Source organism: Onthophagus taurus, unplaced genomic scaffold (assembly GCF_036711975.1).
Source record: "Onthophagus taurus isolate NC unplaced genomic scaffold, IU_Otau_3.0 ScKx7SY_15, whole genome shotgun sequence".
NCBI classification, from domain to species: domain Eukaryota; kingdom Metazoa; phylum Arthropoda; class Insecta; order Coleoptera; family Scarabaeidae; genus Onthophagus; species Onthophagus taurus.
Window position 1 is genome coordinate 1,275,611 of NW_027248940.1, and position 69,464 is coordinate 1,345,074.

Below are 69,464 nucleotides of genomic sequence, written 5' to 3' on the forward strand. Positions count from 1 at the left end.
AAATATGCAGAAGAGATACAAGCATTCCACTTCGGAGGATCAAGAAAACAGATATCTCTACATACTGTTGTTGTATATACCAAACAAGATGAGGTACAGCAACAATGCTTTTGCACTTTATCAGAATCGCTTCTACATAATGTCCCGGCCATTTGGGCGCATTTAGACCCAATAATAAAGTGCATAACAAACTCTTACCCAACAGTTGATACGCTTCACTTTATTAGTGACTCACCGTCGACTCAATACCGTAATAAAACCATGTTTTATTTCCTAGCAATCGAGTTGCCAAAATTACAGCCAAAAGTAAAAAATTTTACTTGGAACTATTTAGAAGCTGGTCACGGAAAGGGGGCACCTGACGGGATAGGATTGGTTGGTCAAGGAGCAAATATGGTCGAAATAAAAGCTATGTTGAATAACCTGTGTCAAAACATTCAGAACATAACTTACTATCAGATTGATGCAGACAAAATTGATGAAATGTCCCAAAAACTTAAGAATGTTTTGCTACAAACCTTTAGAGGAACAATGAAAGTACACCAAATAAAAAAAGAAGATTATGAAAGTAGCATCAGATTAAATTTGTATGAACTTTCATAAACGGCAATAAAAAATACTTCATTGGTTCCCTTGAATTCAACAAAATTGGGCTTAATTATGAACTATCTTCTAGTGACACGTCTAGTGATGATGAGGACACTCCTTTAAGCAGATATATCAGCGGTTCCATAAAAGTTCAAAACGAGCTACAGTTTGAAGACGTTTATTCTGACGAAGATGAAGAAGCTGCTTGTTCAAGTGTAAAACGTTAACGTTAACGTTAAGCAAGTTTGTATTTTAGTTTTCCCTATTCACTGTTTTGGTTTTAACATGCATATTATGCCTAATATTGTATTATTTTGCCGTATCAAATAAAAAAATCATTCCTCTGCTTATCTCGTCATTCCTCTGCATATCGTTTTTACAAAAACAAGTCAATTCTGGCTAGAAAATGTTTTAATTTAAAACAATTAATTAGTAATTTATAAATTATAATTATTAATCTCCCTCATAAAAAATCCGCAATCCTTCTTGCCAATATTCCTCCCCAATCAACTCATGAATACGGTGACAACACAATCTTCTCGGTATCAATCGAAAATTCGCCCTCTTTAAACAAAAGGAGCACCAATTGCGTTGATTTTTTATTAAAGCGGAAAAACTTTCAAAATCAACGTCATCATGGTCCATAATTCGCCTCTTAAAGATCCTTTTAAAACCTTTCGCACTCAAAAAATCATTATTTATCCGAATAAACTTATTATACCCATTTAAACAATCAATACAAATTTCTTCTTGTAACCATCCTTTATAACAAAATTTCCAAACACATAATATATCCGTTTCGTCGTTATTAAATATCCAATTTCTAAATAATAATAATTAATATGAATGAGTATTAATAATTAAATTATTACCTGCAAAATATTTCAATTAATGAAGTTTTCGTGAAAGGGTCATCAAAACGTTTCGGTTCAAAATACGATAATTCCTGAATTTCGGGGTGATAACTCTTTAATGCGTTGAAATTGTCGCTTAACCACGTTTCCCAAAGGATTTTGATCAACTCCCATGGGATAAATCCATCTAGTTTGAGCACATCAACTCTATTTTTAAGACTTAAATTAATTACTTTAGCCGCGTTAATTTTTAACGAACTAATTTGATTCATTTTAATAACATTTATGTGTTTTATATCGACCCAGATGTTCTTTTTTTGTTATTATTTTTTAATTTAAAAAAAATATATATATACGTCCAAAACTTAAACATCTTATTCGTTTAAATATAGAGAGGACGCAAAAAAAACTTAAAAAAAAAAACAAATCGTGATTAAGTCGGGGGTGGTCCCCTTAAATATTGTTTCCTAACAAACGGCATCCACGGATGCTCGAAAGTGTTAAACCCCCACGACAAGTAATTGTAATCATCCTCGAAGAGAAAAACCACCATCAAGCAACTAATTCCCATAAAAATCATCCAAGTAATAAACGAGTAAGTCACCGTCTTAATCATTTTAGATATAGGCCTAAAAATATTTCAATTAATTCGAACTCGATTTTAATTTAATTTGAATTAACCTCGGTGATATATGAGTTTCATTAACCCCCGATCGTTCCAAACTCAAACATTTATTAATTGGTTCTAGATTGAGGGGTTTGAAGCTCACCGCTTGGAATTGTCTCCTAAAAAAGATAATATTAATTAAGATTTATTTAAATTAATTCAATTACTTCTCGTCTTTGATCCAAAGGGACTCGATGGACCGCAATTGGTTCTCCACATTTTTTAATACAATTCGTGATCGTTCCAAATACACAATCATCACCCCCAAACACCCCATCATCTCCTTCTCTTTCTTCAAAGACCCTAATAGCTCTGCCGAAGCGGTGAGATCCTCGCAGGATTTTCCTGTCGAATCCAAACGTGCCGTAACGTTTTCTAATCCGTTTGAATTCAGGAATTCGTCCTGGAGGATCTTCTTGCAGATCGAAATTTCTTCCAAATATTTTCTCTTTTTGTTCGCGGTCTTCTCCGTTTGTTTTTGAAGGCGCGTTGAAATCGATTGTTGGTCCGCGGTGTAAGCGGAAGATATTTTCTTGAATGTCTCTTCGAGTTCCGAGTCGGGGATTTCCTGGAAACTTAATTAGAAAAAATTAATTAATTAATAAAAATAATTTTGGTTCAGATACCTCGTTAAATTGTAGTTTATAAGACCAAAGTTTTGTAATAATTCTTCGTTTAACGTGGCGAAAACGGTCTCCTCCCGGGAGTCGTTTTGTAATCCGTAATAATCCTGAAACATCAAACAAACACATCATTTAGGTTGTATTTAAAAAAATATATACAAGTGTTTCAGGTTTTTGTAGCAGAACTTTAACAGTCGATAGACATTTTAAAATTAACACAAAAGCTTCATATGTTCGAATTAAATTTTGAAATTGTGTTTTTTTTTGATATTGCACGTGTATTTCAACTGATTTTATTCAAAACTGGCGTACGACGGTTTTTTGGCATGAGAAAGACAATTACTACTAATAAACTAAAACATTAGTTAACTTACCTAGTTTGTTTCAATAGCACACATTATTTTAACTATCTTTAACTATTAAAAATTGATCTATATGGAATAATAAAAAGCGGATTATCTTGAAGACCCTTTTTGTTTAAAAAAATACAAAGAATACAGAAGAATTGTTATTCAAAAAGCCAAAAAAATTATGGTTATTTTAATCCGTAAAGAATATGTTACAAAGCGCCCTCTAACGAATATACTCCACAATCGTCTTTCTCATGCCAAAAACCCTCCGTATACCAAATTTGAGTTGAAGTACACGTGTAATATTTAAAAAAAGGTCAATTTAAAAATTTAATTTGAACACCCTGTATCTCCAAAACAAAGCGTTTAACGAGCTATGATTATATGTCAATTTTAAAAGATCTATCGACTGTCAAAGTCCTGCTATAAAAACCTGAAACACCCTGTATGTTAAGGAAAATCAAAATTAATTAAGGAGTATCTGTTTGATGTTTAATAAATGGGTGAATGAAGTAAATTTACAGAAATGAAGAGACTTTTTTGTATCTAAATTTTAAATTAAAAATACAAATTATATACAGGGTGAATAAAAAGTCTGGAACACCTAAAATATCTTCAAAACGAGTTTCTTTTTGAAAGAATCCTTTCAGTTGTTTGAATTGATGAGAGAGGCGATAGAGATTCATCGACATGGAAATAACATAAATAGAGAGTTCTTTTTATGTATTTATTGTCAAATTTTAACCGATTTCGTCACTTTGAACTTGTTTCTGAAGAAGGTTGCAACATGGCATCCAAAACGTCAAACATTTTTTCAAAAGACGCACGGTTTAATCCGAAAGTTTCTAGTCTAGTGTTAGTGCTAGTTTCAGTTTAAAAAATATAACCGGTTTCTGGCATTTTCCTGCATGTTTTGATAAATTTCCCAATATAAGGGAAATTATAATAAATAGGTATAGGAATGTTTAGAGATGATTTGTAGAGAATTAAATTCCCTTTCTGGTAGACTAATAAGACATGGGGCGTTCCATTTAATTTTGACTTTCATGCCATTGAATATGGATATGGAGAGGCGGTAGTTCAATTTTTGACTAACCTGTATGAGATACTCTGATATAACAAATGACAATCTATTTGATATCATCTGCAGAGTAATCGTGTCTGAGTAATGGCGCTTTAAAGATCATGTTGTAATTTTCAAAAAATTTGAAATCTACACCAAAAAATTTAAATCATTAGACCCGTTTCAGGGATTTTTCCATAAACCAAGGTTTTGTTTTCCTTTTTGTTTTTCTTTTTGTTTTCTGTTTTTGTAATAATCTATGCGTTGTACGTTCAATTTGTTTTAACGATTTCCATAAAGGAGATAATTTCGTCGACGTTGCTTTTTAAATTTCTTTTTTATAGTGATTTCTGATGATGAACTATGTAAATAGTTCGAAACGTTAAATGACTTAACAATAAAATAAATACAAAATCAAGAGGAATTTCATGTATTTGGATTTTAATCATTAAAGAATAACCAATCCTCTTTAATCAATTAATATATTATAATTACATAAACCGTTTATTATGATTTTGTCGCCTATATCCGTTACTTTACGGACACACTATATACTAATTAAGGCGAAATCTATACAGTATATTTGTTAGCAGAAAAAAATAACGAATTATTTTAGGCCATAGCCAATTATGGTTTGTATTAAAAAAAAATAAAGTTACTTGTAATATCTCGAAAATAAAGCCTAGGAAAAAATTCTACCTACACCACTGAAGTCTTCGTAAAAACATGGATGTAGCGCGTCGCCCGCAAGCGACCTCGGCTTAATTAGTACATATATCTTTAAAAATGGTATACTGCTGTATAAACTTGGTAATAATAAACTGCCTCGGCGGCAAGCGACCTTGGCGTAATTTGAAAGTATACCGTTCAAAGTAGGATAGTTTTGCATGGATGTAGTGTAGCGCCTCGCGTGCAAGCGACCTCGGCTTAATTAGTACAGGGTGTCCAAATTTCGATGGGTTTTTTGCAGGGTATCTCAGTTATTATAAAAAATAAAAAGTTGCGGCTTTCGCGAACCTGAGTTACTTTTTTTACAATGGCGCAAACCAAATTTTCATAGTCCTCTTCGTTTTTGATATACAGGAAGTGTTTGAAATTTACGATTTTCAGACACCTCCTGTATCTCGGCTATGCGGAAACTTAGTAAAAAGGTAAAAACGGGTTCTAATAGACTTTTTCGCATGGAATCTAATGGTGCACGTAGAATTTTTCTAGTCATCACGGTTTTTGAGTTATAAACACAACTCAAATACTGAATACTCAACTTCTAAAATACTTAACTCTTTATAACTCAAAAACCGTAATGACTAGAAAAATTCTACGTGCACCATTGGATTCTACGTGATAAAATCTATTAGAACCCTTTTTTACGTTTCCGGATAGCCGAGATACAGGAGGTGTCTGAAAATCGTAAATTTCAAACACTCCCTGTATATCAAAAACGAAGAGGGCTATGAAAATTTGGTTTGCGCCATTGTAAGTTTCACAAAAAAAGTAGCTGAGGTTCGCGAAAGCCTCAACTTTCTATCTTTCATAATAACTGAGATACCCTGCAAACCCATCGAAATTTAAACCCTGTACAGGGTGTCCAAATTTCGATGGGATAATTAATCTCGAAATTGAATAAAATACATTATTTTATAAGTAGGCAATGATAAATAGACTGCCTAGCATGACGTCACAGAGATGGGCGGAGTTTATGTCGACTCCAAACAATTTCGTTGCTAACCACAGTTACTAATGATAAACCGTAATAAAAATGTCATTTGAAATGTCATAACATAACACTAATTGAAAAATTGCATATGGTGATTTACCGTTAGCAACACACTTAGCTATGAAAATGTTTGGAGTCGATATAAGCTCCGCCGATCTCTGTTACGTCAAGGCTTAGGTTTGTCTATTAAGTGATCCCGTTGCTAGGATACCGGAATAAACAAAGTAAATATAGTTAATTACTGTCAAACTTAATTTTGAATTTTGTACTAACAATAAGTCGTGTGTTACTTAATTACCTTTAATTAACTTAATTATGTTTTTCTTGAAATGGAGCGCTATGAAAATTATGAAAAATATGACATGCTAGCATGTTACATTCATGCAAATGAAAATGTTAATCAAGCTGCTGAATTATACATAAATAGGTAGAATGCAACATTTATCAGCAATAACATTTTATTAGCAGATTGTTTCACTTCAGATATATAGAAAGAGCGTAACCAAATTCAAAATTTTTTTTTCGAATAAAGCGTAATTTGATCAATTATGGATGTTTTTTGATGCCAAGGCCAAAAAAATATAATAAAGAAAAGAGATAATAATAATATATTAAATATAATAAAGATAGAACATAAGGTTACCCAATACCGATTCTCCTCCTCTGAGAGGCAAGGTGGGTCAGTGACGTAGCTTGTTCTATGAACAACACAACAAGATGCGAGGTATAAATATTTTATATAGACTGTACCACAGTATAAGCACGTATAGGCTATCTTTTATTCTGACTGTATCGAAGCAGTGACGTCAATTTGCGGGGTAATAATCGATACTACAGAGGCATAGGGAATGAGGTAACCTTATGTTCTATAAACCTTGACAATGAAATTACCGTGTTAGGATGTGTGGAAGCCGCGCCTAAAACATCATGTAGGGAAATTGAATGTCAAGTTGGAATTAAAAAATCGACAGCCTGTGCGATTCTAAAAAAGTATAAATATAAACACTACAAAGAACAAATAGTTCACCACTTACACCCGGGAGATGCCGAACGACGTTTTGAATTCTGTAACTGGTATTTGAACCATGCACAAAATAATATTGAATTTAGTTTCTCTATTATATGGTCTGATGAGGCATATTTTACCAGCACAGGAATCTATAATCGTCATAATAACAGGCATTGGCATCAAGAAAACCAACATATTGTAATTGAGCGGGAGCGTTAAGGAAAATTTGGTTTTAGCGTGGCATGTTTTATTATTGGGCCACGAATTGTTTACAAAATATTTGAAGGAAACCTTTGCGCTAATCGCTATTTGGCCATCTTGCCAGAGATTTTGGATGATATTCCTCTTATTCGGCTAAATAATATTTATTTTCAGCAGGACGGAGCTCCCGCTCATAATGCGCAGTTAGTGAGTCGCTACCTAACTGCAGAATTTCCTGGTAGGTGGATAGGTACACATGGTCCAACGCGATGGCCAGCAAGATCACCTGATTTATCTATTTTGGACTTCTTTTTATGGGGATATATCAAAAATCGGGTATATAGTACCCAGAATCGAACAAAATTGGAATTGAAAATTGCTGTAATTGATGCTCTTTCACATTTACAGCAACATCCCATAACTATTCTAAATGCAATTAAACGCATTACTAAACTTTGTGAACAATGTGTACATCAAAATGGTAACAACTTTGAACAATTCTTGTAACTTGAAGCCATATTTGCATAATGTTTAGTTTTTAATAATTTTTCGTTTTTAGCAAACAAAATTTAATAGATACATTTTTTTAATAAGTCAATAATTAATATTATAGTATTTTCAAAATTCTTTGTTTATTCTGGTATCCTAGTAACGCGATCACTTAATTTATCATAGCCTACTTATAAAATAATGTGGTTTTTTTTAATTTCGAGGTTAATTATAAAGGTAAGTATAGAGTATTATATATCATTGAAAAGCTTGAAAAAATTCTAGTTCAATAAAAAAATAAAATATAGGTGGTTCCATTTAAAAAAACCTAAGTTGTGTTTATAACTTAAAAACCGTGATGTCTAGAAAAATTCTACGTGCATCATTGGATTCTACGTGAAAAAATCTATTAGAACCCGTTTTTACTTTTTTACTAAGTTTCCGGATAGCCGAGATACGAGGGTGTCTGAAAATCGTAAATTTTGAAATACTCAATGTACAGGGTGTCCCGTTAAGCGTACGGAGCGGCTGTATCTCTACAACGGTAAGGCCTAGAGGTTTGGGAAAAAAATCCTTATAAGCAATGTGACCAAGAGAAATAGCTGGAAATTATTTTGAAGTTCGTAGTTCAACCGCTAGGGGGCGTATAACTGCCATAGAGAAACATAAAATTCCCGCTATCTCAGAAAGTTAGACGATGAGCTATAACTTTGACAACATCATTTAATAGCTTGGATAATACCGCATCGTTTTTGTTTTGCGATATTTCTCATATCTCTCATAATAAGGGAGGAGGAGGCCAATGCGTTTTCAAATGTTTACATTTTAATATCTCCTGGACCATTCAACCGATTTGAATATTTTTTGTCTTGTTTGAAAGAGCATTTCATGCTCTTTTAAAAGATATTTTCAGTAAGCCCGCTTGGTTTAAAACAAATAAGCTAGAGGGCGTTATCTGCAGCGGTTACATATTTTTGTGATTTTTGAAAAAAAGTTAAATGGAACGGTACTATTTACTTCACAGACCGTTAATCACCATAAAATTTGCTAAATATTAGTGAAAACCGCATCTCGATATCTCCATCCATTCTCGAATTATAAAAGAAAATGTTAAAAAGTCGTATATCTTAATCGGATCAAGTTACCTTAGGAAACAAATAAGAGAGAACAAAAATTTTATTATCTAGAACCTTCCTTCACACTTTATCCAAGCTTAGAACTGCTTCAAAACTACTTTTGAGGCGTGTTGAAAAGCCAACGAATCAATGAAACATCAACAATGATAATAAAACAAAATAAACCAAAACACTTAGAATAACTTAAATTTTTGGCAAAAATAACTCACTAATGTGCGAAATGCCTTCCATAAACCTCGATGCATTTATTTAATCTAGTTTCGACGAAAAGAAAGCGCTGCTTAAGTCTCGGCCCTGGACACGTTTCTACTGGTATTTAGTGTTTTGTCATATTTTCCCTGGTTATTGGCTTTTTCTTGAAAAGTCAGGTCGTTTAGTCTACCCAATAGATAAAGGGGTGATAAAATGTGGGTTTTGCTCGAATCAACAATGCATATTATGCAAGTTTACATCAGCTTGTGGACAGATGTTTCATGCATCCATAGCATTTGTGATAAAAGGTTTGGATTTGCCCAAATCATATTTAAAAGTCAATGGTAATAGTTCAGTCTGTTATCATAATCGATATCTGTTAAGGCCTAATGTAAAACAACGTGGTGGAGATATTATTCTCTTGAGAACTCTTGTGGACAGTTGTTTTCGGAGTTCCCAGATTATGTGGGATCACATTGCGCACCAATATGATTTACGAATTCATAGAGATGTCTGAATGGGCTACACGTTGCCAGTTTTCCGTAATCGCTAAGTCAATCTTAAAAACACTTCTAGAGAAAAATGTCTTTCTTTGTCGTAATTGCATTGCACATTTTTGCCATGCAGTTGCATCGTATTCGAAACATTGAAAATAAATCATCATACACTCTATCATACGCTTCTGCGTTAGTAAATGACATGTTTACAGTTACCATGGTTATGTGATTTGTTTTTCTCGATGAGGTAACTGGATCCGATTGATGACACTCGACTTTTTAACATTTTCTTCTATAACTCGAGAACGGGTGGCGATATCGAGATGCGGTTTTCACTAAAATTTAGCAAATTTTAAGGTGACTAAGGGTCTGTGAAGTAAATAGTATCGTTCCATTTAACTTTTCTTCAAAAATCACAAAAATATGTAATCGCTGCAGATTACGTCCTCTAGCTCATTTGTTTTAAAGCAGACGGTCTTACTGAAAATATCTTTAAAAAGAGCATAAAATGCTCTTTCAAACAACACCGAAAACATTCAAATCGGTTGAATGGTCTAGGACTAGGAGATATTAAAATGTAAACATATGAAAACGCATTGGCCTCCCCCTCCCTTATTATGACAGATATGAGAAATATCGCAAAACAAAAGCGATGCGGTATTATCCAAGCTATTAAATGATGTTGTCAAAGTTATAGCTCATCGTATAAGTTTCTGAGATAGCGAGAACTTTATGTTTCTCAATGGCAGTTACGCCCCCTAGCGGTCGAATTACGAACTTCAAAATAATTTCCAGCTATTTCTCTTGGTCACTTTGCTTATAAGGATTTTTTTCCCAAACCTCTAGGCCTTACCGTTTTAGAGAGACAGCCGCTCCGTACGCTTAACAGGACACCCTGTATATCAAAAACGAAGAGGTCTATGAAAATTTGGTTTGCGGCATTGTTAGTTTCACAAAAAAGTAGCTCAGGTTCACGAAAACCGCAACTTTCTATCTTTCATAATAACTGAGATACCCTGCAAACCCATCGAAATTTGGACACCCTGTACATACATTTTTAAAAATGGTATAATTCTGTATGAACTTGTAATAAACTGCCTCAGCCGCAAGCGACCTCGGCGTAATTTGAAAGTATATCGTTGAAGGTGGGATAGTTTTATGTTGACATAGCATTGATGTAGCGCCTCGCCCGCAAGCGACCTCGGCTTAATTAGTACATATATCTTTAAAAGTGGTATACTTCTCTATGAACTTGGTAATAATAAACTGCCTCGGCCGCAAGCGACCTCGGCTTAATTAATATAAACATCCTTAAAAATGGGTTAATTCGGTATAAACATGACATTGATGTACTGCCTCGGCCGCAAGCGACCTTGACTTAATTAGAATATATTTCTTTGTAAATAGGGTAGTTTTCAATTGACGCAGTATTAATATATATTTCTTTGAAAATGGGGTAGATTATTTTTTGTTGTATTCCGGAGTAAAGCAACAAACATGTAATGAACAACAAGTTTAAATAAGAAAATTAATTAATAAAATTACCTCATTTTCTTGCGACCTCGTAAACATCACCCCAAGATCCCTCGACCTCCCAGCATCCCCAGAACAAGCAAACTGAAGACTCTCCACCGGATCATAACATTTCGGCACAAAAGTCGCCGGATTCAAAACAAACCCGCTTTTATTTTGGGCCAAATTCATTTCAACAACTTCAGTTTGACAGGATTCGTCCCGAATTTCCTTCTCCCCCGATTTCTTCAAACACAAATAATCCAAAACACCCGAAGTCATCTCAATTTGCGCCTTAACTTTCAAAACTTCATTTTCCAACATTTCAGATAAATGAATTTTGGTTAAAATCGCATCGTTTTTCTTTAATAAATTTGAAGGAATTAAAAAGGAATTAATTGTATTTAACGTGACATTTTCTAAATTAATTCGATTTTGAGATAAGATTTCTTTTAATTCGATTTGTTTTAGTCGTTTAGATTCTTTTTCGGCGTTTAATTCGTCTTGCAAATCTAAAATTTTTTTCTCTAATTTATCGTTTTTGAACGTTAATTTATCGTGATTTAACCGTTTTAATTTGCTTTCGGAGCGCGAATCGAAACAAGATTTTTTTGACTCTTTTAAATTCGGCAAAGAAAACGATTTTTCCCCCATCACTAATTCCAATTCGCTTTTAGTCGTCTCAATTTCTTTTAATAAGTTACTTATTTCGTTTTGATGCGATTTTTTTAACGCTTCATTTTCTTTCTTGTATTTTTCGATTTCTCTTTTACAGTAAAGTGTTAAATCTTCTTCGGTTTCGTGCATTATTTTTTCGGTGAAATATACTTTTTGCATCGCTTCCGAAAAGCTTTTATTGATTTCGTCGATCATTTTTGATTTATCATCGATTGGGAAGTTTTTATTTAATTTTTTTAATTCTTCATTTTCTTCGGATAAACTTCTTATCCTTTCAAAAATTTCTTCGGGGTTTTTTAACAAAGTTTTTAAATTTTTATTCTCCTTTATAAAAGTCTTAATAATATTTTTTTTCTTCTCCACATCATTTTCTAGATAATTAATCCTACTTTTAAACTCATCCTCTTTTTGTTGCTTTAACCCGTCGAATTTTTCCGTGATTTCTTTTAATTCCCCCAATTTCTCGTCGATTTCTCTTTGTAGCTGAGTCAACTTCAACCCTTGTTCGTTCAAAACAACCTTTTTCTCCTCAACTTGGCCCTCCAACTCCCCAATTAACACCTCCATCCTCTCAATTTTCTTTTTATGATCATCACACAAATTTTTATACAAAAATAATTCCTGATTAATATTCTCCTTCGACTCCTTCAACAAAACCAACTCATTACTAACAGAAAAAAGTTTCGATTCTTTCCGTTTTAGCTCCCCCTCAAACTCCTTAACATTCCCCCTTAACAAATCAATCTCCTCTTTCATCTCATTAATTAATTTATCCTTCTCAATAACATCTTCCTTAACTTTCCCCAATTCCTCTTTTAACCCATCAATCTCATCCTCCAATTCGCATTTATCCTGCTCGTATTGATCCAATTGAGCCTCGCAACTCTCTAAATCTCTCACTTTTTGCCCCAACTTCCTCATTAATTGTTCCCTTTCTTTCCTCCAATTCTCATTAATTACCTCCTTCTCCGTTTGCAACTTTTCCAACTTCAACTTAAACGTTAATTCGTTCAAATCTCTTTGTTCCTTCTCTAAAGTTGAGTTAGAAGATTTCGCGCTTAAAAGGCGCTCATTATCTTTGCGGAGCTCTTCGTTTTCGTTTTCAATACTTTCTAATTTAACCTGCATAGCTGAAGTTTTCATCTCTAAGTTGTCCCTTTCGTACCTTAAAAGCGTCAATTCGTGCTTTAAATCTCTCCCATTCTCCTCCAACCTCATTATTTCAGTTAAATGAGTTTGAATTTCAATTTTTAAAGTAACCCTTTCCTCCTCTAAACTTCTCAAAACATCCTCTAAACGCCTCTTTTCGCTTTCAATCTCGTCTTTTTCCCTTTTCACCTCTTCAATAACGCGATTTAATTCATCCTCTTTCTGTTGACTCTCAATTTTAATTCCGCGCGATGACGAATTCATTTTTTTGTTTTTCTTTAAATGATCCAACTCCAACGTTAAATCGACTATCTTAATATGTTTTAATCCGTTTTCGTGCTCCATATCGTTAATTTTAGCGGTTAATTCTTTGCATTTAGTCTCTAATTTGTGATACTCTTTTACTTTTCCCATTATTTCCTTCAAATTTCGTCGCTTTTCTTCTAAATTTGCTTCGAGTTCTCGGTTTCTTTCGAGGAGCATCGCCTCTTTCTCTTCGCTTAATGATAAGCGGGTTTTTAAGTCGGATACGTTGTTGTTTAATTCTGATATGATTGTTTTTAAGTTTATTTCGGATTGAATCGAATGAGATTTTTCTTCGGTTTCGTACGATTTTTCGGTGGAGTTGTCGGAAACGAATGAACAACCTTCTGATGTGGCCTAAAATAGAAATAAATTGAGATTAATATTAAAAATTAAAATAATATTTATTTATTTATTTATTTCATGTGGGTACAGAAACAGGTCGAACCCAATAATACTGTACCACAAACAACCAATTGTATACAAATAAAATAGAATTACAGTTCACAATAATCATAATAATGAATTAACATTAATGATACAAAAGTGATTCAAAAGGAAAAAAAAACTAAAACTAAGTTTAGGTGATATAAATATATCATATATGTGGGAACTGGATGTTGTGGGAGAAAAATAAAACACACACACACAATAAATCGATATTTAGTTCTTCTTTCTAACCTCAAAAATACACCACTTTTGGTCAAACATCAACTCTTTCATTGCTAGTTACACACTGCCAACTCTCACATACAACACTCGCATCCTCTCTTCTTCCGCTCTCTTCTAGTTCGTAACTGGTACTTGGGGGAATTTGATCCTACAGATCGGCCATTCCTGATTTGGGAATCGTCCTCGATCCCATTTTGATTTTTTTCTAAGTCGTTCGTCTTCGTTCCATTGCTTTCTTGTTCACTTTCATCTTGATCTTCATTGCTTCTTCCCTCTTCATTTTGAGATAACTCATAAATCTGATTTTCATTTAATTCTACTGTTTGGCCTTCTTCTTCTGATGTTACTTCATCCAAATAATCTTTCCATGGTTTCATGAAATCCGCAGAAGTTGAAGTCTTCTTTGGCCCTTCTGTCATACCAACTCTCTCAACATCATATCGATCATGGTTTTTAACGGTTACAATCTTGTAAGGTCCCAAGAATTTTGATTTAAACTTACCGCAATTTACGAATTGGGTTCGTTTTATAGCGATGAGATCACCACACTTGTACTGTCTTGAAGATTTTCTCTTTTTATTAAATTGTTTTCTGTTTTCGTCTTAGATCTTCAATATGTTTTCCTTTGCTAATTTTCTGGATTCTTTTCGGGTTTCTACAAAAGTTTGTAGGTATTCGTCCTCGATTATTTCCTTTAATCTGATATCGTCTTTGTGTTTCAAAGATACTCCAAATAGGATTTCACCTGGACTAGTTCGAATACTTCTCTGATACGTTTTATTTAAGAATAGTTGCACTTTACCGACATGTTTAAACCATGTTGACTCGTCATTGACAGTTAATTTAGTTAATATCGGTATTATTATACGGTTGATCCGCTCAACTTGTCCGTTGGCTCTTGGAACACCGGTAGTTATGTGGGTTAATTGAACATTTTCATCTCGACAATAAGCCCTGAACCTTTCTGCCGTGAAAGCTGTACCTCTATCGGTGACAATATGCTCGGGATTACCAAATATCATCTTCTGTTGTTCCAATTTGCTAATAGTTTCTTCCGTTGTAACAGTTTTGGTAGGATATAGCCACACAAATTTGGTAAAACTATCAATGATTACCAGCAAATACTTATAGCCTTTAGCCGTAGTTTCAAGTGGTCCTAGATGATCCATATGATAAGTTTGTAATGGAATTTCCTCTTTTGGGATTGGGTTTAAAAAACCTTCTTGCTTTCCGTATTTTCGCTCAGCCAGGATACATCTGATGCAGTTTTTAATACATTGTTCAATTTTTGATCTAAGTTTTGGAATCCAAAAATCACGTAAAATCATATCTTCAGTTTTTCTGATGGAAAAATGTCCGTTATCTTCGTGCGTTCTCCTTATTATTTCCATTTGCATCTTATTTGGTATTACAATCAAATCTATTCCCTGTACAGTTTTATACAATATTCCGTACTTCAACTGATAGTCTTCGTGTGGTTGATTATTTTCTAACAATTTCATCACTGCCCTGACATGCTCATCATCAGCTTGAGCTCGTTTCACCTGCTCTATTAATTCGGAATTAATGGTAACAGTTAAAATATTCCTTGAAAGAGCATCACAATGCGCCATTTTTGTACCTGGTCTATGTTCAATTTCATATTGAAACTCTCCTAAAAACATAGCCCATCTCGCTAACTTAGGTGACAAATCATTTTTCCGCAAAGTCATGGATAACGCTGCGCAGTCAGTTACAATTTTAAACTTGAGTCCCTGTAGATAGATCCTGAACTTCTTCAAGGCTGTTATCACAGCTAATGTTTCAAGTTCGTAACTGCAATAATTTTGTTCTACCGGACTTGTTTTCTTACTCATGTAGTAAATAGGATGCATTTTGCAGTCTTCACCTTTTTGCAGAAGTACTGCTCCATAACCAAGTTTTGACGCATCCGTATGCAATTCAGTTACCGCTTCGGGATGATAAATTCCCAACACTGGTCTGCTAGACAATAAATTTTTCAACGTCGCAAATGCAACCTCCTGTGGTGTTTCAAACTTGAATTTAATATTCTTACGCAGCAAATCGCTTAATGGTTTTGCAATGTATGCATAATCCCTAATAAATTTGCGGAAATACCCCGTCAAGCCGAGAAAACTCTGTACCTGTTGAACAGTTGTGGGTTTTGGAAATCTTTGGACAGCTAACGTTTTCTCCTCTGATGGTCTGATAAGGTTATACTCAATATAATGTCCCAAATAGGTGATGTCTGTTTTCATCAGTTGACATTTTTTCCAATTTATTTGCAAACCATAACGTTCTGCCGTTTTTATTACACGGGTTAATCGATCCAAAGCTTGCTCTCCATCGGATGCCACTATTACAACATCATCTAAATAAGTTAGTACTTCCCCTTCTCTGATATGTGTCCTGAAGACCTCATTGATAAACCGCTGAAAAACGGCTGGGGAATTACACAATCCAAAAGGAGTTCTCAAGAATTCGTATTGGGCATCTGGAGTTAAAAATGAAGTATATTTCCTGCTTTCTCGTTCCAAAGGTACGTGGAAAAATCCATTTTTTAGATCAAGTGTGCTAAACACTCGAGCATCCCTCAGCTTATCCAGTTAGTCCTCTATTAATGGTAAAGGATACCTGTCCTTAACAATTTTTTCATTGAGTCTTCTAAAATCAATACATATTCGGGTTTCCCCACTTTTCTTCTTAGTCAACACCATCGGACTGGCAAATTCAGAAGTGCTCGATCGAATTATTCCCTCACTCAACCATTGCTGAAGCTGTTTCCTCACCTCCTGCTTTTCATACTCAGACAGTCTTCTAGGCCGTTGATAAATAGGGGTTTCATCCTTTAAGATGATTTTAGTCTACAGCTCAGTATCAAATACCTTATTTTCCACAGGATCATAATCTCTCTTTAAACGTAATATTTGCTCTACAATGTCCTTTTCCTTAACATGATCCAAATTTAAATCGTCTTCCTCGTAATAAATTTGAAATACATTCGCTTCGTCGTCATTTTCCGTTGGATCTCCCAATTTTTCTTCTTCAATTTCAACTTTCTTTACTTTTTCCAGTTTTTCTATTTTAACCCCGAATGAATCTACAATTACACGGGCCTCCTTCAACAAAACACCTCCCAAAATTACTGGAACTCTTAAAGCATTATCTTGAACAACAAGCATTTTTGTTTTATATTCGTCGCCATTAATCTTCACACATGTCGTACAGCTTCCAAATGATCTAGTTTTTGTAGTTCCCAATCCAAGCAGTTCAACCTCCTCAGATTGTAACGTAGGTTGGCCAATTTTCAAATATACGCTACTTTGTATAAGGTTTACATCACTGCCTGTGTCGATGAGTGCCTTAACCTCATGTCCATCAACGTTAATCATCATAACTGAAAAGTCCGTAACTGTTACCGTAGATACGCTCGCTCTATTATTACCAGTCGAATTCTTATTGGTACATTCGCTTGCAATGTGGCCTGGTTGATTACATGAAAAACAGCGTCGTTTCTTTGGTCGGCTACAATTTACCGCTAAGTGTCCGCTCTCGTTGCAGTTGTAACACTTTTTGGGAAGCCTATTCTCCTCTCGCTTGAAATTCTGCTGATCTCTGCTAAGTGCAGGTTTTTCATATCTTTCCGGCTGAAAAGTAGCTTCATAGTTTTTGATACGTTGTAATAAATCAATTGGATCAGAATAAAACTGTAATGCTAACACCTTTGCTAAGTCTGGTTGATTTAATCCTCCAATGATGTATTTGATCACAGTCTGATCAGAGATGGACCCTTTCTTCGCTATCGCCACCATTTCGTAGAAATACTCTTCATAAGTTTCTTCTTTCTTCTTTTTTCTTCGCATCAATTGAGCGTGAATCGCGGATTCGTCAAAGTTGGTAGGAAAAGCTTTTAAAAACTCGGTTTTGAAGTTCTGCCATGTTGTGGCGCATTCAGGTACGCCGTCATACCACAACCGCGCTGCCCCACGAAGTTTGGTCGAAGCGTGCAGTGTCAATGCCGTAAGAACTCCCGATTTGTTCGATCTTCGCCACCCATTGTTTCGAAGATAAGCCGGCCACTCGCGATGGATTAAACTCCGGAATCATTTGTACTACCTGTCTCAAATCGTTAGATGATGATGATGTCATCGATCTATCCAACGTGTTATTCATCAGTTCGCGTTCGCGCACCAAAAGTTCTCGCTCACGTTGGATCAGTTCTCGCTCACGCAATAACAGCTCATACTCTTTGTTCACATCGCCCGTCGAATTATCGACATTATCACCACTCGCGCTCTCGTCGTGTTGGTTATTGTTTTTATTCATTTTTTTCTCAAAAATCTCAACTTCTCGGAAAAAAACAAACGTTGTCACTTCAAGGTCACTCAACAAGCGTCTCGCCTTCCCGTTCGCACACCTGTTTCTCCTGTCCGCACACCGTATCCAGTTCCTTTAATTAACCAGAATCCCGGACGAGCCCCCAAAATTTGTGGGAACTGGATGTTGTGGGAGAAAAATAAAACACACACACACAATAAATCGATATTGAGTTCTTCTTTCTAACCTCAAAAATACACCACTTTTGGTCAAACATCAACTCTTTCATTGCTAGTTACACACTGCCAACTCTCACATACAACACTCGCATCCCCTCTTCTTCCGCTCTCTTCTAGTTCGTAACTGGTACTTGGGGGAATTTGATCCTACATATATCAAATATCAAATGAACGCTCGAGGCAACACACCAACTGCAGCAAAGAGCAGTTTTTTAAATGCATAGAAAGAATGCTGAAACAGATCTATGTTAACACGATTTGCCGATCTTGCCATTCTCAATAAAGGAGAGTTTTGACAGGCATTGATTCTAGGAGTAGGTGTCATAAATAGAAAATCAAAGCGAAGTAATCTCGGAGGAAAGTGAACACTTATAGAACCAACAAGCATTGGAGAATCACACTTGTTGTTCAAAAGTTTGTAAAAATATAATATATCCCCACAAAAGCGACGCTGGTTGAGGGTTAACATACGAAAAGAAGTGCAAGTTGATTCGTAATCAATGTATTGAATGGAAAATTTAAAACAACGGTGTTTGAGGCATTTAGATTGAATACGCTCAATTCTAGATTTATACGAGAGATACTGAGGATTCCAAACGACGCTGCAGAAGTTAAGTGTGCTGTAAACATAGGCAAAATAGAGATTTCTAATTGCAGCAATGTTTGAAAAAGCTACCGTTGATCTCATAATAAATCCTAACATACGCCAGGCTTTGGAGACAACAGTATCGATATGTTTATCAAATAATAATTTATAATCAAATGTAACACCCAAATCTCTAATAAATGAGACACGTTGTAACCTCTCACCAGCGACGCTATAATTGTAGTGGATTGTGTTCACCCTCCTAGAGAAGGAAATAACATTACACTTTGATAAGTTTAATGAAAGGCGATTATTTAAGCAAAAAGCATGTAGATTGTCTAAGTCAGATTGCAGCTTAGAACAATCAAGAGGTGAGGAGATACGGAGAAAGAGTTTTAAATCGTCAGCATACATTAAACATTGGGCATAATTAACGACGTCAAATATGTCGTTAACATAAATATTAAACAGTAAAGGATCCAGATGGCTACCCTGTGGAACACCAGAAGGAACCGACACAGGATTAGAGAAAAAACCATTAACCGAAACAATCTGGCATCTCTCCTTCAGATAGGAAGCAAGCCATTGCAAAAGATTTCCCTGAACACCAAACTTCTTTAGTTTGAACAGAAGTAAGTTGTGATCCACCTGGTCGAAAGCTTTACTAAAATCCGTATAAACTGAATCAACCTGACAAGAATCATCCAGAGTAGATAAGATATACTGGGTATATTCAAGCAAGTTACTCTCCACCGAGCGACCAGCAAAAAAACCATGTTGTCTAGAATTGATTTTAGACTTAAGGGCAAAGAATAGACGTGCATGAACTACTTTCTCAAACACTTTCCCAAATGCTGGCAAAATAGATATGAGGCGGTAATCGGATATATCACCACGGTCCCCAGATTTAAAAATGGGAAGAACAAAAGCCCGCTTCCACAATAAAGGAAAGACACCCATTATCAATGAAGCATTAAATAAAATAGTTAATGTAAGGGACAGAGAGTGTGAACATTCCTTGATTAAAATTGATGGAATACCATCAGTACCTATACTGTCTGTAACCCTGATGCCCATCAGGGCCTCCTCAACCTCAATTCTGTCAAACTGCATCCGACTCAAAGGAAGGGTATCCATTTCTATACAATCTACATTCTGCTGGATTGGAGCAGGATCCACAAACCGAAGAAAAGAAATCAGCAAACAATGAGCATACTCCGACACCATCGCCGACAACAGTTCCATTCCATGACATCGTAGAAGGAATGACATCCGCACGCTTCTTAGACTTAGTAAAAGCCCAAAACACCTTTGGATCAGATTGCATATTACTTTCAGCTCTTCTAACATACTCCATGTAATTGTGATGGATTAGATACTTTGCACGACTCCTTAGAATTGAAAAAGTGAGGTAGTCAAGTCGGTTTCTAAACCGCTTCCATCTACTACTCCTTTTCTCTCGAATTACTTTAATGGTACTGTATGAAAACCAACTGGGAAAACCCTTGATAGCTTTGCGTTTTAAAGGGACAAATTCGCGAATAGCAGTATTAACAAAGTTATAAAAAATTTGAACAGCGTCATTGATATCACGGCCAGCGAGCTCTGATTCCCAGTCAATTGCATTAAAGTACTCATTCAATTCAGGAAACCGGGCTTTTCTAAAACAAAAAGCATTACCATGATGTATAGATAATGAACGAGTAAATGAAATTGAGCAGGAAAACTTTAGAGTGGAGTGCGCACTGTCCTCAGGAAGCAATGGATCACTACAAAGAGACAATTGATGTACATCGGCAGAATTCGTAATAACAAGATCAAGTGTGTTTACATAAGAATTTTTATGATAATTTAGTTGGTTAAGTCCGCAAAGGGAAAGAACATGCAGAAATTCACTAGAGCGGGCGCTGACGGTTCCGGAATCCAGGTCAAGTGACCAGTTTAATTCAGGCAAATTAAAGTCTCCACAAATTATAAAACGATCATTAGGTTTACTTTCGATAGATGTGATTAAATAGTTTGAAAAATTCTTTACATTTTAAGAAGCAACTTCTTTTAATTACATGATATTGAGAATTCCTTTATTATGATATAATTAATGAACCATAAATTGAGATATAACAAAAATTCTTCAATTAAAACTGATAACACTTTTTTATTTTCTTTTGATTTTTTTATGAAATTTAGTATTGGTGGGATCTTTTGGGGTGCTGATTACGAATCTGGGATCAAAATTAAAAACTTTTCAAAAATCAAGATGGCTATAGATATCCGGGGAATTTTTGAGATCATTAATATATTACATGGTTCTGTAGTCATCTAACATGCACTTGTTCCAATAGGGCAGCTTTCAGAGAAGGTACAGGTCTTCGCAAAGAAAACTCCCAACCTCGCGTACTTAAGGGAATCCACTTTTGACGTACCATTGCCCAAAATTTCGGATATAAAGAACATACCCTTCTGTTCTATATTAATGTTCATTACAACATTGGGCTGGTTTTCTGACCTCTGAATGAACTGTAAATTGTGGGGATATACAAAGGAGCCGTTGGGGCTTAAGTTCTGTGAAGGAATCTATGAGGCGATTCAGAGCCCAGCACACTAGAGTGTCCTAATCTAGAAAGACTTAGTTCACATGCTTTTACTATCATCGGATCTTGTTATTACAAACCTTAGAACGTTCCAGAAAGTCCCATTGAAGGAACTGAGTCCTGAGTGAAGGAAGCTGATCACGGATTCAGTGGAAGAGGATATGGTTGATGAGCAGAAGTGGAGAAGGATGCTTCGAGCGAATCGGAAGATGAATCTGATTTTAAATTTTTGTAAAAATAATTCTGTATTTTACTAGAAAATAAATTAGCCTCAAAATTCAGTTCTGAGAAGTAAAACCTACTTTTTCCTTCGCATATTTTTTTAAGCTTATTTTAGCTTTCAGCCCTTGTTAAGTCTATAAAATAATTTTGTCCATTACTGTAGACGAGTTTATTCATCGAGTTTCGAGTTGTTCCGTCGCGGCATTGTTGACTGAGCCGCTCTTCCAAGTGGAACATTCCTTCGCTATGGAGACCGAAGTGGATGGAAAATATCGGTCGTTTTTAGTGTGGTGTAAGGAACCACATTGTTATCGTATTCTGTGCGCAATGGATGGGCAATCGTGTTACTTAAGCAAGTTTGAGCGAGGAATGTTTGAGGTTATGCACACTGAGGGTGTATCGTTCTGTGAAATTGCGCGTCGTCTCGAGCGGTCGTTATCGGCAGTGCAACGGGCATGGCGAGAATGGTCTGAGGTAGGACATAGGTACCTACAGCCGCGGCCGGGACGGCCCTGCGCGACCCCAGCACACGAGGATCGCACTCTTGTGCTCAGCGCTTTAGCGTCGTGTGCGTCCTCCTCAAGGCAACTTGGAGCTGTTTGGCCACCGGCAGGGGAAGGCGCACTCACTACGCGAACTGTATGGCGGCGTTTGGTAGATAGTGGACTGCGTGCGCGTCGTGCGATACAGCGGATTCTAGTAACACCCGAGCACCGCAGCATACGTCACGAGTGGGTCGACGCTAGGCATTAGTAGGTTGCCGAGTAGAGGGACATTTTGTTTTCCGACGAATCAAGATTCGAATTGAGCACCGGTGATGCGCAAATTTTAGTTGGTGATCGTCTACTCGAGCAGTACGTGCAAGAATGCCCTATCCACCGACAACCGAGCATTATGGTATGGGGTGCTATTACACATGGTGGACGTACACGTCTGCTGCGTGTATAGCAGACCATGACGGATCAACGATACGTAGATGAGGTGATACGGTCCGTTGTGCTTCCCTACGTTCGGCGGCGCCCAGGTCTGCTATACATGCACGACAACGTCCGAACGCACATCGGATGTATTGTACAGACGTTTGTGGAAGAGCACCGTATACGAATGCTTCCTAGGCCAGCTCGTTTTCCGGATCTGAATCCAATCGAACATGTTTGGGACATCTCTGGTCGGAGACTTCTACGTTATCCGACTTTCTCGGCTAACGTTGAGGAGCTATGGAGGCGAGTTGAGGTGGCATGGTTAGCCATCCCTCTCGCTACAATGCAGCGACTTATAGACTCGATGCCACGTCGTGTAGCGATGGTACGCGAAGTTCACGGGGGATACTCTCGCTATTGATGTTTCTCCTCCCAGCAGAGTTGTGCCGCTCTCCATGTGAGAGTAAGTTACACTACTTTAGTACTACTTCCATACCAAATTTTATTGCGCTAGACACACGCGTTCCAACAGTGTAGTTTTAAATATTGTTTATTTATAAAAAATGATTATACTATACTGTGTTAATCAACAACAAGTACAAAATTTATAATAGATATTCAAATATTTTCTCACCCACTTCAATACATTTATTAACCTTCTACTAAAACTTCCTTTACATCTTAAAAGGTTTTCTTGGCTACTATTTCTGCATTCATTTCTTATCCGCTCTTTCATGTTTTCTGGCGTAGTCGGTACTTTGCGATAAACATTATCCTTAAGAACGCCCCACAAAAAAAATTAAGAGGTGTTAAATCAGGTAATCTGACAGGCCAGGAAATTCGACCTCCCCTTCCAATCCATCGCCCAGCATAATCCCGATCTAAAGCTTCACGTGCAATATGTGAAAAATGTGCTGGACACCTATCATTTTGCAGCCACATTTTTGTCTTTCTTCCCTGCTCAAATCTACAAGTAACGTTGGTAAGACGTCATCTAAAAAATATCGGTACTTTTCCCCATTCAGCATACCATCAATAAAGTACAGTTGTAAAAGGTACATCTCGAAGGCGTATTTCGATCAGGAAAAAGTTCTCGATACAAAGCTATACTATCAGCAACTTTTCTGCCACTTTCTCCATAAATAAAAATCATTTCGACTTTTCTGCCACATTTAGAGTATCCAAGATTTAATCACTTAATTTAAACACTTTGCTTAATGTAAACCGATGGAATGAATTCAGAATTTGTTGCTAAGCAGTTTTTATGCAAATTTAGTTTTACCTGTTATATTTTAAAACAATTCAACCAATTAAGTCTCTGAAAGCGATATTCTGAAAATGCCGACATAAGCGGTTCCACGAACTCTTGTGTCTTATTCTATTATCAAATTGACAAAGGCGGAGATACGTTGGAACCTTTTAGACCTCTTTCCAAAGGTATTTCCAACGAGTCAGGTTATCCGATGTACCTCTTCTGGATTTTTTAATGTTGAGCATGCTTAAATAGTATTCTAAGAATTAAGAAGTAAACACAATGTATGGAAGCGGGTAGGAAAATGTTTAAAAATTCATCAATCTTATTTGTTCTCGCTAGATTATAAACGTTAGTTAATTGTTTCTGAAGAAATTTCAATTTTTTTCAAAAGATGTTTTGCCGTTGTACTGGCCACACAGTAATTTTTTTAAAAAATTGGCCGTGACCTTCATACAGGGTGTCCCACCTAAGTTGCCTCGATTCATAGCCGAATTATGATTGAGTTTTTCAAAAAATGTTCCAGATAAAAGTTGAATCGAATCATATTGTACATATTTTAAAATTAGTTTCAGTAATGGCGGACTTGGCAAGACGACCCAAATAGGACAATTAAATGGAGAAAACTATTACAATTGGAAGTTCCGGATGGAAATAATTCTAGAAGAACAAGGGGTTCTACAAATGGTCAAAACAGTAATTGATCAGTCTAAGTTGAATGAAACAGAAAAGAAAAACGACTGCAAAGCGAAGTCGCTTTTCGCAAAGTGTAGCGGATAGCCAGTTGGAACACTTGCGAGAAAAGGAAACAGCATATGAAATGTGGAAGGCATTGGAAGAATGTTTTCAAAAGAAAGGTTTGCCAGGGCAAATGTTTCTCAAGAACAAAATGTTGGCAATGAAACTGAAAGAGGGCGAATGCCTAAATAAATTTATAAATCAATTTGAAGAAGTGTTAAGACAATTAAAATCAAGTGGAGCCGTATTGAAACATGAAGATATAATTTGTAATTTATTGATGGCGTTACCCACATCGTTTGCAACAATTGCTACGGTTATTGAAAATTTATCATCCGAAGAATTAAAATATGATTTTGTGAAATCGAAATTATTATTGGAATATGAAAAACAAAAAATAATAAATAATAAAAATAATTTTGAGAACAGTACAGGAAATAACCAGATGGCATTTATCGCGGATAAATCATGTTACAAATGTGGGAAGCGGGGACATTTTAAAAAGGATTGTTGGTATAATAAAGGAAGGAGCAGTTCCGAGATACGAGGTTCAAACACAGGACACTTCAGGAATCAACGAGGCAGATATATTCGTGGGCAAGCACCTGGAAGGTACTCAAGAGGAAGAGGTTATGGTAATCAAGCGAGAAGTAATTATGTCAATAATGAAGAAAACATTAATAACAAAATGGAAGCTGATAATAAAGTTCCTGATAAAAATGTATGCTTTATGGGGGAATTGGATACAAATAAACAAGCAAGTGGGACGGATTTAAAATTCGTTATAGATTCAGGTTGTACTGATCATTTAGTTAATGATAAGCAGGTATTTAAAAATCTATTAATGTTAAAAAATCCAATTAGAATAGCAGTGGCGAAAAATAATAGTAGTTTAGATGCGGTAGGGATAGGAAATATATCAGCATATAGTGTTATAAATAATGAAAGAATTTTGTGTAACATTAAGAATGTTTTATATGTTCCTAATTTAAGACAAAATCTATTATCGGTTAAAAAGTTAGAATCTGGGGGTATAAAAATAATTTTTGAAAATGCTGAGGCAAAGTTATATAAAAATAACAGATTGATAGGCATAGGTGAACGGAAAAAATTATATGAAATAAATTTTGAAATCATAGAGGGTGAATGTTATAATATTCAAAATGATAATAACGAGTTTATAAAATGGCACCGTAGATTTGCGCACTTAAACTATTCAGGTTTAAGTAAATTAATAAAAGGAAATTATGTCAATGGGATAAATGACAAAATACCAATAGAAGAAATAAATTTTTGTGAACCTTGTATTGCGGGCAAAATGTCTAGACTACCATTTAGAACACGAGCTAAAAGTAAACGATTGTTAGAGATCATACATACGGATGTTTGTGGTCCTATAACACCAACATCTAGTGATGGTCACAGATATTTTGTAACATTTATTGACGACTATTCACATTTTACAATAATTTATATGATAAAACATAAAGGAGAAGTATTTGATAAATTTAAAGAATATTTTCAATTGACTAGGTCAATGTTTGGAATGAGAATATTTAAACTTCGGTGTGATAATGGAGGGGAATATATTTCTAAAGATTTTAAATTGTTTTGCAAAAATGAAGGGATAATATTGGATTATACAATACCATATACACTAGAACATAATGGAGGTGCAGAAAGAATGAACAGAACATTGGCTGAAAGAGCTAGAACAATAATGTACGAATCTAAAGTACCGAAACAGTTATGGAATGAAGCATTGTTATATGTAACTTACATTCTAAACAGATGTCCAACAGAATCATTAAAAGATAAAGTTACCCCTGCAGAGATATGATATGGTAACAAACCGGATGTAAGCAACATTAGAGTATTCGGGACTCTAGCGCTAAGTCATATTCCCAAAGGAAAAAGAGATAAGTTTGATTCTAAGGTAGAAAAATGTATAATTGTAGGATTTGCACAAAATGGATATAGGTTATGGAACATAAAAGAAAATAAATTAGAAATAGCGAGAGATATCAAAGTTGATGAAAATTGTTTTCCTTATAATAAAGATATTGTAAGAATAAACATAAATGAACATATAAACGGAGGAAACGAGGAGCCGTTAGCAAACGAGTTAAATGAAAGTACTGAAATGAAAAAGGAAAATGTATCAGTTGAAGATAAAATAATAAATGATAGTGGAGAAGAAAGTGATATAAGAAAGAGTAAAAGAGTAAAAAGATTACCAGCATGGCAAAAAGATTATGAGTTATATGTGGCATATGATGCAATGAATTATGTAGAGGAAGTTCCAAAGGAGCATGAAGACATAAAAAAATGTGAAGACAAGTATTATTGGTTAAAAGCTATGGAAAGAGAAATTGATTCAATAGAAAAGAAAGGTACATGGAAAGAAATAGAAAAACCTAAAAATGCGGAAATTTTGAGAGCTAAATGGGTATATACTAAAAAACCAATGGAGGCAAATATAGAAGAACAATATAAAGCTAGACTTGTAGTCAAAGGTTGTGGACAAAGAAAATCATTTGATTATGAAGAAATTTATTCACCTGTAGCAAGGATGTCCTCAATAAGAACAATACTAACAATTGGAAATCAATATGGATTTGTATTTAGACAGTTAGATATAAAAACAGCGTTTTTAAATGGAGAATTAACAGAAAAAATTTATGTATATCCACCAGAAGAAGTAACATGTAAAAGAGGAAATGTTCTAAAGTTAAATAAATCTCTATATGGTCTCAAACAAGCTGCTAAGTGTTGGAATAAGAGAATTAATGATTTTTTAATAAAAATTGGATTTATTAGATCAATTAATGAATATTGTTTATATACTAAAGGCAATGCTGCAGATATTATATTTTTAATTTTATATGTTGATGACATAATTTTGGCTGGAAATAAAATAGATAATGTTGAAAAGTGTATAAAAGAACTGACGAATGAATTTGAATTAAAAGATAAAGGCAATTTGAAATACTTCTTAGGATTAGAGATAGATTATGATATAAAGAAGGGAATATTGAAAATTAGTCAAAGAAATTATTTGTTAAAAATTTTAAAACGTTTTAATTTTGAACACTGCAATTCATGTACAACACCTATAGATCCCAAATTGAATCTAGAAGTTAAAGAAAATGAACATTCAAAACAACCTGTCAGAGAATTAATAGGATGTTTGATGTATTTGATGTTAGGATCAAGACCTGATATAAGTTTTGCTTTGAATTATTTTACAAGATTTCAGGATAAAAATCAAAATGATGTTTGGAAACATATGAAGAGACTGATGCGATATTTGAAAGGAACAGTAGATTTTAAATTAACATACAAAAGAAATGTTGAGGAACTACCATTTAAATGTTATGTGGATTCAGATTGGGCAAGTGATGAGTATGACAGAAAATCAGTTACAGGATATTTGATACAAATATTTGGAAACACTATACTGTGGGTAACACGGAAACAAAATAGCATAGCAATGTCAACTGCTGAATCAGAATTAATTGCTTTATGCTCAGCAGTACAGGAATGCTTGTGGTTTAGAAAATTATTAAAAGAACTAAATATAAATTATGATAATATCAAGATATTCGAAGATAATCAAGCATGCATTTCAATTATAAAAAATCCTGAAAACAATAAACGCGTGAAGCATATTGACCTGAAATATAATTTTATTCGTAACCATTTAGATAAAGGTGATGTAGTTGTTGAACATGTGAGTTCAAAAAAATCAATTAGCTGATATATTGACAAAAGGGACAAATAAGTATGATTTTGAGTTAAATCGTAACAGATTAGGTTTATATTTATGTTAAATATTAATAGTATGATATTATGATAGTTTATTAAGTTAAGAGAGTGGAGTAATCATTAAGGAGGGGTGTTAAAATTATTGGTAATGATTACATGGCAATATTTGATGTTTGTTTTTTAAATATATGATCGTAGTTAGTAATAAAAAAATAAATGACTGTATTTTGTTGATTGAAAAAAATAAATAATTCGTCGAAAGCTTTTGTAGAGAGAGTTAATTATTACAAGATAAAAGAACCTTTAAATTACCAACAACTAATAATATACACTGCCTCGGCTGCAAGCGACTTCGGCTCAGTTACTGAGATATTGGCAGTTATGGCAGTTAAGATGATATTGACTGATAAAATTGAGCTCAATCAAGTAATACAACATAAATCTAAAACTACAATACGCTTTATACCTATTTTTTTTAATTTTATACTTTTTTTATACCTTGCTAATTTCCTCTTGTAAACTCTCATTAGTGTTGGTCATAGCAGCCATATAATGCAATTTAATCGGTAACTCATCCCCACTATCGCTTTCCTTCGACAAATCATCCATCGAACGATTCGTATCGCTTTTATTGTTGCTTTTATCTAAAACACATTCAATATATTAAATTACTTGCATTAATCAACAATTAGAATACTCACTAAATGAACGAGATTGAGTAAACGACGAAGAAAAAGTTGATTTATTCAATAAACTCTCCAAAGTGGTTTTTTCAAATCTTAATTTTTCAATTTCGCATAAATACTCTTCAACGGTATCTTCAAGATTTTTCTTTTCCTCGTGTAGAGTCGCGTATAATTCTTGTTGTGATGCAAAATCCTCTTTCCATTCGTTAATTTCTTTTTGTAACGTGAACAATTCATCAACGATAGCATCTTTCTCCTTCAATAATCGTTGATTTTTCTCCTCCAACTTTTCATTTTCATTCTGTAGCTCGATCAAATCATCATTGTAACCAGCAATTTTTATTTCTAAGGATATAACCTTCTTTTGTAACCCATCGTAAAGCTTTTTAATTCGTTCAGTTTCAACATCGTGGTCTTCATCTTTATTTTTGAGCGATTCTTGAAGCTTTTCCACCAATTTTTGTTCCTCCTTGATTTTTTTTAACGATTTATCCAAACGATCTTGCAAATTTTCGTTGATTTCCAAGCTATTTGCAAGCTCCAATTTAACCTGTTCCATCTCCTCTGCCATTTTCTTCTTTTGATACTCCAATTCTTGAATTTGCTCCTCAAGGTTTGTTTTATTTAAATCTTTATTACTTTTCCCCTTATCCTTACAGTCCAAATCACCATAATCAACCCCATGAAAATCAGAACGATGAAAATCTTCCCCAACTGACATCGTAGATATCCAAGTCTCCATCAACAAGTAAAATTGATCGAAATCGATTTCTTCGTTTAAATTATTCGGATCAATTACATTTCTTAATTGAGTTGCGGCCCTTCTAAAAAAAATCATAATTTTAAATCACCTTAGTTAATTTCGCTACTATCCAATAGATGGCGCTCACTTCAAAAAAATTATTTTTATTATTTAATCAAAATAATTTAATAATACTTACGCATTATCGTGTAAAAACGGCGTAATAAACGAAATTAACTTATCCGTATTTACCAGCGAATCGTTTTCCCCCGCACAAGAGAAAAAAATTTGATTAATCACGTGATCTTGCGCTTTAACTGTCAAAATTTAAATCGCAATATAATTAACGATATTAATTCAATATGATAACTCACCGTCTCCGGCTTCTTTGGATTTTGCGAAAAAATCGCTAAAAGATAGATCGGACATAATTTAGAATGAATCCGCCAAAACAAGAAAATGAAGTGAGGTTAGGTTGCTTTACAAGAACTTGGATGTAACTTCTTTTCGAAGCGGGGTTTCTTTTGGGTTAATAAATAGGGTTGAATCGATGTTTGGAGATTCTTGACGAAAATTTCGAACGAAAATACACTTTAAAGTCACACATTGACACAGAACGCAGTTTGAGCGACAAATATGTTTTGTTTTATGCGATCTGTCAAATTTCAATTTTATCCCTAACTAACTTCACTCCTTACTTCAAAGTGTTTATTAATCATTTGTTAATAATTTATAATTATTATTGTTTATAATTTTAAATTATGGATGAATCGAATGATTTATACAAAATATTGGAGAAATAGTCCTTCTCGTAATTTTATGAGAAAAGCTAAAAAGACACCATTTAAAGTGACGTAATTTGGAGGGAATTTTGAAAAATATTAATTCAAAACGGTTTTTATCTTAAATTGAAGCTTAAACTTTATTACAATGTATAATATGTAATACATTTAATGAATTACGTTTCTTAATTCTTACAAATACATGATTTTTTAAAGTTTATTAAATATTTTTGATTTTACCCTAATTAAGTATTGCCATTTTTCGATTTTACAAACAAACTTTATCATCAAACGTATTACTTATTATGCATAGACTTAAAGATTAATGTTTAAGCTTTAATTTAAGATAAAACTTGTTTCTTAATTCCTATAAATAAAGTCTGTATGATTTTTTAAATTTTAACAAATATTTTCGATTTTACCATAATTAAACATTGACATTTTTCGATTTTACAAACAAACTTTATCACCAAACGTATTACTTATTATACATGAACTTAAAGATTAAAGTTTAAGCTTTAATTTAAGATAAAGGGCGTTTCTTAATTTCTGCAAATAAAGTCGGTACGATTTTTTAAAGTTTAGCAAATATTTTCGATTCGTTCCATAATTAATCATTGATATTTTTCGATTTTACAAACAAACTTTATCATCAAATGTATTACTTATTATGCATAGACTTAAAGATTAAAGTTTAAGCTTTAATTTAAGATAAAGGGCGTTTCTTAATTCCTGCAAATAAAGTCGGTACGATTTTTTAAAGTTTAGCAAATATTTTCGTTTCGTTCCATAATTAATCATTGATATTTTTCGATTTTACAAACAAACTTTATCATCAAATGTATTACTTATTATGCATAGACTTAAAGATTAAAGTTTAAGCTTTAATTTAAGATAAAGGTCGTTTCTTAATTCCTGCAAATAAAGTCGGTACGATTTTTTAAAGTTTAGCAAATATTTTCGATTCGTTCCATAATTAATCATTGATATTTTTCGATTTTACAAACAAACTTTATCATCAAATGTATTACTTATTATGCATAGACTTAAAGATTAAAGTTTAAGCTTTAATTTAAGATAAAAGTCGTTTCTTATTTCCTACAAATAAAGTCGGTACGATTTTTTAAAGTTTAACAAATATTTTCGTTTCTTTCTATAATTTATCATTGATATTTTTCGATTTAACAAACAAACTTTATCATCAAACGTATTACTTATTATGCATAGACTTAAAGATTAAAGCATAAGCTTTAATTTAAGATAAAAGTCGTTTCTTAATTCCTAGAAATAAAGTCGGTATGATTTCTTAAATTTTAATAAATATTTTGTTTCTGCCCATAATTAAGCATTGACAAACTTTATCATAAAACATATTATTTATTACTTACTTAAGAGTTTTATTGTATACAATAACATGTTTACAATTTTTTTACATCATTCAAATATTATTTGCACCCTCTACCCTCGTCCGCCATTTCCACACCCTCGGCTAACCTCACCTCCCTCTCCCAAAATCTGCTCCCTGTCTAAATCCCCCACTATCCACACAAAACCTCTATTCTTCCGCGCCACCACCATCTCTTTGTCTCCACAACCCCTCTCATCCATCGCTTCCCCTCTCCCTAGATTTGCCCTCGGTCCATCTCCTCCTCCCTCACCCATTCAACATATGCTTCAACGTTCCCATTCCTCCCTGCACAGCCTACACCACCTCTCCTCATCGGCCATCCAGTATCTGTTAGCTCTCTCATCGTTTCCACAATGGAACCTCGCCATCCACTTCTTCCCTTTCTTATCTCCTTCCAATAACAAGTATCTAGGCAGCCCCTCCGTAATTATGTCCCTATACCAGTGGTGTCCATAAAGTCGATTGCGATCAACTGGTCGATCCAACTGGTTGCGCCAACAAAATCATGAATCTGAAATATCTATAATATAGATATTTATGTTATGCTCTAAAATTCTCAATATGCAAGAAATCATGACCATAGTTTTTAAAATCAGAAATTCTATCCGGGCAAAAGTTTACAAAGAAGGCTTTTTAAAGTATACTTAGAAGAAAGCGGCCATGAAGAATGTTCTGAACTTGTGATGAAGAAATTTATATGAAAAGTCGATCTTGGTCAAAAATTAGTGGACACCACTGCCCTATACCTTTTGTTATACCTTCCCTCTTTTATTTGTGTCCTTCTTTCCTGTCTCTGCACATCTCGGTCCCTATCTCTCAAGTCCCTCCACATCTCTCTACCCACCCTTCGTCTCTGTCTCCTTTCCCATATCTGACCTTTCCTTCCAACACTTATTATGTATTATAAAGAGACTTAAGCCTAGATCACACGTAACGAGTAAGGGGTTTAAAGATTAAAGTTTAAGCTTTAATTTAAGATAAAAGTCGTTTCTTAATTCCTATAAATGAAGTAGGTATGATTTTTTAAAGTTTAACAAATATTTTCGTTTCTTCCCATAATTAAACATTGATATTTTTCGATTATACAAACAAACTTTATCATCAAACGTGTTACTAATTATACATAGACTTAAAGATTAAAGTTTAAGCTTTAATTTAAGATAAAAGTAGTTTCTTAATTCCTATAAATAAAATCGGTGTGACTTTTTAAAGTTTAATAAATATTTTCGTTTCTTCCCATAATTAAACAGACATTTTTCGATTTTACAAACAAACTTTATCATCAAACGTATTACTTATTACATATAGACTTAAAAATTAAACTTTAAGCTTTAATTTAAGATGATAAAAGTCGTTTCTTAATTTCTATAAATAAAATTGGTATGATTTTTTAAAGTTTAGCAAATATTTTCGATTTTACCATAATTAAACATTAACATTTTTCGATTTTACAAGCAAACTTTATCATCAAACGTATTACTTATTATACATAGACTTATAGATTAAAGTGAAAGCTTTAATTTAAAATTAAAGTCTTTACTTAATTCCTAGAAATAAAGTAGGCATGATTTTTTAAAGTTTAAGAATATTTTTTTTCGGTCTACTAGAAGATAATAACCTTATTAAGGAAATACAAAGATAAAAGTAGCGCCATCTATTTTCTGGAAAATAAACAAGAAAACTAAATTTATTAAAACGATATACAAAACATGAGCAATGCAACGGAAATTTTGGCTGCTCCACCCAAAATTCAGAACGAATTTCAAAAAGTACATGAAAATATAAATAATCTACGGCAAGATTCTCATGCAAGGTTTAATTAGACTGAGAAAGAAGTAAAAGAGATGAAAATAACAGTAACACAACATGATCATAAGTTAAAACAGAATGAAAGAGAGGACTGAAGAAGAAACGTAATATTGATGGGAATATCGGAAGAGGAGGGGAATCTCAATGCGTTGGAAAACATGGTGATGAACATAATTAATAAACAATTAAAAGTACAAATAATGCAACTATGACAAGAATAGGAATAAAAGAGGATGGGAAAATTAGACCTATACTGATAAAACTCATTGCCTTAAGGAAAGCTTGGGAAAGCATGAGGAATCTCCTGAAAGATATACAACTAAAACAGAAGAACCTAGTCCCAGCAATGAAAAAACTTAGAGAAAACAGAGAAAGGGCATTCATAAAATATGATAAACTTATTGTTAATGGAAGGGAAATACAAGAGAACAAATCAGAGGAGGAGGAAGACGAAGAAGAACACCAAACTAATAGCATGGTAATGGTGGGTAATAATTCAAAAAAAATGAACTATAATGAAAATGAAGAAACGAAAAGTTAATTTATTAATAATATTAAACAGCAAAACCAATCCAATCGCGATTTTTAGTAAATTTGGTGATTTCTGACATTTTATAAATTTGACATTTCTATTGACAGCATTTTGGTTGTCAAGTTTTTTTATAAAAAAATTATAAACATAAAAATTTTCTTACCTTGATACTACGAGAAAATGTTCTTCGCGCGATTTTCTTGCTTATTTAACACTTACTTAAAGCGTAAAGTTGGAGTAAGAAATAACGGATACAAATTTTGCATATTAAGTGAATTTTTAGTACCGCTATTGTTCACTAGATGACACTGGTATGTTTAAAATTTTGATTTTTTTAACGAATTATTTATTAATTAAATCCGATTTATGGAATTAATTGATAATTAATAAAACCGACTTACTATATTTTCGTTTTAAATCCTTAAATGTAAAATTGACGTATTAAGATTTAGGTTATATTTTCCGATGAAATTTCACTGAATAATTAGGACGGAAAAAATCACTTCGCGGAATCTAATATCACTTTAAATACACAGTTTGGGCGTTTAAAAACGTATTTCGATTAACGTTTCGACTCAATTGATATTGTCTTATCGTTAAATTTGATAAATTTAGGAAGAAATGCAACCGGTGATTTTGAAATGTCAAATTTACTATTAATACGGGTTATAACCGCTAGATGGGGTTACTAATGATTTAAAAATTATTTAATGTTTGAAAAATAGAAATAAATTATATAATTAATGATTTAAAATTAATCGACTTACTTGGTTTGTTGTTTTAATTGTTATTGTTTGTTTAAATTTAATAAAAAAAGTCAAAAATTTAAAAAATCAAATTTACTAGTAATTCCGATTATAACCGCTAGATGGAGAGAGTGATTATTTAAAGAGGATTTTTCTTAAATTTTAAAAGACTAATCATAAATAAATCATAGAATTAATTGTGGATTTAAAATTAATGGAACGTTTCGGTTCAATTAGTCTTTTTTTATCGTTAAATATGATAAGTTTAGGAAAAAAGTAAGCAGTGATTTTGAAATGTTATACCATTAATACGGATTATAACCGCCAGATGGGGTTAACAATGATTTAAAGAGAATTAATTAAAATTTTAAAAGACTAATTATAAATAAACCGTAGAATCAATTGATGATTTAGAAATAATCGATTAAAACAAAAACGATTAACAGATTAAAAAAATGAACGAGAGAACAGAGTGTAGAGGAATAAGTACACCTGACCTCCAAAAGCAAATTGATAGTTATTTTATGAGACTAAAGTCGCACTCGTTCACTGCAGAGGACTTAAACAAGTAAAACACAAAAGTAGAGACAGCAACGAAAAACACACAAAATGACAATGTCTAGCAATTAAATTATAATACCAATCTACACTCAAATATAACGACCATGGCAAAAATAAGAAAATCGAAAATGGAAACATACTACCCTCCAACCTGGCTAAACACACAGAATATACAAAATAAAGGAGAAAAGATGCAAAAGATAAATCGACATCATAATAAAAAAATGCTTGAAATACTGACCTATAACTGTAGAACTTTGAGAGAAGATGAGAAATTAGAGGAATTGCTAGAAGAACTAAAAAACACAAATTGGCATATAATAGGATTGAGTGAGATCAGAAGAAAAGGAGAGCGGTGTATAAATGTAAAGGGAACAATATTTTACTATAATGGATTAGGAAAGACAGGTGGAACCAGATTTTTAATAAATAAAAGATGTATAGATAATATTACCTCCTTTAAAACATATTCACACAGAATTGCGAAGATTATATTAAACCTCGAAAATAAAAAAGCCGGAAATCATACAAGTATATGCACCAACCTCTACCGCAAATGAGGAAGAAAGAGGCGAGTTTTATGAAAACCTACAGATGGCAATTGATGATGATAAATGTAAATATACCATGGTCATGGTAATTTCGGCATTGGGAATAGAAATGAAAGTTGAGAAAAGTTGGTGGAATTTGTAGAGGGAAATGAATACATTTTATAATAAAGCTAATGATAAGAAATGGACGTGGATTAGCCCGGATGGACAAACAAGGAACGAAATTGATTTTTTTATAGTAGACAAGAGAGAAATCATACAAAACGTAGAAATTGAACAGAAAATAGATATCGGTAGTGATCACAGAGCGATAAAGATGACAGTACAGATAAGCACGAAACGACAGATACCTTGCGTAAAGAAAATGATAAATTACAAATCTACTGATGAATTAAAAAGAGAAAACTTTGAAGACCGAATAAAATGCGAATTAACTTTGGAGGAAATTCAAGCTAACCCTAACATAGAAAACCAAAAACATATAATAACTAAGGCAATAACAAAGGATATTCAAAAAGATACAAAAAAAGAGAAACAGAGGTCAAATTTACCATGCGATATACGTAAACTATTAAATAAAAGAAAAACAATAAAGAGATCAGGAAGAGAAAACACAGAAATATCAAAATTAATAAGGAAATAATGGAAAGAATGGTCACATAACAAAAAAATAATAGAATTAGAAGATGCAATTAATACGGGAGGAAGTATTAATTAAGTATTAATAAGGAGCATGGTGAAATTTGCCAAAAAAAACTTAAAATCAAAATAACTCAAAAACGAAAAACGCTTTTACGTACAATTAAAAGGTGTAATAAAAACCATAGCATTAAATTTAAAATAACGAAATTATCTTGAAAATATTTTAGATTCAAATAGATTGAATAGTGGAACCTAAAAAAGTTCTAACGAACCAATTACGTGGGACACCTGTATATATTTATATTTTTGAGGCTCTCCTAATAATATAGCACCAGACATCATAAACTTTTATTAAAATAATCGATTTAAAAATTGTTTTTAATAAAAGTTGTTTTTAATCTAACTCTCATCAAATATTATTTATAAAAGAATTATATCAAAGAATAATGCATTAACATTTCTTTAATTTTTTACTAAAGATAGCGATTTTATATCAATTTTTACTTTTCCTATTCACCGCTAGATCACACTTCGTTCCAATAAAAAAAAAATTTGATTTCATCAACTTTACCATCTCAATCATTAATTAAGGAATAAACGCGAAAGTAATCGAGTTAATAACACATTTCTAAATTTATTTACTTTTTTATTATTTCGATAAAAATTTTATTTCCATTTCGTTTATTTCACTTTCATTAAATCGATCTATTTTTAGTAAAGAAACGATTATTTCGCGTGCTTCTTGAGATCCATTTTTTTTTTAACATCACTTAATTTTCTTCAAACACGTTACAACTTGCATAATTTTTTCGTAATTTCTGTATTCGTTGTTTGTGTCGAGAACGAATGGTTTCTCGCGAAATGTTCGAAAATCAATCGGGTGGTCACGGACCGTGTCCAAACCAACCCAAGAATGGGTTGACCACCGCACCACAGTCGCTTCTTAGCAAGCCCCATAACAACACCGATTTCGCTATTAATTTAAAAAAACTCCGCAATTTATTACAATGTAATTTTCTTAATTTTTACCAATACAAAAAAGGGGTAAGTAAAAAAAATTATTTACATTTTTAGCTTTTCTCTCAGAATTAGAATTTCAAATCTTTTTCGTTTGATGTTGTATTTTTTTTGTACACGCAAAGAATTAGTTTCTAATAGGGAGGTTGTTAGAATAAATTAAGGGCGGTGATTAAGGATTTTTTTTTGTATGCCGGTTAAAATAAATGCGCGATTTGGATTTTTTTTATTCTGGTGCAGTATTTAGTTGGTTCGTGGAGATTGAAGCGTTCAGTGGCTCGTTTTTACAAGGTATTGCGCTATTTTTGTGTAGCCTTTCGAACGGAAACCGCTTTGTTTTTAACTTCCGCTTTACCATTCTATTGTTAAAAAAATTATTCTAATTTTACAACATTCACAAAACAAAAATTTATTGCAGCACATAAATATTTATAAATGACCACGTATGCTCACAGGGAAATTAAAACTTTGTATAATCACAAAATATTATAGAGAAAAGTTGTTTACAATCTGATTCTTAACAAATATTGTTTATAAAAATAACTCAATACAAGCAATTATTATGAAGATATACCAAAGAAAGTTGTTTCTAATTTAATTCTAAACAAGAATTGTTCATAAATAATTTTGATTCCATCAATAAAGAAAATGTTGACTTTTTAGCATTATACAGCGTGCTCCTCCACCATATACCACCGGATATAACCATATATCGGTTGTGGTATAGGCTTTTGTGACATCTAAAATTGAGGATAAAAACTCTAAATTCGATATGTATTAAGCCACCCTACTTGGAGAGGTGGTGATCATGTGAAATAAATTTTTTATTGGTAAAATTTAAAAATTGGCAATAAACCGTACATTTAGACTAAAATGAGCTGGATCACCGTCTTTTTAAATCACATCTGATCCAAATTGGCTTCAAATTATTAATTTTATAGTGAATTTTGAAAATTATCGCAACATCGAAAATTTTCTCAATACTTCAAATATTGTTTTCTCAAAAACTAAAGGTTATTTTTCAAAACGGGTTGGTTCATTAGAAAGAGGACACTTTTATTAACACTTTGGGAAAATTTCAAACTCATATTGCAAGAAATGGATTTTATACGAATTTTTAAAACTTAATTGGCGAAAATTGCAAAATTTGAAAAAATTTTCGATTATTTCAAAAATTTATTTCTCAAGAACTGAAAGTGATTTTTCAAAACGGCTTTTTGCATTAAAAAGAGGGCACTTTAATTAATAATTAGTGATATTTCCACAAGGATCCTTCAAGAAATTAATTTTATAGCGAATTTTGAAAATTATCGCAACATCGATAATTTTATCAAAACTTCAAATATTGTTTTCTCAAAAACTAAAAGTTATTTTTCAAAACGTGTTGGTTCATTAGAAAGAGGATAGTTTTATTGACACTTTGGGAAATTTTCAAACTCATATTCCAAGAAATGGATTTGATACGAATTTTTAAAACTTAACCGGCGAAAATTGCAAAATTCGAAAAAATTTTCGTTCATTTCAAAAATTTATTTCTCAAGAATTGAAAGTGATTTTTCAAAACGGCTTGTTGTATTAAAAAGAGGACACTTTAATTAATATTTGGTGATATTTCCACAAGTATCCTTCAAGAAATTAATTTTATAGCGAATTTTGAAAATTATCGCAACATCGAAAATTTTATCAAAACTTCAAATATTGTTTTCTCAATAACTAAAAGTTATTTTTCGTAACGGGTTGGTTCATTGGAAAGAGGACACTTTTATTAACACTTTGGGAAAATTTCAAACTCATATTCCAAGAAATGGATTTTATACGAATTTTTAAAACTTAATTAACGAAAATTGCAAAATTCGAAAAAATTGTCGGTCATTTCAAAAATTTATTTCTCAAGAACTGAAAGTGATTTTTCAAAACGGCTTTTTGCATTAAAAAGAGGACACTTTAATTAATAATTGGTGATATTTCCACAAGGATCCTTCAAGAAATTAACTTTATAGCGAATTTTGAAAATTATCGATGAAAATTGCAACATCGACAATTTTATCAAAACTTCAAATACTGTTTTCTCAAAAACTGAAAGTTATTTTTCAAAACGTGTTGGTTCATTGGAAAGAGGACACTTTTATTAACACTTTGGGAAATTTTCAAACTCATATTCCAAGAAATTGATTTTATACGAATTATTAAAATTTAATCGGCGAAAATTGAAAAATTCGAAAAAATTGTTGATTATTTCAAAAATTTATTTCTCAAGAACTGAAAGTGATATTTAAAACGGCTTGTTGCATTAAAAAGAGGGCACTTTAATTAATAATTGGTGATATTTCCACAAGGATCCTTCAAGAAATTAACTTTACAGCGAATTTTGAAAATTATCGATGAAAATTGCAGAATCGAAAATTTTCTCAAAACTTCAAATATTGCTTTCTCAAAAACTAAAAGTTATTTTTCAAATAGTATTGGTTCATTGGAAAAAGGACACTTTTATTAACACTTTGGGAAAATTACAAACTCATATTCCAAGAAATCGATTTTATACGAATTTTCAAATCTTAATCGGCGAAAATTGCAAAATTCGAAAAAATTGTCGATTATTTCAAAAATTTATTTCTCAAGAACTGAAAATGATTTTTCAAAACGGCTTGTTGCATTAAAAAGAAGACACTTTAATTAATAATTGGTGATATTTCCACAAGGATCCTTCAAGAAATTAATTTTATAGCGAATTTTGAAAATTATCGATGAAAATTGCAACATCGAAAATTTTATCAAAACTTCAAATATTGTTTTCTCAAAAACTAAAAGTTATTTTTCGAATCGTGTAGGTTCATTGGAAAGAGGACACTTTTATTAACACTTTGCGAAAATTTCAAACTCATATTCCAAGAAATGGATTTTATACGGATTTTTAAATCTTAATTGGCGAAAATTGCAAAATTTGAAAACATTTTCGATTATTTCAAAAATTTATTTCTCAAGAACTGAAAGTGATTTTTCAAAACGGCTTGTTGCATTAAAAAGAGGACACTTTAATTAACAATTGGTGATATTTCCATAAGAATGCTTCAAGAAATTAATTTTGTAGCGGATTTTGAAAATTATCGATGAAAATTGCAACATCGACAATTTTATCAAAACTTCTAATATTGTTTTCTCAAAAACTAAAAGTTATTTTTTAAAACGGGTTGGTTCATTGGAAAAAGGGCACTTTTATTAACACTTTCGGAAAATTTCAAACTCATATTCCAAGAAATCGATTTTATAGGAATTTTTAAATCTTAACCGGCGAAATTGCAAAATTCGAAAAAATTGTCGATTATTTCAAAAATTTATTTCTCAAGAACTGAACGTGATTTTTCAAAACGGTTTTTTGCATTAAAAAGAGGACACTTTAATTAATAATTGGTGATATTTCCACAAGGATCCTTCAAAAAATTAATTTTATAGCGAATTTTGAAAATTATCGATGAAAATTGCAACATCAAAAATTTTATCAAAACTTCAAATATTGTTTTCTCAAAAACTAAAAGTTATTTTTCAAAACGGGTTGATTCATTGGAAAGAGGACACTTTTATTAACACTTTGATAAAATTTCAAACTCATATTCCAAAAAATGGATTTTATACGAATTTTTAAAACTTAATTGGCGAAAATTGCAAAATTCGAAAAATTTTTCGATTATTTCAAAAATTTATTTCTCAAGAACTGAAAGTGATATTTCAAAACGGCTTTTTGCATTAAAAAGAGGGCACTTTAATTAATAATTGGTGATATTTCCACAAGGATCCTTCAAGAAATTAATTTTATAGCATATTTTGAAAACTATCGGTGAAAATTGCAACATCGAAAATTTTATCAAAACTTCAAATATTGTTTTCTCAAAAACTAAAAGTTATTTTTCAAAACGGGTTGGTTCATTGGAAAGGGGACACTTTTATTAACACTTTGGGAAATTTTCAAACTCATATTCCAAGAAATTGATTTTATACGAATTATTAAAATTTAATCGGTGAAAATTGAAAAATTCGAAAAAATTGTTGATTATTTCAAAAATTTATTTCTCAAGAACTGAAAGTGATTTTTTAAAACGACTTTTTGCATTAAAAAGAGGACACTTTAATTAATAATTGGTGATATTTCCACAAGGATCCTTCAAGAAATTAATATTATAGCGAATTTTGAAAATTATCGATGAAAATTGCAACATCGAAAATTTTATCAAAACTTCAAGTATTGTTTTCTCAAAAACTAAAAGTTGTTTTGCGAATCGTGTTGGTTCATTGGAAAGAGGACACTTTTATTAACACTTTGGGAAATTTTCAAACTCATATTCCAAGAAATGGATTTTGTACGAATTTTTAAAACTTAGTTGGCGAAAATTGGAAAATTCGAAAAAATTGTCGATTATTTCAAAAATTTATTTCTCAAGAACTGAAAGTGATTTTTCAAAACGACTTGTTGCATTAGAAAGAGGATACTTTAATTAATAATTGGTGATGTTTCCAAGAGGATCCTTCAAGAAATTAATTTTATAGCGAATTTTGAAGATTATCGATGAAAATTGCAACATCAAAAATTTTATCAAAATTTCAAATATTGTTTTTTCAAAAACTAAAAGTTATTTTTGAAATCGTGTTGGTTCATTGGAAAGAGTACACTTTTATTAACACTTTGGGAAATTTTCAAACTCATATTCCAAGAAATGGATTTTATACGAATTATTAAAATTTTATCGGCGAAAATTGAAAAATTCGAAAAAATTATCGATTATTTCAAAAATTTATTTCTCAAAAACTGAAAGTGATTTTTCAAAACGGCTTGTTGCATTAAAAAGAGGATACTTTAGTGAATAATTAGTGATATTTCCACAAGGATCCTTTAAGAAATGAATTTTATAGCGAATTTTGGAAGTTATCGATAAAAATTGCAACATTGAAAATTCTATCAAAACTTCAAATATTGTTTTCTCAAAAACTAAATGTTATTTTTCAAATCGTGTTGGTAAATTGTAAAGAGGACACGTTTATTAACACTTTGAGAAAATTTTAAACTCATATTCCAAGAAATGGATTTTATATGAATTTTTAAAACTTAATGGGCGAAAATTGCAAAATTCTAAAAAATTGTCGATCATTTCAAAAATGTATTTCTCAAGAACTGAAAGTGATTTTTCAAAACGGCTTTTTGCATCAAAAAGAGGACCCTTTAATTAATGATTGTAGATATTTCCACAAGGAGCCTTCAAGGAATTAATTTTATAGCGAATTTTGAAAATTATCGATGAAAATTGCAACATCGAAAATTTTTTCAAAACTTCAAATATTGTTTTCTCAAAAACTAAAAGTTATTTTTCAAAACGGGTTGGTTCATTGCAAAGAGGACACTTTTATTAACACTTTGGGAAATTTTCAAACTCATATTCCAAGAAATGGATTTTATACAAATTTTTAAAACTTAATTGGCGAAAATTGCAAAATTCTAAAAAATTGTCGATCATTTCAAAAATGTATTTCTCAAGAACTGAAAGTGATTTTTCAAAACGGCTTGTTGCATTAAAAAGAGGACACTTTAATTAATAATTGGTGATATTTCCATAAGAATGCTTCAAGAAATTAATTTTGTAGCGAATTTTGAAAATTATCGATGAAAATTGCAACATCGACAATTTTATCAAAACTTCTAATATTGTTTTCTCAAAAACTAAAAGTTATTTTTTAAAACGGGTTGGTTCATTGAAAAAAGGACACTTTTATTAACACTTTCGGAAAATTTCAAACTCATCTTCCAAGAAATCGATTTTATACGAATTTTCAAATCTTAATCGGCGAAAATTGCAAAATTCGAAAAAATTGTCGATTATTTCAAAAATTTATTTCTCAAGAACTAATAGTGATTTTTCAAAACGGCTTGTTGCATTCAAAACAGGACACTTTAATTAATAATTGGTGATATTTCCACAAGGATCCTTCAAGAAATTAATTTTATAGCGAATTTTGAAAATTATCGATGAAAATTGCAACATCGAAAATTTTATCAAAACTTCAAATATTGTTTTCTCAAAAACTAAAAGTTATTTTTCGAATCGTGTAGGTTCATTGGAAAGAGGACACTTTTATTAACACTTTGCGAAAATTTCAAACTCATATTCCAAGAAATGGATTTTATACGGATTTTTAAATCTTAATTGGCGAAAATTGCAAAATTTGAAAACATTTTCGATTATTTCAAAAATTTATTTCTCAAGAACTGAAAGTGATTTTTCAAAACGGCTTGTTGCATTAAAAAGAGGACACTTTAATTAACAATTGGTGATATTTCCATAAGAATGCTTCAAGAAATTAATTTTGTAGCGGATTTTGAAAATTATCGATGAAAATTGCAACATCGACAATTTTATCAAAACTTCTAATATTGTTTTCTCAAAAACTAAAAGTTATTTTTTAAAACGGGTTGGTTCATTGGAAAAAGGGCACTTTTATTAACACTTTCGGAAAATTTCAAACTCATATTCCAAGAAATCGATTTTATAGGAATTTTTAAATCTTAACCGGCGAAAATTGCAAAATTCGAAAAAATTGTCGATTATTTCAAAAATTTATTTCTCAAGAACTGAAAGTGATTTTTCAAAACGGCTTTTTGCATTAAAAAGGGGACACTTTAATTAATAATTGGTGATATTTCCACAAGGATCCTTCAAGAAATTAATTTTATAGCGAATTTTGAAAGTTATCGATAAAAATTGCAACAGCGAAAATTCTATCAAAACTTCAAATATTGTTTTCTCAAAAACTAAAAGTTATTTTTCAAAACGGGTTGGTTCACTGGAAAGAGGACACTTTTATGAACACTTTGGGAAATTTTCAAACTCATATTCCAAGAAATGGATTTTATACAAATTTTTAAAACTTAGTTGGCGAAAATTGGAAAATTCGAAAAAATTGTCGATTATTTCAAAAATTTATTTCTCAAGAACTGAAAGTAATTTTTCAAAACGGCTTGTTGCATTAAAAAGAGGACACTTCAATTAATAATTGGTGATATTTCCACAAGGATCCTTCAAGGAATTAATTTTATAGCGAATTTTGAAAATTATCGATGAAAATTGCAACATCGAAAATTTTTTCAAAAGTTCAAATATTGTTTTCTCAAAAACTAAAAGTTATTTTTCAAAACGGGTTCGTTCATTGCAAAGAGGACACTTTTATTAACACTTTGATAAAATTTCAAACTCATATTCCAAAAAATGGATTTTATACGAATTTTTAAAACTTAATTGGCGAAAATTGCTAAATTCAAAAAAATTGTCGATTATTTCAAAAATGTATTTCTCAGGAACTGAAAGTGATTTTTCAAAACGACTTGTTGCATTAGAAAGAGGATATTTTAATTAATAATTGGTGATGTTTCCAAGAGGATCCTTCAAGAAATTAATTTTATAGCGAATTTTGAAGATTATCGATGAAAATTGCAACATCGAAAATTTTATCAAAATTTCAAATATTGTTTTTCCAAAAACTAAAAGTTATTTTTGAAATCGTGTTGGTTCATTGGAAAGAGCACACTTTTATTAACACTTTGGGAAATTTTCAAACTCATATTCCAAGAAATGGATTTTATACGAATTATTAAAATTTTATCGGCGAAAATTGAAAAATTCGAAAAAATTATCGATTATTTCAAAAATTTATTTCTCAAAAACTGAGAGTGATTTTTCAAAACGGCTTTTTACATTAAAAAGAGGACACTTTAATTAATAATTGGTGATATTTCCATAAGAATGCTTCAAGAAATTAATTTTGTAGCGGATTTTGAAAATTATCGATGAAAATTGCAACATCGACAATTTTATCAAAACTTCTAATATTGTTTTCTCAAAAACTAAAAGTTATTTTTCAAAACGGGTTGGTTCATTGGAAAGGGGACACTTTTATTAACACTTTCGGAAAATTTCAAACTCATATTCCAAGAAATCGATTTTATAGGAATCTTAACCGGCGAAAATTGCAAAATTCGAAAAAATTGTCGATTATTTCAAAAATTTATTTCTCAAGAACTGAAAGTGATTTTTCAAAACGGCTTTTTGCATTAAAAAGGGGACACTTTAATTAATAATTGGTGATATTTCCACAAGGATCCTTCAAGAAATTAATTTTATAGCGAATTTTGAAAGTTATCGATAAAAATTGCAACAGCGAAAATTCTATCAAAACTTCAAATATTGTTTTCTCAAAAACTAAAAGTTATTTTTCAAAACGGGTTGGTTCACTGGAAAGAGGACACTTTTATGAACACTTTGGGAAATTTTCAAACTCATATTCCAAGAAATGGATTTTATACAAATTTTTAAAACTTAGTTGGCGAAAATTGGAAAATTCGAAAAAATTGTCGATTATTTCAAAAATTTATTTCTCAAGAACTGAAAGTAATTTTTCAAAACGGCTTGTTGCATTAAAAAGAGGACACTTCAATTAATAATTGGTGATATTTCCACAAGGATCCTTCAAGGAATTAATTTTATAGCGAATTTTGAAAATTATCGATGAAAATTGCAACATCGAAAATTTTTTCAAAAGTTCAAATATTGTTTTCTCAAAAACTAAAAGTTATTTTTCAAAACGGGTTCGTTCATTGCAAAGAGGACACTTTTATTAACACTTTGATAAAATTTCAAACTCATATTCCAAAAAATGGATTTTATACGAATTTTTAAAACTTAATTGGCGAAAATTGCTAAATTCAAAAAAATTGTCGATTATTTCAAAAATGTATTTCTCAGGAACTGAAAGTGATTTTTCAAAACGACTTGTTGCATTAGAAAGAGGATACTTTAATTAATAATTGGTGATGTTTCCAAGAGGATCCTTCAAGAAATTAATTTTATAGCGAATTTTGAAGATTATCGATGAAAATTGCAACATCGAAAATTTTATCAAAATTTCAAATATTGTTTTTCCAAAAACTAAAAGTTATTTTTGAAATCGTGTTGGTTCATTGGAAAGAGCACACTTTTATTAACACTTTGGGAAATTTTCAAACTCATATTCCAAGAAATGGATTTTATACGAATTATTAAAATTTTATCGGCGAAAATTGAAAAATTCGAAAAAATTATCGATTATTTCAAAAATTTATTTCTCAAAAACTGAGAGTGATTTTTCAAAACGGCTTTTTACATTAAAAAGAGGACACTTTAATTAATAATTGGTGATATTTCCACAAGGATCCTTCAAGAAATTAACTTTATAGCGAATTTTGAAAATTATCGATGAAAATTGCAACATCGACAATTTTATCAAAACTTCAAATATTGTTTTCTCAAAAACTAAAAGTTATTTTTCAAAACGGGTTGGTTCATTGGAAAGGGGACACTTTTATTAACACTTTGGGAAATTTTCAAGCTCATATTCCAAGAAATGGATTTTATACGAATTTTTATAACTTAGTTGGCGAAAATTGGAAAATTCGAAAAAATTGTCGATTATTTCAAAAATTTATTTCTCAAGAACTGAAAGTGATTTTTCAAAACGGCTTGTTGCATTAGAAAGAGGATACTTTAATTAATAATTGGTGATGTTTCCAAGAGGATCCTTCAAGAAATTAATTTTATAGCGAATTTTGAAGATTATCGACGAAAATTGCAACATCGAAAATTTTATCAAAATTTCAAATATTGTTTTTTCAAAAACTAAAAGTTATTTTTGAAATCGTGTTGGTTCATTGGAAAGAGTACACTTTTATTAACACTTTGGGAAATTTTCAAACTCATATTCCAAGAAATGGATTTTATACGAATTATTAAAATTTTATCGGCGAAAATTGAAAAATTCGAAAAAATTATCGATTATTTCAAAAATTTATTTCTCAAAAACTGAGAGTGATTTTTCAAAACGGCTTTTTACATTAAAAAGAGGACACTTTAATTAATAATTGGTGATATTTCCACAAGGATCCTTCAAGAAATTAACTTTATAGCGAATTTTGAAAATTATCGATGAAAATTGCAACATCGACAATTTTATCAAAACTTCAAATATTGTTTTCTCAAAAACTAAAAGTTATTTTTCAAAACGGGTTGGTTCATTGGAAAGGGGACACTTTTATTAACACTTTGGGAAATTTTCAAGCTCATATTCCAAGAAATGGATTTTATACGAATTTTTATAACTTAGTTGGCGAAAATTGGAAAATTCGAAAAAATTGTCGATTATTTCAAAAATTTATTTCTCAAGAACTGAAAGTGATTTTTCAAAACGGCTTGTTGCATTAGAAAGAGGATACTTTAATTAATAATTGGTGATGTTTCCAAGAGGATCCTTCAAGAAATTAATTTTATAGCGAATTTTGAAGATTATCGATGAAAATTGCAACATCAAAAATTTTATCAAAATTTCAAATATTGTTTTTTCAAAAACTAAAAGTTATTTTTGAAATCGTGTTGGTTCATTGGAAAGAGTACACTTTTATTAACACTTTGGGAAATTTTCAAACTCATATTCCAAGAAATGGATTTTATACGAATTATTAAAATTTTATCGGCGAAAATTGAAAAATTCGAAAAAATTATCGATTATTTCAAAAATTTATTTCTCAAAAACTGAAAGTGATTTTTCAAAACGGCTTGTTGCATTAAAAAGAGGATACTTTAGTGAATAATTAGTGATATTTCCACAAGGATCTTTAAAGAAATTAATTTTATAGCGAATTTTGAAAATTATCGATAGAAATTGCAACATCGAAAATTTTATCAAAACTTCAAATATTGTTTTCTCAATAACTAAAAGTTATTTTTCAAAACAGATTGGTTCATTGGAATGAGGACACTTTTATTAACACTTTGGGAAAATTTCAAACTCATATTAGAAGAAATGGATTTTATAGGAATTTTTAAAACTTAATCGGCGAAAATTGAAAAATTCGAAAAAATTGTTGATTATTTCAAAAATTTATTTCTCAACAACTGAAAGTGATTTTTCAAAGCGACTTTTTGCATTAAAAAGAGGATACTTTAATTAATAATTAGTGATATTTCCACAAGGATCCTTTAAGAAATGAATTTTATAGCGAATTTTGAAGATAATCGATGAAAATTGGAACATCGAAAATTTTATCAAAACTTCAAGTATTGTTTTCTCAAAAACTAAAAGTTATTTTTCGAATCGTGTTGGTTCATTGGAAAGAGGACACTTTTATTAACACTTTGGGAAATTTTCAAACTCATATTCCAAGAAATGGATTTTGTACGAATTTTTAAAACTTAGTTGGCGAAAATTGGAAAATTCGAAAAAATTGTCGATTATTTCAAAAATTTATTTCTCAAGAACTGAAAGTGATTTTTCAAAACGGCTTGTTGCATTAAAAAGAGGACACTGTAATTAATAATTGGTAATATTTCCACAAGGATCCTTCAAGAAATTAATTTTATAGCGAATTTTGAAAATTATCGCAACATCGAAAATTTTATCAAAACTTCAAATATTGTTTTCTCAATAACTAAAAGTTATTTTTCAAAATGGGTTGGTTCATTGGAAAGAGGACACTTTTATTAACACTTTGGGAAATTTTCAAACTCATATTCCAAGAAATGGATCTTATACAAATTTTTAAAACTTAATTGGCAAAAATTGCAAAATTCTAAAAAATTGTCGATCATTTCAAAAATGTATTTCTCAAGAACTGAAAGTGATTTTTCAAAACGGCTTTTTGCATTAAAAAGAGGACACTTTAATTAATAATTGTTGATATTTCCACAAGGATCCTTCAAGAAATTAATGTTATAGCGAATTTTGAAGATGATCGATGAAAATTGTAACATCGAAAATTTTATCAAAACTTCAAGTATTGTTTTCTCAAAAACTAAAAGTTATTTTTCAAATCGTGTTGGTTCATTGGAAAGAGGACAGTTTTGTTAGCACTTTGGGAAATTTTTAAACTCATATTTCAAGAAATGGATTTTATACGAATTTTTAAAACTTAGTTGGCGAAAATTGGAAAATTCGAAAAAATTGTCGATTATTTCAAAAATTTATTTCTCAAGAACTGAAAGTAATTTTTCAAAACGGTTTTTTGCATTAAAAAGAGGATACTTTAATTAATAATTGGTGATATTTCCACAAACATCCTTCAAGAAATTAATTTTATAGCGAATTTTGAAAATTATCGCAACATCAAAAATTTTATCAAAATTTCAAATATTGTTTTCTCAATAACTAAAAGTTATTTTTCAAAACGGGTTGGTTGATTGGAAAGAGGACACTTTTATTAACACTTTGGGAAATTTTTACCGGATAGTTGCCGGATATCCGTTCCACCACTAATTTATATATACAGGGTGTTTCACTTAAAAGACCCTGGGCAAGTATCTCTAGCATGGGTTGAGATATTATAATTTTGTAAGAAGTGTTACTATTCATTGTACAAAAATAAAGATGGTCTTGTAGTCAAAAGAAACTTTCCCTTCAACAAAACGTTTTTATTTTAATTAACATCTGAGTGAAATTGGTGCTTCTCAATCCAAGTATTTTATTTTTAAATAGTATTTCAGTTAGACTTGGGCTGAAGAGTCGCATATATTTATATGTATATATAACTTTTTTTCTTGCAGACAATTTCGATCTAATCACATTCCTTTATCGCCGAACAAATTTCACCCTCACCATTTCTAACCTTCCAGATTTGAACAACACACGTCCAGAAATAATGTTTATGCGGGGTTGAATCTGAATATTATCAAGATTTAAACGCACGCTAAGGCCACATTAAAGAAACCCTCCGCCAATCCAGCACAACTCTTTCAACTCACTCACTCTTCGCGAGTGGGCGGTGAGGTCATCGCCTACAATAAACTAATTATTACCCTTTGATTTTCAGGTCAGATTGGGATTAAAGAAGAAATAATCGTTGAAACGATTTGAATATGAGAAAAAAAGCAAATTGATTATTTCAAGTCGACGATATAATTGAATCTTTAACGTGGGAATATCGATTGGAAATAGCGTGCCGCTTCTGTATTAAGTAAAACGGGACACTTATCAAATATAACGAAGTTAAAACGAGGGCAAGAATTCAATAGAAATTTTCTTTCAAAATGATAATTAATTTCTTAATATTTATAATTTTGGAATTCACCCCGATTCATTCTTTAAAATACGATTGTAGCTCAACGGAATATAATAGATGCGTAAAAATCGCAGATCCTTTAGTCAAAGAGATTCATTTAATTTTTCCCGATAATTTAGACGACGTCGATCGCGTTTGCACCACATGGAATCATTTAATAAATTGTCTTAGCACATACACAGGGAAATGTTTTACGTACCAAGAACGGAATCAATTCAACAAAGCTGTTCGAAGTTCGATTGAGTCGGTGCATCAGATGTGCAACACCGATTCGGGTTACCAAAAGGAATATTTAAGATACGCCCCGTGCTTAAAAAGCACGATAACCGATCGCGAGCATTGCGGGTATGAATATAACACCTTGGTTAATCAAGTTTCGAGGGGTGATGACATATCGAGGGCGACTTTATGCTGGTAAGAACTAATTAATATAAAAAAATAACTCATTAAATAATTAATTAATTTGTTGAAGCACCCACGAGAAATTTAAGAGATGCGTTTCGACCGAAACGACGAAATTGTGCGATGGCGGGATTCAAAATGGACCGGCGACTAGGTTTTCAGGGCAAGTCATTGAAAAGGCTTTGAGTTTTATTCAGGATCAATGCTTCAATTATATGTAACTATATAGATATATATTCCTTTTTTGACTAATTAAGCTAAATCTGTTGTGATATCGATCTAATGTAAAAACGTACTATTCAGTGGGAAATTAAAATTTAGTTATCTTAAAAAATTCCATCAAGAAAAGTTGTTTCTAATTTAATTCTAAACAAGAATTGTTTATAAAAAAAATCGATACAGTCAATAATTATTATTATAATCTCAAAAATATTAATATGCATACCAGTATACAGCGCCACCTGGTAGAGATATCAAATTTTTTTATTAAAATAATCGATTTTAAATTGCATTATAAACAAATATTATATAAAACATTTTTCGATAAAAACTATAATTTGCGTAGAAATGTCCTGAATTCTTGTGATATATACAGTGGTATATACAGTGGGGTGGTTCAGTTTTTAATCGGGAAAGTTTACTGGTACGTAGTACTTGCCAAAATAATACAAGTTTTTTTATATAAACATAAAGTCGCAACTCTTTTGTTTTCGAGCTATGAGCTGTTAAAGTTGAGCCAAAAATTTATTATTTTGATTTTGAATGATTATTTTCAAAAAACGTCATTTTATACAATTTTCGGTATCTCATGAAATAATATAGCTACAATCATGAAAGATATATCATTTTGAAGCTAAAAGTGTGTACTTGGTTTTATTTGTATGCATTATTGATCTAAATCTGCTGGTTTATTAAGAAAAAAATTCTCAAGTTGATTAAATTTATGCTAAAAATAACAAATTTTCAAAAAAGGTCATGTTATACAATTTTCGATATCCCATGATACAATACAGCTACAATCATGAATGATACACCATATTGAAGTTAAAATTGTGTATTTTGTTTTATTTGTATACATTATTGTTCTAAATCTATTGGATTATTAGGAAAAAAAATCTAAAGTTGATTAAATTTATTCCAAAAAAAAATTTTTTTTAAAACATAATATTATACAATTTTCGATAACTCATGAAACAATTTAGCTACAATCATGAATGATATATCATTTTGAAGCTAAATGTGTGTACCTTGTATTACGTGTATACATTATTGTTCTGAATCTATTGGTTTATTAGGAACAAAATTCTCAAGTTGATTAAATTTATGCTAAAAATAACAAATTTTCAAAAAACGTCATGTTAGACAATTTTCGATATCTCATGAAATAATTTAGCTACAATCATGAATGATATATTATTTTGAAGCTGAAAGTGTGTATTTTGTTTTGCTTGTAAACATTATTGTTCTAAATCTATTGGTTTATTAGAAAAAAATTTCCCAACTTAATTAAATTTATGCTAAAAACAGCAAATTTTCAAAAAACGTCATGTTATACAATTTTCGCTATCTCATGAAATAATATAGGTACAATCATAAGTGATGTATCATTTTGAAGCTAAAAGTGTATACTTTGTTTTGTTTGTAAACATTATTGTTCTAAATCTATTGGTTTATTAGGAAAAAATTTCCCAACTTAATTAAATTTATGCTAAAAACAGCAAATTTTCAAAAGCCTCATGTTATACAATTTTCGCTATCTCATGAAATAATATAGGTACAATCATAAATGATGTATCATTTTGAAGCTAAAAGTGTGTACTTTATTTTATTTATAAACATTATTGTTCCAAATTTATTGGTTTATTAGGAACAGAATTCTCAAGTTTATTAAATTTATACTAAAAACAATAAATTTTCAAAAAACGTCATGTTATACAATTTTCAATATCTCAGGAAACAATTTAGCTACTATGATGAATGATGTATCATTTTAAAGCTAAAAGTGTGTACTTTGTTTTATTTATAAACATTATTGTTCCAAATCTATTGGTTTACTAGGAAAAAAATTCTCAAATTGATTAAATTTATGCTAAAAATAACAAATTATCAAAAAACGTCATGTTGTACAATTTTCGATATCTCATGAAACAATTTAGCTACAATCATGAATGATATATCATTTAGAAGCTAAAAGTGTGTACTTTGTTTTACTTGTATACATTACTGTTCTAAATCTATTGGTTTATTAGGAAAAAAATTCTCAACTTGATTAAATTTATGCTAAAAATAAGAAATTTCCAAAATACGTCATGTTATACAATTTTCGCTATCTCATGAAATAATATAGGTACAATCATAAATGATGTATCATCTTGAAGCTAAAAGTGTATACTTTGTTTTGTTTGTAAACATTATTGTTCTAAATCTATTGGTTTATTAGGAAAAAATTTCCCAACTTCATTAAATTTATGCTAAAAACAGCAAATTTTCAAAAACCTCATGTTACACAATTTTCGCTATTTCATGAAATTATATAGGTACAATCATAAATGATGTATCATTTTGAAGCTAAACGTGTATACTTTGTTTTGTTTGTAAACATTATTGTTCTAAATCTATTGGCTTATAAGGAAAAAATTTCCCAACTTAATTAAATTGATGCTAAAAACAGCAAATTTTCAAAAACCGTCATGTTATACAATTTTCGCTATCTCATGAAATAATATAGGTACAATCATAAATGATGTATCATCTTGAAGCTAAAAGTGTATACTTTGTTTTGTTTGTAAACATTATTGTTCTAAATCTATTGGCTTATAAGGAAAAAATTTCCCAACTTAATTAAATTGATGCTAAAAACAGCAAATTTTCAAAAAATGTCATATTAGACAATTTTCGATATCTCATGAAATAATATAGCTGCAATCATCAATGATGTATCATTTTGAAGCTAAACGTGTATACTTTGTTTTGTTTGTAAACATTATTGTTCTAAATCTATTGGCTTATAAGGAAAAAATTTCCCAACTTAATTAAATTGATGCTAAAAACAGCAAATTTTCAAAAACCGTCATGTTATACAATTTTCGCTATCTCATGAAATAATATAGGTACAATCATAAATGATGTATCATTTTGAAGCTAAACGTGTATACTTTGTTTTGTTACATACATTATTGTTCTAAATCTATTGGTTTATTAAGAAGCAAATTTTCAAATAACCTTATTTCATACAATTTTCGATAACTCATGAAACAACTTAGCTACTATCATGAATGATATATCATTTTGAAGCTAAAGTGTGTACTTTGTTTTATTTATAAACATTATTGTTCTAAATCAATTGGTTTACTAGGAATAGGATTCTCAAGTTGATTAAATTTATGCTAAAAATAAGAAATTTTCAAAATACGTAATGTTATACAATTTTCGATATCTCATGAAACAATATAGTTACAATCATGGATGATGTATCATTTTGCAACAAAAAGTGTGTACTTTGTTTTATTTGTATGCTTTATTGTTCTAAATCTATTGGTTTATTAAGAAGCAAATTTTCAAACAACCTTATTTCATATAATTTTCGATATCTGATGAAACAATATAGCTACAATCGTGAATGATGTATCATTTTAAAGCTAAAAGTGTGCACATTGTTTTATTTATATACATGATTGTTCTAAATCTATTGGTTTATTAGGAAAAGAATTCTCAACTAGATTAAATTTATTCTAAAAATAACAAATTTTCAAAAAACGTCATGTTATACAATTTTCGATATCTCATGAAACAATATAGCTACAATTATGAATGATGTATTATTTTGAGCTAAAAGTGTGTACTTTGTTTTATTTGTATACATTATTCTTCTAAATCCATTGGTTTGTTAGGAAAAAAATTATCAAGTTAATTAAATTTATGCCAAAAATAACAAATGTTCAAAAAATGTTATGTTATACAATTTTTGGTATCTCATGGAACAATATAGTTACAATCATGGATGATGTATCATTTTGAAGTTAAAAGTTTGTACTTTGTTTTATTTGTATGCTTTATTGTTCTAAATCTATTGGTTTATTAAGAAGCAAATTTTCAAACAACCTTATTTCATACAATTTTCGATAACTCATGAAACAATTTAGCTACAATCATGAATGATATATCATTTTGAAGCTAAAGTGTGTACTTTGTTTTATTTATAAACATTATTGTTCTAAATCTATAGGTTTTGCTAGAAAAAGAATTCCCAAGTTGATTAAATTTATTCTAAAAATAACAAATTTTCAAAGTACGTTATGTTATACAATTTTCGATATCTCATGAAATAATTTAGTTACAATCATGAATGATATATCATTTTGAGGCTAAAAGTGTGTACTTTGTTCTATTTGTATACATTATTGTTCTAAATCTATTGGTTTATTAAAAACAACATTCTCAAGTTGATTAAATTTATGCTAAAAACAAATTTTCAAAAAACGTCATGTTAGACAATTTTCGATATCTCATGAAACAATTTAGCTACAATCATGAATGATGTATCATTTTGAAGCTAAAAGTGTGTACGTTGTTTTATTTGTAAACATTATTGTTCTAAATTTATTGGTTTATTAGGAAAAAAATTCTCAAGATGATTAAATTTATGCTAAAAATAACAAATTTTCAAAATACGTCATGTTATACAATTTTCGATATCCCATGAAACAATTTCGCTACAATCATGAATGATGTATCATTTTGAAGCTAAAGTGTGTACTTTGTTTTATTTATAAACATTATTGTTCTAAATCTATAGGTTTACTAGAAAAAGAATTCTCAAGTTGATTAAATTTATTCTTAAAATAACAAATTTTCAAAAAACGTCATGTTATACAATTATTGATGTCCCATGAAACAATTTAGCTACAATCACGAATGATGTATCATTTTGAAGCTAAAAGTGTGTACTTTATTTTATTTATAAACATTTTTGTTCTAAGTCTATAGGTTCACTAGGAAAAAAATTCTCACGTTGATTAAATTTATTCTAAAAATAACAAATTATCAAAAAACGTCATGTTGTACAATTTTCGATATCTCATGAAACAATTTAGCTACAATCATGAATGATGTATCATTTTGAAGCTAAAAGTGTGTACTTTGTTTTATTTGTATACATTATTGTTCTAAATCTATTGGTTTATTAGAAAAAAAAATCTAAAATTGATTAAATTTATTCTAAAAATAACAAATTTTAAAAAACATCATATTATACAATTTTCGATAACTCATGAAACAATTTAGCTACAATCATGAATGATGTATCATTTTGAAGCTAAAGGTGTATACTTTGTTCTGTTTGTATACATTATTGTTCTAAATCTATTGGTTTATTAGGAACAAAATTCTCAACTTGATTAAATTTATGCTAAAAACGTCAAATTTTCAGAAAACGTCATTTTATACAATTTTCGGTATCTCATGAAACAATATCGCTACAATCATGAATGATATATCGTCTTAAAGCTAAAGGTGTGTACTTTGTTTTATTTGTGTACATTATTGTTCTGAATCCGTTGGTTTATTAGGAAAAAAAATCTCAAATTATCAAAAAACGTCATGTTAGACATTATTCGATATCTCATGAAACAATATAGCTACAATCATGAATGATGTATCATTTTGAAGCTAAATGTGTGTACTTTGTTTTATTTGTATACATTATTGTTCTGAATCCATTGGTTTATTAGGAAAAAAAATCTCAAATTATCAAAAAACGTCATGTTAGACATTTTTCGATATCTCATGAAACAATATAGCTACAATCATGAATAATGTATCAATTTGAAGCTAAAGCTGTGTACTTTGTTTTATTTACAAACATTATTGTTCTAAATCTATTGGTTTACTAGGAAAAGAATTCTCAAGTTGATTAAATTTATTCTAAAAATTATCAAAAAACGTCATGTTGTACAATTTTCGATATCTCATGAAACAATTTAGCTACAATCATGAATAATATATCATTTTGCAACAAAAAGTGTGTACTTTGTTTTATTTGTATACGTTATTGTTCTAAATCTATTGGTTTATTGGGAAACGAATTCTCAATTTGATTAAATTTATGCTAAAAATAATAAATTTTCAAGAAACATCATGTTGTACAATTTTCGATATCTCATGAAACAACTTAGCTACAATCATGAATGATGTATCATTTTGAAGCTAAAAGTGTGTACTTTGTTTTATTTATAAACATTATTGTTCTAAATTTATTGATTTATTAGGAACAGAATTCTCAAATTTATTAAATTTATACTAAAAACAATAAATTTTCAAAAAACGTCATGTTATACAATTTTCAATATCTCATGAAACAATTTAGCTACAATCATGAATGATATATCATTTTCAAGCTAAATGTATGTACTTTGTTTTATTTACAAACATTATTGTTCTAAATCTATTGGTTTACTAGGAAAAGAATTCTCAAGTTGATTAAATTTATTCTAAAAATAACAAATTATCAAGAAACGTCATGTTATACAATTTTCCATATCTCAACAAACAATTTAGCTACAATCATCAATCATATATCATTTTGAAGTAAAAAATGTGTACTTTATTGTATTTGTATACATTATTATTCTACATCTATTGGTTTATTAGAAAAAAGAATTCTCAACTTGATTAAATTTATGCTAAAAACAGCAAATTTTCAAAAAACGGTATGTTAGACAATTTTCGATATGTCATGAAACATTTTAGCTACAATCATGAATGATATATCATTTTGAAGCTAAAATTGTGTACTTTGTTTTATTTGTTTGCATTATTTTCTAAATCTATTGGTTTATTAGGAAAAAATTGTCAATTGATTAAATTTATGCTAAAAACATTAAATTTTCAAAAAACGTCATGTTATACAATTTTCAATATCTCATGAAACAATTTAGCTACAATCATGAATGATGTATCATTTTGAAGCTAAAGGTGTGTACTTTGTTTTATTTGTATACATTGTTGTTCTAAATCTATTGGTGTATTAGGAAAAGAGTTCTCAATTTGATTAAATTTATGCTAAAAATAACAAATTTAAAAAAAATTTCATAATATACAATTTTCGATATCTCATGAAACAATTTAACTACAATCATGAATGATACATCATTTTGTAGCTAAAATTGTGTACTTTATTTTATTTCTATGCATTATTGTTCTAAATTTATTGGTTTATTAGGAAAAAAATTCTCCCATTGATTAAATTTATGCTAAAAACATCGAATTTTCAAGAAACGTCATGTTAGAGAATTTTCGATATTTCATGAAACAATATAGCTGAATGATATATCAATTTAAAGCTAATAGTGTGTACTTTGTTTTACATGTATAGATTATTGTTCTAAATCTATGGGTTTATTAGGAAAACACGTCTGAACCTGTCGTAAAGCCACCACTTTATGTACTAGTATTGTACGAAAGATTTTTCGATAAAATCTATAATTTGCTTTGAAATTGATTTGATATAGGTAGTAATAACGTACTGTTCAGTGGGAAATTAAAATTTCGTTTTATCACAAAATGCATTTGTAATCTAATTTTCAATAGATATTGTTTATAAAGAATTCAGTACGATGAAAAATTATATATATATAAATTTTTTTTAGCCCATCAAGTAATATAAACTGCGAAATTTTACTTCGAAACGATTACTTCACCGATTCAACATTCCCGTCTTCAATAACAACCACAAACATACTCGCAAAAGAATTACCACCATTAAATAAAAAATCAACAATAACTCCTTGGTTGCCTTCCACGAGTATTCAATTTACTCCAGTCGTTTCCGAGTCATCATCAGGCGACTCCAACGTTGACACATTAGGTTCAAGAAGTAGACCGAGTTCTTACGGGCGTTCAAGTAGTTGGTCGGATTTTAGCGAAACCCCAAATTTCCCAACGACTAATTTCGAGCAATCAACTACTTATTCGCCCGATTTTTCATCGAACGGATGGGTCGTGTCGAATTATCCATCAAAAACCGATGGTACTTTAAATAACTTTAAAACTATTTTTATTAAAGATAAATAATAATTCTTATTTGATTTAGATTTCGATGGTTTTTCAACTCAACAAGATTCTAGAACGTTTTCGGAGGGGGCGTTCACAGATTCGGATCCAAATTCGGTTCAAACTTGGTATCCCGCAGCTGGGGATCAAATCGAAAATGAAGTTGAGGAGCCGAATCAACAAGGATTGGTGAAGCGGCATAATGGTGGTGGGTTAAAAATGCCGGTGATATGGGTTATGGTGATAACGGCGATTTTAACGATGAAAATTTAGTAGGGTTAAGATAAATAATTAATTGTAAGGATTATAAATATACATATATAAAGTAATATATATCGAAATTAAACGTTAAAGCGAGCTTTAGGTTTAAAAATGAAAGTTGTTACCAAATTCTAGTACAAAATTGTATTTTTTTTAAATAGTTACTTATTGCACTAGTCAATCTAATTAAGTTTAAAATATTTACTTTTAATTAGTGACAAGATGTTCACCAGTCTACCAAGGAAATAGTGTATAATAACGAAGAAGTTTTTAATAAAAATTATTTAGTCTGAAAACATTTAACATTTTTAATAACTTAATCTGTGTTTATCTTATAAATCGATACTCCATGCTGTAGATCAGTTATTCATTACAAGATGTCGCTCTGATTGGTACTTTCTTTAACATTGATTAGATAGATAGATAGTCATTTATTGTCACCAACAAAAGAAACAACTCTTATAAACTATTTACAATTTAACAAATCAAAATCAAAATTTAACAGAACAAAATCAAAATTTAAGAAATCGAAATCATACTTTAGCAAATTAATATCAAAACTATTGGACAATGGAAACTATGGTGACTTTTTCGGTGTTAACCGTGGCATTTCCATAATGGGATTGAGTTCGTTATGCTCTTAACCCTTTGTGTCCCAAGAAGTCAAACATTTTGAAACTTTGTGACATAATCAGAAAGAATTAAAACGCTATCAAAATACACTCAGTAAAGGCCTTTGGAATAAAATTTTAGCAAAATATGCAATCCCCCTATTTTCGCATAGTCTAAGTGTCAAAAAAGATGCCAATTCAAAAATTCCTGGAAACCGTGTTTATTGAAATTAAGAAATAAAACTTATTTTAAATTGAAGCTTGAAGCTTTATGTTTAAATCGATGTATAACAATCGATGGGTTGAATTAAAAAAATATTGAGAAAAAGAGTATTGAGTTAAAACTAACATTTTCGTATAACCTAACAGTGTCAAAAAAGATGCTAATTTAAAAATTCCTGGAAGCCGTATTTATTGAAATTAAAGAATGAGACTTATTCTAAATTAAAGCTCAAAGCTTTCTTTTTAAAATGATGTATAATAACTGTTGGGTTGGATTGGAAAAATATTGACAAAAAACATGTTGAAACAAAACTTACATTTTCGTATAATCTAAGAGTGCCAAAAAAGATGCTAATTTAAAAATTCCTGGAAGCCGTATTTATTGAAATTAAGGAATGAAACTTATTTTAAATTAAAGCTCAAAGCTTTCTTTTTAAAATGATGTATAATAACTGTTGGGTTGGATTGGAAAAATATTGACAAAAAACATGTTGAAACAAAACTTACATTTTCGTATAACCTAAGAGTGCCAAAAAAGATGCTAATTTAAAAATTCCTGGAAGCCGTATTTATTGAAATTAAGGAATGAGACTTATTCCATATTAAAGCTCAAAGCTTTCTCTTTAAAATGATGTATAATATTTGTTGGGTTGGATTGGAAAAACATAGAGAAAAAAAATATTGAAACAAAACTTACATTTTCGAATAACCTAAAAGTGTCAAAAAAGATGCTAATTTAAAAACTCCTGGAAGCCGTATTTATTGAAATTAAGGAATGAAACTTATTTTAAATTAAAGCTCAAAGCTTTCTCTTTAAAATGATGTATAATAATTGTTGGGATGGATTGGAAAAATATAGAGAAAAAAAAATTTGAAACAAAACTTACATTTTCGAATAACCTAAAAACGTTAAAAATATGCTAATTTAAAAATTCCTATAAGCCGTATTTATTGAAATTAAGGAATGAAACTAATTTTAAATTAAAGCTCAAAGTTTTCTTTTTAAAATGATGTATAATAATTGTTGGGTTGGATTGGAAAAATAAAGAGAAAAAGAAAGTTGAAATAAAACTTACATTTTCGTATAACCTAAGAGTGTCAAAAAAGATGCTATTTTAAAAATTCCTGGAAGCCGTATTTATTGAAGTTAAGGAATGAAACTTATTTTAAATTAAAGCGCAAGGTTTTCTCTTTAAAATGATGTATAATAATTGTTGGGTTGGATTGGAAAAATACAGAGAAAAAAAATTTTGAAACAAAACTTACATTTTCGAATAACCTAAAAATGTTAAAAAGATGCTAATTTAAAAATTCCTATAAACCGTATTTATTGAAATTAAGGAACGAAACTTATTTTAAATTAAAGCTCAAAGCTTTCTCTTTAAAATGATGTATAATAATTGTTGGGTTGGATTGGAAAAATATAGAGAAAAAAGAAGTTGAAATAAAACTTACATTCTCGTATAACCTAAGAGTATCAAAAAAGATGCTATTTTAAAAATTCCTGGAAGCCGTATTTATTGAAGTTAAGGAATGAAACTTATTTTAAATTAAAGCGCAAGGTTTTCTCTTTAAAATGATGTATAATAATTGTTGGGTTGGATCGGAAAAATTTAGAGAAAACAAAATTTTTAAACAAAACTTACATTTTCGAATCACCTAAAAATGTTTAAAATATGCTAATTTAAAAATTCCTGTAAGCTGTATTTATTGAAATTAAGGAATGAAACTTATTTTAAATGAAAGCTCAAAGCTTTCTCTTTAAAATGATGTATAATAATTGTTGGGTTGGATTGGAAAAATATAGAGAAAAAAGAAGTTGAAATAAAACTTACATTCTCGTATAACCTAAGAGTATCAAAAAAGATGCTATTTTAAAAATTCCTGGAAGCCGTATTTATTGAAGTTAAGGAATGAAACTTATTTTAAATTAAAGCTCAAAGTTTTCTCTTTAAAATGATGTATAATAATTGTTGGGTTGGATTGGAAAAATATAGAGAAAAAAGAAGTTGAAATAAAACTTACATTCTCGTATAACCTAAGAGTATCAAAAAAGATGCTATTTTAAAAATTCCTGGAAGCCGTATTTACTGAAGTTAAGGAATGAAACTTATTTTAAATTAAAGCGCAAGGTTTTCTCTTTAAAATGATGTATAATAATTGTTGGGTTGGATTGGAAAAATACAGAGAAAAAAAATTTTGAAACAAAACTTACATTTTCGAATAACCTAAAAATGTTAAAAAGATGCTAATTTAAAAATTCCTGGAAGCCGTATTTATTGAAATTAAGGAATGAAACTTATTTTAAATTAAAGCTCAAAGCTTTCTCTTTAAAATGATGTATAATAATTGTTGGGATGGATTGGAAAAATATAGAGAAAAAAAAATTTGAAACAAAACTTACATTTTCGAATAACCTAAAAACGTTAAAAATATGCTAATTTAAAAATTCCTATAAGCCGTATTTATTGAAATTAAGGAATGAAACTAATTTTAAATTAAAGCTCAAAGTTTTCTCTTTAAAATGATGTATAATAATTGTTGGGTTGGATTGGAAAAATATAGAGAAAAAAAAAGTTGAAATAAAACTTACATTTTCGTATAACCTAAGAGTGTCAAAAAAGATGCTATTTTAAAAATTCCTGGAAGCCGTATTTATTGAAGTTAAGGAATGAAACTTATTTTAAATTAAAGCTCAAAGCTTTCTCTTTAAAATGATGTATAATAATTGTTGGGATGGATTGGAAAAATATAGAGAAAAAAAAATTTGAAACAAAACTTACATTTTCGAATAACCTAAAAACGTTAAAAATATGCTAATTTAAAAATTCCTATAAGCCGTATTTAATGAAATTAAGGAATGAAACTAATTTTAAATTAAAGCTCAAAGTTTTCTCTTTAAAATGATGTATAATAATTGTTGGGTTGGATTGGAAAAATATTAAGAAAAAAAATGTTGAAATAAACCTTACATTTTCGTATAACCTAAGAGTGTCAAAAAAGATGCTATTTTAAAAATTCCTGGAAGCCGTATTTATTGAAGTTAAGGAATGAAACTTATTTTAAATTAAAGCTCAAGGTTTTCTCTTTAAAATGATGTATAATAATTGTTGGGTTGGATTGGAAAAATACAGAGAAAAAAAATTTTGAAACAAAACTTACATTTTCGAATAACCTAAAAATGTTAAAAAGATGCTAATTTAAAAATTCCTGTAAACCGTATTTATTGAAATTAAGGAACGAAACTTATTTTAAATTAAAGCTCAAAGCTTTCTCTTTAAAATGATGTATAATAATTGTTGGGTTGGATTGGAAAAACATAGAGAAAAAAAATATTGAAACAAAACTTACATTTTCGAATAACCTAAAAGTGTCAAAAAAGATGCTAATTTAAAAATTCCTGGAAGCCGTATTTATTGAAATTAAGGAATGAAACTTATTTTAAATTAAAGCTCAAAGCTTTCTCTTTAAAATGATGTATAATAATTGTTGGGATGGATTGGAAAAATATAGAGAAAAAAAAATTTGAAACAAAACTTACATTTTCGAATAACCTAAAAACGTCAAAAATATGCTAATTTAAAAATTCCTATAAGCCGTATTTATTGAAATTAAGGAATGAAACTAATTTTAAATTAAAGCTCAAAGTTTTCTCTTTAAAATGATGTATAATAATTGTTGGGTTGGATTAGAAAAATATAGAGAAAAAAAAATTTGAAACAAAACTTACATTTTCGAATAACCTAAAAACGTTAAAAATATGCTAATTTAAAAATTCCTATAAGCCGTATTTATTGAAATTAAGGAATGAAACTAATTTTAAATTAAAGCTCAAAGTTTTCTCTTTAAAATGATGTATAATAATTGTTGGGTTGGATTGGAAAAATAAAGAGAAAAAGAAAGTTGAAATAAAACTTACATTTTCGTATAACCTAAGAGTGTCAAAAAAGATGCTATTTTAAAAATTCCTGGAAGCCGTATTTATTGAAGTTAAGGAATGAAACTAATTTTAAATTAAAGCTCAAAGTTTTCTCTTTAAAATGATGTATAATAATTGTTGGGTTGGATCGGAAAAATTTAGAGAAAACAAAATTTTTAAACAAAACTTACATTTTCGAATCACCTAAAAATGTTAAAAATATGCTAATTTAAAAATTCCTGTAAGCTGTATTTATTGAAATTAAGGAATGAAACTTATTTTAAATGAAAGCTCAAAGCTTTCTCTTTAAAATGATGTATAATAATTGTTGGGTTGGATTGGAAAAATAAAGAGAAAAAAAAAGTTGAAATAAACCTTACATTTTCGTATAACCTAAGAGTGTCAAAAAAGATGCTATTTTAAAAATTCCTGGAAGCCGTATTTATTGAAGTTAAGGAATGAAACTTATTTTACATTAAAGCTCAAGGTTTTCTCTTTAAAATGATGTATAATAATTGTTGGGTTGGATTGGAAAAATACAGAGAAAAAAGAAGTTGAAATAAAACTTACATTCTCGTATAACCTAAGAGTACCAAAAAAGATGCTATTTTAAAAATTCCTGGAAGCCGTATTTATTGAAGTTAAGGAATGAAACTTATTTTAAATTAAAGCGCAAGGTTTTCTCTTTAAAATAATGTATAATAATTGTTGGGTTGGATTGGAAAAATACAGAGAAAAAAAATTTTGAAACAAAACTTACATTTTCGAATAACCTAAAAATGTTAAAAAGATGCTAATTTAAAAATTCCTATAAACCGTATTTATTGAAATTAAGGAACGAAACTTATTTTAAATTAAAGCTCAAAGCTTTCTCTTTAAAATTATGTATAATAATTGTTGGGTTGGATTGGAAAAATAAAGAGAAAAAAAAAATTGAAATAAAACTTACATTTTCGTATAACCTAAGTGTCAAAAAAGATGCTATTTTAAAAATTCCTGGAAGCCGTATTTATTGAAGTTAAGGAATGAAACTTATTTTAAATTAAAGCGCAAGGTTTTCTCTTTAAAATGATGTATAATAATTGTTGGGTTGGATTGGAAAAATAAAGAGAAAAAAAAAATTGAAATAAAACTTACATTTTCGTATAACCTAAGTGTCAAAAAAGATGCTATTTTAAAAATTCCTGGAAGCCGTATTTATTGAAGTTAAGGAATGAAACTTATTTTAAATTAAAGCGCAAGGTTTTCTCTTTAAAATAATGTATAATAATTGTTGGGTTGGATTGGAAAAATACAGAGAAAAAAAATTTTGAAACAAAACTTACATTTTCGAATAACCTAAAAATGTTAAAAAGATGCTAATTTAAAAATTCCTATAAACCGTATTTATTGAAATTAAGGAACGAAACTTATTTTAAATTAAAGCTCAAAGCTTTCTCTTTAAAATTATGTATAATAATTGTTGGGTTGGATTGGAAAAATAAAGAGAAAAAAAAAATTGAAATAAAACTTACATTTTCGTATAACCTAAGTGTCAAAAAAGATGCTATTTTAAAAATTCCTGGAAGCCGTATTTATTGAAGTTAAGGAATGAAACTTATTTTAAATTAAAGCGCAAGGTTTTCTCTTTAAAATGATGTATAATAATTGTTGGGTTGGATTGGAAAAATAAAGAGAAAAAAAAAATTGAAATAAAACTTACATTTTCGTATAACCTAAGTGTCAAAAAAGATGCTATTTTAAAAATTCCTGGAAGCCGTATTTATTGAAGTTAAGGAATGAAACTTATTTTAAATTAAAGCTCAAAGTTTTCTCTTTAAAATGATGTATAATAATTGTTGGGTTGGATTGGAAAAATATAGAGAAAAAAAAAGTTGAAATAAAACTTACATTTTCGTATAACCTAAAAGTGTCAAAAAAGATGCTATTTTAAAAATTCTTGGAAGCCATATTTATTGAAGTTAAGGAATGAAACTTATTTTAAATTAAAGCTCAAAGTTTTCTCTTTACAATGATGTATAATAATTGTTGGGTTGGATTGGAAAAATACAGAGAAAAAAAAAGTTGAAATAAAACTCACATTTTCATATAACCTAAGAGTGTCAAAAAATATGCTAATTTAAAAATTTCTGTAAGCCGTATTTATTGAAATTAAGGAATGAAACTTATTTTAAATTAAAGCTCAAAGCTTTCTCTTTAGAATGATGTATAATAATTGTTGGGTTGGATTGGAAAAATATTAAGAAAAAAAATGTTGAAACAACACTTACATTTAAAAGAGTCAAAAAAGATGCTAATTTAAAAATTCTTAGAAACCATGTTTATTGCAATTAAGGAATGAGATTTATTTTAAATTTAAGCTCAATGTTTTCTTTTTAAAATGATCTGTAATAATCACACCTAATAACCATTTATCAAAGAAATACCTTCTTGAACAACAAAATTCAACAGCACCACTTTTCACTTAACTTCTAACCTCACATCTGGATGAATAAGTTTAAAGTGTACCTAAAAATCCTACAGTGCGGATTGCGACGTTTTTTATACAGATTATTTCTTGTATACACTTGTATAGTAGAAAGTACAGACAGCTCTAAATGCGCCGAATAGATAACTACAGTTTAAAATGAGTGTTTAAAATTACAGGTACTTTAAAGTACCGTCGGGACACAAAGGGTTAATATTAGTCCGTGTAAAGCCGTACTTCCTTGTATATCTCCTTCATTCTCTTCCATTAGATACCTCCTCTTTAGACACTTCCACAACTCCTCTTAAACTCATCTTCCCAGCTGGCAGTTGGTCTTCCTTTTCTTCTCTTTTTGTCTATTGGGTACCATTCTAAGATTTTCTTGGTCTATCTCTCATCTTGTACTCTTATAATATGACCCGCCCAATTCCATTTTCGATCCAATACTATTCTTCCAATATCCTCGATGTTTGACTTTTCCCTTATCCATCCTTCTATACAGGGTGGTTCAAATTCGATGTCCGAATAGGCTATCTCAGAAACTATAAGAGTTAGAAAAAAAGTAGCTGACATGTCATGATCTCGTTTTTCGAGAAATTGTTAATGCTAAAAACCTCAAAGCGCTATCTTCTTTTGTTTTTCCCCAAGAGGCCAAAATTGAAAATATCGTAAAACCAGCAAATGCAACTATCTTGGTTATTATTATAGGTGGAGTATTATAACTAAGACATTATATGGACACTTTTTTACAGAGAATTTGATGACGTAGTCAAAAAATGTTTTTCAGTTTTAGGTTTTGAGATATTATGACAATTTTCGTTTTTTTAAACGGAAACAACCACTGATTATTCGCTTATTAAATTCGTTATTTTTTTCTGATTACAAAAATATGGGGTTAGATAGGTCTATTTCTTATTGTTTTAAAATAAAGCTAAAAATAAACTTTTTTTTAGTGTCGTCAAAGAAATTAAATTTACAGTTTCCTGTAAATTACTGTACTGTATCTAAAAATTATTCTACTAAAAATGTATATAAAATTTACTTTATTTTATAATATGTAACATTCTAACATGTTAAACGAGATTTTTAATTTGACACATCAGAAAATTTCTGAATACAAACAAATGTTGCTATGTTTATTTGAATTAAATTAAAATACATGAGCGCCATCTATCAATAATTTATTAAGTTATTTAATAACAATATTAAATATTAATAAAAAATGTGAAATAATGCAATCTATTCCAACTTTTGTGTAAAACAAATATAAATTAAATAGTTCAACAAAAAACGAAAAATGTCAATGTTTAATTATGGGAAGAAACGAAAATATTTGTTAAACTTTAAAAAATCATACCGATTTTGTTTATAGGAATTAAGAAACGACCTTTATCTTAAATTAAACCTTAAACTTTAATCTTTAAGTCTATGTATAATAAGTAACACGTTTGATGATAAAGTTTGATTGTAAAATCGAAAAATGTCAATGTTTAATTATGGGAAGAAACGAAAATATTTGTTAAACTTTAAAAAATCATACCGACTTTATTTATAGGAATTAAGAAATGAATTTTGTCTTAAATTAAAACTTAAACTTTAATCTTTAAGTCTATGTATAATAAGTAATACGTTTGATGATAAAGTTTGTTTGTAAAATCGAAAAATGTCAATGTTTAATTATGGGAAGAAAGGAAAATATTTGTTAAACTTTAAAAAATCATACCGACTTTATTTATAGGAATTAATTAACGACTTTTATCTTAAATTAAAGCTTAAACTTTAATCTTTAAGTCTATATATAATAAGTAATACGTTTGATGATAAAGTTTGTTGGTAAAATCGGAAAATGTCAATGTTTAATTATGGGAAGAAGCGAAAATATTTGTTAAACTTTAAAAAATTATACCGACTCTATTTATAGGAATTAAGAAACGATTTTTATCTTAAATTAAATCTTAAACTTTAATCTTTAAGTCTATGTATAATAAGTAATACGTTTGATGATAAAGTTTGTTTGTAAAATCGAAAAATGTCAATGTATAATTATGGGAAAAAAGGAAAATATTTGTTAAACTTTAAAAAATCATACCGACTCTATTTATAGGAATTAAGAAATGATTTTTATCTTAAATTAAAGCTTAAACTTTAATCTTTAAGTCTATGTATAATAAGTAACACGTTTGATGATAAAGTTTGATTGTAAAATCGAAAAATGTCAATGTTTAATTATGGGAAGAAACGAAAATATTTGTTAAACTTTAAAAAATCATACCGACTTTATTTATAGGAATTAAGAAATGAATTTTGTCTTAAATTAAAACTTAAACTTTAATCTTTAAGTCTATGTATAATAAGTAATACGTTTGATGATAAAGTTTGTTTGTAAAATCGAAAAATGTCAATGTTTAATTATGGGAAGAAAGGAAAATATTTGTTAAACTTTAAAAAATCATACCGACTCTATTTATAGGAATTAAGAAATGATTTTTATCTTAAATTAAAGCTTAAACTTTAATCTTTAAGTCTATGTATAATAAGTAACACGTTTGATGATAAAGTTTGATTGTAAAATCGAAAAATGTCAATGTTTAATTATGGGAAGAA

At 30.1% G+C, this 69,464-nt stretch overlaps 3 protein-coding genes across 5 annotated transcripts; 1 reads left to right on the forward strand and 2 right to left on the reverse strand.

The window, feature by feature from the left end:
* Window positions 1-981: 981 nt before the first annotated feature.
* Window positions 982-30,416, reverse strand: LOC111422318 (putative leucine-rich repeat-containing protein DDB_G0290503). 3 transcript variants are annotated; one of them, XM_071200859.1, is made up of 10 exons: window positions 30,136-30,415; window positions 29,961-30,078; window positions 29,035-29,840; window positions 28,832-28,977; window positions 10,932-13,385; window positions 2,736-2,839; window positions 2,277-2,684; window positions 2,124-2,228; window positions 1,461-2,071; window positions 982-1,411 (listed from the first exon to the last, which is right to left on the reverse strand). In XM_071200859.1, exons 1-9 carry the CDS (start codon window positions 30,188-30,190, stop codon window positions 1,876-1,878), a joined length of 4,392 nt encoding a protein of 1,463 aa, XP_071056960.1. In that variant the 5' UTR covers window positions 30,191-30,415; the 3' UTR covers window positions 982-1,411; window positions 1,461-1,875. The 3 variants fall into 3 exon arrangements, with proteins under 3 accessions (XP_071056960.1, XP_071056959.1, XP_071056961.1); XM_071200858.1 differs by having other exon boundaries at window positions 29,035-29,843; XM_071200860.1 differs by lacking the exons at window positions 982-1,411; window positions 2,736-2,839 and having other exon boundaries at window positions 1,982-2,071; window positions 29,035-29,843; window positions 30,136-30,416.
* On the reverse strand, window positions 16,470-18,026 carry LOC139432364 (uncharacterized). The gene is made up of 2 exons (XM_071200855.1): window positions 17,863-18,026; window positions 16,470-17,804 (listed from the first exon to the last, which is right to left on the reverse strand). The coding sequence occupies exons 1-2, from the start codon at window positions 18,024-18,026 to the stop codon at window positions 16,565-16,567; spliced, it is 1,404 nt and encodes a 467-aa protein (XP_071056956.1). The 3' UTR covers window positions 16,470-16,564.
* A 7,303-nt stretch (window positions 30,417-37,719) lies between the features above and the next one.
* LOC111422241 (uncharacterized) lies at window positions 37,720-59,939 on the forward strand. Its single transcript, XM_071200885.1, has 5 exons — window positions 37,720-37,836; window positions 50,681-51,343; window positions 51,402-51,548; window positions 58,978-59,357; window positions 59,421-59,939. The coding sequence occupies exons 2-5, from the start codon at window positions 50,898-50,900 to the stop codon at window positions 59,651-59,653; spliced, it is 1,206 nt and encodes a 401-aa protein (XP_071056986.1). The 5' UTR covers window positions 37,720-37,836; window positions 50,681-50,897; the 3' UTR covers window positions 59,654-59,939.
* Window positions 59,940-69,464: the final 9,525 nt, after the last annotated feature.

Coding starts and splice junctions, on each gene's coding strand:
- LOC139432364 (XM_071200855.1), bottom strand. CDS start 18,026: ATGAATAAAAACAATAACCAACACGACGAGAGCGCGAGTGGTGATAAT. Junction 17,805..17,862: donor CGCGAACTGATGAATAACAC/GTTGGATAGATC, acceptor GTAGTACAAATG/ATTCCGGAGTTTAATCCATC.
- LOC111422318 (XM_071200858.1), bottom strand. CDS start 30,190: ATGTCCGATCTATCTTTTAGCGATTTTTTCGCAAAATCCAAAGAAGCC. Junction 30,079..30,135: donor ATCCAAAGAAGCCGGAGACG/GTGAGTTATCAT, acceptor AAATTTTGACAG/TTAAAGCGCAAGATCACGTG. Junction 2,229..2,276: donor CTTTGGATCAAAGACGAGAA/GTAATTGAATTA, acceptor TATCTTTTTTAG/GAGACAATTCCAAGCGGTGA.
- LOC111422241 (XM_071200885.1), top strand. CDS start 50,898: ATGATAATTAATTTCTTAATATTTATAATTTTGGAATTCACCCCGATT. Junction 51,344..51,401: donor TCGAGGGCGACTTTATGCTG/GTAAGAACTAAT, acceptor AATTTGTTGAAG/CACCCACGAGAAATTTAAGA. Junction 59,358..59,420: donor TTATCCATCAAAAACCGATG/GTACTTTAAATA, acceptor TATTTGATTTAG/ATTTCGATGGTTTTTCAACT.